This window comes from Dreissena polymorpha, chromosome 2 (assembly GCF_020536995.1).
Source record: "Dreissena polymorpha isolate Duluth1 chromosome 2, UMN_Dpol_1.0, whole genome shotgun sequence".
Lineage (NCBI taxonomy): Eukaryota > Metazoa > Mollusca > Bivalvia > Myida > Dreissenidae > Dreissena > Dreissena polymorpha.
Window position 1 is genome coordinate 58178935 of NC_068356.1, and position 54086 is coordinate 58233020.

The 54086-nt window shown below is 35.3% G+C and overlaps 3 protein-coding genes across 7 annotated transcripts; 1 reads left to right on the forward strand and 2 right to left on the reverse strand.

Moving 5' to 3' along the window:
* Window positions 1-13523: 13523 nt before the first annotated feature.
* LOC127867162 (MYCBP-associated protein-like) lies at window positions 13524-36913 on the reverse strand. 4 transcript variants are annotated; one of them, XM_052408202.1, is made up of 22 exons: window positions 36776-36913; window positions 36361-36459; window positions 36012-36149; window positions 33173-33336; window positions 31729-31829; window positions 30247-30302; window positions 29720-29829; window positions 28685-28780; window positions 27954-28023; window positions 27096-27255; window positions 25935-26020; window positions 24918-25027; window positions 24093-24310; window positions 21608-22175; window positions 21170-21242; window positions 20592-20779; window positions 20025-20180; window positions 18845-19000; window positions 18146-18399; window positions 17222-17363; window positions 16025-16192; window positions 13524-13616 (listed from the first exon to the last, which is right to left on the reverse strand). In XM_052408202.1, exons 2-22 carry the CDS (start codon window positions 36434-36436, stop codon window positions 13557-13559), a joined length of 3150 nt encoding a protein of 1049 aa, XP_052264162.1. In that variant the 5' UTR covers window positions 36437-36459; window positions 36776-36913; the 3' UTR covers window positions 13524-13556. The 4 variants fall into 4 exon arrangements, 3 of the variants coding, with proteins under 3 accessions (XP_052264162.1, XP_052264163.1, XP_052264164.1); XM_052408203.1 differs by having other exon boundaries at window positions 36647-36794; XM_052408204.1 differs by lacking the exon at window positions 20025-20180.
* Window positions 36914-36941: 28 nt separating this feature from the next.
* Window positions 36942-45645, forward strand: LOC127867178 (phosphatidylethanolamine N-methyltransferase-like). 2 transcript variants are annotated; one of them, XM_052408227.1, is made up of 7 exons: window positions 36942-37101; window positions 38733-38825; window positions 39802-39917; window positions 41164-41309; window positions 42142-42253; window positions 43161-43235; window positions 44508-45643. In XM_052408227.1, the coding sequence occupies exons 1-7, from the start codon at window positions 37048-37050 to the stop codon at window positions 44569-44571; spliced, it is 660 nt and encodes a 219-aa protein (XP_052264187.1). In that variant the 5' UTR covers window positions 36942-37047; the 3' UTR covers window positions 44572-45643. The 2 variants fall into 2 exon arrangements, with proteins under 2 accessions (XP_052264187.1, XP_052264188.1); XM_052408228.1 differs by having other exon boundaries at window positions 36957-37101; window positions 38719-38825; window positions 44508-45645.
* Window positions 45646-47983: 2338 nt separating this feature from the next.
* On the reverse strand, window positions 47984-53396 carry LOC127867163 (uncharacterized). The gene is made up of 9 exons (XM_052408205.1): window positions 53102-53396; window positions 51539-51790; window positions 50886-51134; window positions 50320-50604; window positions 49956-50093; window positions 49617-49802; window positions 49340-49367; window positions 48793-49109; window positions 47984-48747 (listed from the first exon to the last, which is right to left on the reverse strand). Exons 1-9 carry the CDS (start codon window positions 53367-53369, stop codon window positions 48581-48583), a joined length of 1890 nt encoding a protein of 629 aa, XP_052264165.1. The 5' UTR covers window positions 53370-53396; the 3' UTR covers window positions 47984-48580.
* Between the last annotated feature and the right edge of the window lie 690 nt (window positions 53397-54086).

Consider the following 54086-nt stretch of genomic DNA (forward strand, 5'->3'; position numbering starts at 1 on the left):
GCATTATACCATTTTTTAAATACATAATTCAATACCAGTGACAACATTATGTCCAACTTATAGAAAGACACGTATTCATACTTATAATAACAGCTAGTGTTGTTTCGTAAAAGTAATGAACACGTTGTTCCATTCATAAACAGCGCGCATGTCTTAAGGTAAGCGCACCCCTTATGATTTCCCGCGATTTCTTCGAAGGTTGAAGAATCTAATAATAGGTGCCGTAGCCTAGTAGTTAAGGCGATAGACTAGAAATCTTTAGGGATATTCCCGCGCAGGTTCGAATCCTGCCGACGATGTATATACTTTTTTGCGACGCGTTTTATTTCTTTTCTAACGTAATTTGATTAAATATGGCATATAAGCTATGTTTATTGTTAAATATGTTGCAATTATTATGCAAATTCTTCAATTTTAAAATTAAAACAACGTAATGGCTAAATTGTGTTATTTACTGCTGAAAATGTGCGAACCATGCATGTTGCATTTTTATTTTTATTTAAAAAGTAAACGGTAAATCTGTCTATCTGGTAGTTTTTGCTGTATAGTGTATGTATTTAAACTAAGTTCAAAATATTACTTAAATGATACTAGTTTAAATTTTATGACACTTTGTTTTAACCAACCCAATTTCTACTTGCCTGAAACCACTTACATTTCATGGCGCTCTTCCATAGATAACACGTTATAAAAAATAAATTCTGTAAAAGAAAACTTTGTTCCTCTTGTTTAAACTTTAAAACACCTTTACTGCATCTGTACACACCAACTGCATGCCTATATTGGAAATCTGGATTAATTATGGAATTTCATATACCCCAGGGGTGCACATAAACTGGACAAAAGCCGAGTGTGGGGGTGGTTTTGAAAAAATCAGTATATTTTTTTTTAAAAGCATGGAAAGACTACCTAAAAATTTGCATGTAGTTCAGTGACATGATGCTGATTAAGAAAATAAAAGATTAGATTATATTTGGAAAGGTACCCATTACGGTGCGCTACCTTAAGGCGTTCGTGTTTTATAATCGATATTTCTCTCTTTTTTTAGGTATACTTCAAGCCACTATGGTATTGAACAGTTTTGTTCAATAATCTAGTGTGTTTCGCGGAGCTTATGAATGTATTTTATATATAACATCGCTACGCTTGAGCTCACTCGCGGACTTTGAGTAATGTTTCTGTTCCATTTTGGGTCACGTTTATAGAGATAATACACGTTTTCGAGGGCATGATCATCTGCGGGCTGCCCTGCCCGAGTGCGCAGCACTCGCACACTTGGGCAGGGCAGGAACGGATTTTTCGAGCGCCCGCATCATGCGCACTCGGGCAGGGCAGGAACGGATTTTTCGAGCGCCCGCAGATGATCATGTCCGAGAAAATGTGTATTTTCGCTATTATTGCATAAACAAATCACACATACCAAAATAATTTAAAAGAACATTGAAAACAATATGTTTTGTTTATTCGACATCGACAAAATAATTCGATTATTTCAATACAGTTCAAGGTTGTGTTTTACATATGCCTCGCTCGGTCATCATCCGAAATGACGAGGCTTTACCTTCAGATAGGCAGTTTTCGATTTAAAATGTGTTAAAACAGTGGATTAATGCACAGTTCGAATGCAGCCGCGCAAAGTAAGAAATGAGGAATTATTTGGAATTTACAGCAGGAAAGTTGAAGGTACATAAACACTGACATTTACAGCATAGTCTTTTGAAAGTGTTGAGTAAATAACCTAAACTTCATTGACGTTGCCAATAAAATAAAGCTGGTCAAGAGAGTGCAGATGGTATAACTTGAAAAGTGGATTAAAATAGTCATCGCTGCATGCATGATGAGGAAACTGGTGCTTATTCAGTCCCCATTTATGCTTGGAAAATCGTCGAAGGCTGAAGAAGGGAAGTAGTAACTGCGCGTGGACCAAATTATGGATATGAAAAACACATAACAGGGCTTGAACGGCACGTGAATCGCATTGTTAATACACGATTTCTCCCGTTCAAGCCCTCCTTTTGCCAAGTTTCTGCACCCCGCCAGAGGGCATTATAGATAGAGTTTATGCAATAATACACATTATGCTTTATATTCCATTACATTTATGACAAACATAAATTATTTATCATCTAACCATTTAGAATAAAAACAAACACATTTGTTTAGGTGTCATGACAAGCAGGGTATTTATTTCTTGAAACACACGCACGGAGTGGGTGTTTGTATCTGACAGGGCTTTCTACACATAAATGCAAGAAACAAATCTTCTGACGATCGTATGTGTTCAATGAGCAACAGATATCGACCCCAATAGCACCGCTCAGTTGAAGAGTCTCGAGACGTCAGTAAACGTTGCGACCATCCTTCTCATATATTTAAGAACTGAAACGATACTAAATCCATTCTGTAGAACACGTCGTTATACGTATCATTGAACATGCTCATGCGTTACATGTGAATAATTGAATATTATTAATACCCATCAGACGTCAAGCCTAAACTCAAAATCATACAATTGCACAATTTAACTACACAATTCAAAATCACAAGCCCAACCAAGGACGCCACGGGCCCAAACAAACCGCCCGTCCGCCGCCGATGCCCAAAGTGCACCGAGGACGCCCCCTATGCCCATCCACAACGCCTATTTGCGAAAAGTACATAAAGGGAAGCATTAGTTTTGATAAAAGCAGCTGCGGTTATTACAATATTTATTCATTACCATCAATTAAGAGAAGTGCACATGACTTCACGGACACCCCAAACAATAATCGGTGGTAACGAACGATTCAGGTGTAACCGCGAGCGGGATACGCAACCCTACTGCTCATTTTTTTCATTTTCTTTTAATGGCAGGGGGACGTATGAGGACCCATGGCTCAAGACCGGTGTCTAGGTGCCTTCACCTCCTGAAACCTCTTATTTTAGAGAAATCTACAAATAATCAGCTGTGACTATTGTAAACGTTCTTTTTAGAAAACTATGTAAATCTAACGGTAAAATGTCCGGAACCAATGTCCCTTTCTATCTCCAGTCAGTCATCCGTCTGCTCTCATAAAACTCACTGAAACACAATAAAACATAATATTAACATCACACACAAACAGAGCATAACTAAATAAAACGATTTAAATCAAGTCTTCGCTCTACCCTGCTTGCCTCTCGAATGACTAAACCTACAAATCTGTGCACGAGGAAATCTTGATTTCCGCACCATTGGACATATATCACCTTCACAAACCTGTATAACCAGTTTATTCATTCACACAACGATAATAAATACATTTGTTTTATATTCCATTACATTTTATGACAAACAAAAATTATTTATCATCTAACCATCTAGAATAAAAACAAAACAATTTGTTTAGGTGTCATGACAAGCATGGTATTTTATCGACAGAAAAAGAACGGGGAAAAAACACAACGCACAACTAACAACATACAACACCAAGTACCATATATATTTACAAATCCAAACGAGACAAAACAATTGTTTGTGTTTCATCAGAATCTCTCACGTAGCCATCGTAAGCGCCAACAGTCTTCCACTGCCCAAGCTTTTTTAACACTATCAGATACACCGATATTTGCAACAGCAGTTGCTTCCCCTGACCGAAATGAATGCAACCCGTGAACATTAGGTTTAAGTCAAATATCACGAAACATGTGGTGCAAAATATCTAATTGTCTACTGTAACTCATCTGCTTTGAGCCAACTAAAATGTATTATTCATTTTCTTACAATGTGTTATGTTTCTAAACAAAACATATATTGCAATATCTAGAATAGTTGCTGCCAAGATACATTTTTTCTAGTAGAAGACAGGGCATAAAACTGCATTTGTTTTACAAATGTCAATACCTGTTCGCCTTTGCACAATTGAACCGTTTTACTATTGAAAATAATAATTATAGCACAATCCTAAAAAAATCTTGTATCGCATCCTTTCAATTCAAAGTCCCCAAACCGCCAACCCCCCCCCCCCAAAAAAAAAAAACGCACCAAACACACCGTTAAAAATCTCAAATCAAAGCCTCTACACATCCGCTTTAGTCACTAAGCACCTCCGAACCAGCGGCCCAGAATTGGCCCTTTTCAATCCATCATCAAAAACACAACCAGACCAGAATTACAACGACCACACGATCCCACAACCCCATGAGCCCACGAAATGCCATACACAATCGCGTCTACCCCAGAGACAGACAGACACGAAACACACACACCAACATTTTAAATTGACTTTCTGTAACAAAACCGTTTCCCTTGCTTTCTTTTTGCAAGTATTTTCCAATTTGAAATAAATATTACCCTTGCTATCTTTTTTGCAAGTATTCTACTTTTAAAACTATTATTTTTAACCCTTACTTTCTTTTTTGCAAGTACTGTTTTTGCTTTCTTTTTTGTTGCAAATATTCCATTCCTCGTGTACTTTTCACGACTTCTTAAGCACCAGATGCAAACGGACATACACCAACATGGTTTCTATACATACTTAATGGCCATACAAAAACAACATCCATTGAATCATTTCTACACATATAAACACGTGAAAAATCCCAACTATACCATAAGTATAGCAAAACAGTCAAACATTTCTTGAAAAAGATCTTGAACTGAAACAGAGTGGTTATTACTCATACAAATAGTTTGCCCTTTGTCAAACACAATAATATCATTCTCAAAGTGCATTTGTACATTGCCAGTCTCAAATAAGAATGGTCAAAATGCTGCACTAGGCCATCTGTGTACCACCAAAACGCCATATGCGTTGCATTCTAGAAAGTGCAAAATTGTTTTTCCTACGAGATAAATAGGGGCATCAACCAATTCAAATCGGCACCCCAAAACTGTGTAAAGCAATCTGCTTCTGTTTCAAAATCAAAGAATTTTGAATTATATCTTTAAGTATTTCAATTTTTAAAAGTAGCCAAGCGATCTATCAAAATCGGACCCGAGCTACCATTTAAGTACTCAAAGAAATCTCGTGAGATTTACCATTCGTCTGTATTGCTCATTTTACTCATACTGTCGGCAATGGAGTTTAATTCTCTTGGAACCCATTGTATTTCTAGTCCTATATTCATCTTCAAACACATACTAAAAATGCTTAGTGCTAGATCATGTTACTCAAGTTTAGAACTTCCTACCTTTACCAACTTTACACGTGATTCAGAGTCAGAAAACCTCTTAACAGCCCCCACCCCTTTAAAATTCCCATAGGCACGTAAACTAGAACTACCATTAATTATTCTATAAGTAGAACTTGTATTGCAATCGTCATTTGACCATATATCGTGAAAAATGAAACCCGACATATCAACAATATAGGCCCACCAGCAAACCCACTTGCCTCACTGTAAACTTTTAAAACTTCGACACATGTAGTTTTACTAAAATGTCTTGATTGTATGCCATCTATGCGACCTAACCAAAATCTAAATTCGGAAATAAATAAGCTATCTGGTTCAAGGGCTATAACTCTATGCAATGACGGTCTAGAAACGATTTCAGAATAAAGATATCTAGTCTTTACCTAGCCAGGCTACCTATAACAGGCATCATTGAAACAATTTTCCCCGTACATCTAGCTAAATCCCTTGCCGAAACCATTGGCATGGAAGACAATACCTTTAAAAGAGTATTTTTAAAATCAGTTATTCTTCTATCGGGAATTTCAAAAGAAAACATTTGGCTATCCCAGATTAATCCTACCCATTCTAGCCTCTGAACTGGTACTTATATTGACTTGTCCTCATTGATCACAAATCCAGCTTCCGGCTTCATTCACGGCTACACTTGATCGACTAACATGAGGGATGTCTTTTTATTCTTCAATACAGCCATTATTTTACAAATCCTGCACCGACTCGTTAACATCTGCTAATCTATCTGCTTTAAAGCTGATTGGTTATTTCCAGATACACATTTTTCAGGTAATTGTAAGAATGGTAATGCGTAAGCGCCGACAATACAGTCAATTATATCAGGATTGGCACCAATGATTTTCCGAAAAAAAGGATATGCCTCTTTAAACTACATTTTACAAGAGAAAAAAACGTGAGAAATGATACTTTTCTTCACAATGTGCATATTATATGTAAACCAAATACGTCAAACAATTCTCTATCCCCGAGGGCCTACCTTCTTGACCGCTACCACGTGGTCGCTACGTGTGTCCATTTACTGTGCCAGCCCTGTCCCCGCCGGCGAAGCGATCTCTCCTCTCATCCGGACTGTCCATATTAATAAATTGCCAACGCCAATAAGACACAAAAATAAATCAAATTTCAATTAAATGTGGTTGAGAAAATAAATAAAACGACGATTTAAATCAAGTCTTCGCTCTACCCTGCTTGCCTGTCGAATGACTAAACCTACAAATCTGTGCACGAGGAAATCTTAATTTCCGCACCATTGGACATATATCACCTTCAAAAACCTGTATACCCAGTTTATTCATGATCGAAAACCGAACTGGTTACAAAAAGGCAGTTGACGGCGGACTGGTACAGTAATAAACTAGTATAACGATTGAACACGCACAATTTTATATATCGTTAAGGCGACAACAAACATACCGCTTGTAACGTTTCATATTTAATATATATATAACAAAGTTTATTTAATAGAGTTTGCAATGGGATTGTTAAAAATACTTATGTTATTAATATTGAATGGTATGTAGCATTGGACTATAACGGAAAATGTGCATAATAAATACTTAAAAAATATGGAATGATACACTCGCATTTTGTCATCACAATTGTGATATTTTGAAGTAATTAAAATAATTTTCAATTACTAGTATTTTTTCTCACTAAAGCATAAACATGTTATTTGTTTCCACTAACTAGAACGGTTTTTATTATTTGCACCAACCCGAAATAAGTGTTGGAATACCAACTTGATTTATAGATCATTGTGTTACACCGATCGTATTTGCTAAATTAAAGTTTACAGGTAGAAACAAATGTTGCAGCGAGATTTGGAAGATATGCGTCTTTGTATATAATTATTAAGGCGGTAGTAATTTTTAATATAAGACAGTAAACGAAAACAGTTTTGTTTACCTACCTACCTTATTTTTTTAATTTCTTTGTGGAACCAAGCTACGTTTTATGCGAAAACATTTATTATTTTAAAATGAATTCTATTAAGGTATATGTTGTAAATCATTATTTTGTTTATTGTAGCGAATCTTATTATGTAGTTAATTTATTGTTTTGTGATTAATGGCATTTTGTTTTTAAAACTAAATGATGAATTTATTTATTTATTTTATTTGTCATAGCTCCAGTGCAAGTTGTGGTTGCATTCGACTGTCCCTTCGGAACATGCACCCTTCAATTGCCAAACTGTTCAGTCGCCGCAGACATGATTCGTTTCTATAACGACAAGACCTTTTGCAACGGTCGCGGTGGTATCATCTCGAAGGCGGGTATGAATAAAACGTCCTGCTCCTGTTTCCCATCCTACTACGGCACCGAATGCCAGCACAACTACACTTTCGAGTTCCATTGCACCATCGTCTGTGGAATGCAACGGAGGCGTGTGTAATGGAACCACGTGTGAACTGGCCCCTTTGGGTGGCGTGGACAAAGATGTGAAATCGAGACAATTTCAGATCCTCCGGTCGGAACAAAGTGTGAGAATGGCGGATCTCCATACGCTTTCGGAAACAGAACCGGGTGTCTCTGCGCTTGTGGATTCAAAGGTGATACCTGCTCAGAAATGAACCATCGGTGGTGAATGATACAAAATGCAATGAGTAATGTGTAATGGACGAGGATTCTGTACTATTCGTCCAGACAAGACACGGCTTACTGTCGCTGCTTTGGAGAATTCACCGGACAGTCTGTCAAATACTTTAACAGAGCAATCAACAAAGCTTCCTGATGCCATACCCCGTATCCACGACATCAGAAGTACATTTACAACGAAAACTATTACACCTACATCCGCCGTTACTACCCCACTGACTTCACGCACAAGCACACCATTTACTGATGTAACGACTGAAGTATGTTCTTATAACCGCATATGCCTAAATGGAGGATCATGCGTGCTTGTAGGTGGCATACAACGGTGCATTTGCGCTTGTGGATTCCACGGTTCGCATTGTGAAGTCAACCTTGATCCTGAAAACACTTTCTATGATGACGCCTGCAGGTATATAGCTTGTTTAAATGACGGAACTTGTGTAAGGACGGCTGATGGATGCCAAGTAGAATGCAAATGTTCCCCTCAATTCAGTGGAACATATTGTGAAATAGCTATTAAAACGACCTCACAAGCTCCAAATACCTCATGTAAAACAAGATTTTCCGAATGCGCAACAGACCGTGATTGTGCCAACACAAAGATTTGTAAAATAGTGGATAAGTGTGGCTCCACAAAATGCTATACATATTCTGATGCGGATAGTTCACAAAATATATCTGTATTGCTATATCAATGACTGCATTGGTAATTGTCATAATAGCCATTTGTGGCTTTTTTTATCGTAGGTATTTCAAACATTTATGTTCTCGCAGAGTTGGTAACGCACGAGGCCAGCCAAGAGGCAGGATCTACACCATTTCCGGTGCTCACATCAGTGTCCTCGATGCCGGTAATTCATCCAATAGTGACGACCTCCCATCATACGATGAAGCATGTGAGAAACCACCGGATTATTCGGAAATTGTTAATGGGTACCTAGCTATTTTTGAGCGCCCTGGGACGCGTATTCAAAGTATTTCTTACTGCATACATTTATAACGAAAGTTGCATTACCCACCATGAAAAATCCAACAATTGTTAATTTGTATTATAAGGCACTTTCGGTGTTTCATTATGCATTATATTATATTCCTGTGCAGTATAACTATAATAATCTCATGTCAGATGTATGAAGTATTAATTGTTCATCTTTATTTTAAAGAAATTATAAACCTGAAATCACAATTTATCATTTTCATTCCGATTCGTGTTCAATTATATTTATCTGTTTGTGTCATGTGTATTTGGCTGTGTCACTATATATGGCAACTGGTCACCAGCCTCAAATAAAGGACGTTTAAAAGATGGCACAAATGATCTCTGCTGATGTAACTGGAGTTCCTCTTGATCATTATATTTGTATTTTTATTTGGCTTGTCTTGCAGTTTCATATAAATCTGACTCAAACTGTTTGCACAGTAAGTCAGACAACTACAACAAATGTCTTAGTATGTGTTTATTTCATAAGCATTCTGATTTGTGTGTAAAAACAGACAGTTCATAAATGTAATTAAAACATATATTCTACCGTATTACCTGTATGCTCTACCGTATTACCTGTATGCATGTTTCTTTTTTCTGTGGTTGGTTATTCTGCTAACCGCTGGTAAACAAACAATACACTACTTGTTAAAAAATCAACTGCATTATGGATACATATTGCTACTGGAAGTGCTTCTTTTGTCTGAAGTGACGGTGTATTGACGTTTTCATGCAAACATGGAACCTGCATCGTCTGGTTATATAGCGACCGACTTCTTTAAATATTAGCATATAATTATAAACGATGATTAAATTTTGCAATTTGAAGATGTACTAATTTTTATTAAAGGGATATTTTTCACGTTTTGGTAAATTGACCAAAATGTTTCAGATTCTAAAATTGTCGTTGCAGCTATGATATTTGTTAGGAAATAGTAATACTGAACATTTGCCATGCTTTAGAATATGCATAATTTGACAATTTAAAAACCTGAAAATTACAAAGCGTTGCAACGCAAAACGATTGAATAAATTGGAGTGTTCTGTTGTTGTCGTTATATTTTGTAAACCTACGAGCTTATATAAAGAATAAAATACATCATTCAGTCTATGAGCAGGAATGGCCGAGTGGTCTAAGCGTTAGACTTTTACTCCAGTGGTTCGAGCTCAGTTGAGGGTTACTTTGTTTTCTTTCTTTAACTTATTCTTGATTTTTTTTCTGGAGCTTTTTAGATCCAATGTTTACATTTATCAATATAAAGCATTTAACGACAAATTTCCATACTTGCTAAAATCTGGAAAAAGTTTCCTTTAAAAAAGACACAATCATAGCGGAAACAAAAATATTTTTTTTATGAACAATGAAGACAGACAAGCAGACAAGCAGATTAAAGTCTCATTCTGAACATGTTATTGCATAACTGGTTAAAACATGAGTCCTTTAATACAATATAATAAACGATAATTTAGTTAAGATATATGTAAAATAAAATGTACAATTTAACACAATCTGAGTTACAAGAGGATATCAACAGATTTACAGTGATATAAACCACATTAAAACATGTTAAAGGTACAGATCGACAAAGGTCTACAAGTATCATAATTACAAACAGTTTTACGATGTTAATAAATGTCATTGCATGCTTTGGCAGTGTATTTAACAACGGAATCATTAAAAATTAGCTGACAAAATTGTTCTTTATTTCCTGTTTATGTGGGGCAGGGAAAGCAAGACCGGTCATGTTCGGGTACTCCCTCGTATCTGCATGTTTCTATTCTAAGGGGTGCAAACCCGCTTCTACATTTACCTAGTGCACTTCTTCTTACCATTGACATACTTTAACATTTAAGGTAGGAATCAGTCTCAAAACTGGCTTTTAATATCCTAAAAATTCTTATCTTATTTCGTCCGCCTCTTTCGCCGTTAACGCAGGTTTTCATTTATTTTTCGAACATTGGTAACTACTCGATCTGTTATCCGTTTGCAAGTTTAAGTTGGAATTACATTGTCAGCTTGTATTACCTCGATGTAGTTTGATGAATATGTATTTTCTTTGTCTATGTACAAAAATTTGAAACGTTTACGGTTATAATACGACCAGTCAAAACACGTTCGTTCAGTCGCGTGCTGTATCTGTTCACACAGCGGAAGTAGTGTCCCATTATCACGGTGCCTAACCAATACGGATAATACCGGAAACTTTTGAGGTAAGTGTGTTCTTTTATTTCAATATTCTTTTTTTAAGTTAAAATTTTTCACCAAACCAATATTCCACGGAACAACTAAGACATTCATTAAGTAAATTCCTATACTCGTGCTCAGTAACACAAACGTCAATATGCAGAGGAAACCTATATTGTCCAACAGTTTATGCGCAAAACCTGTGGAAACGGAAGTAAAATGCAGATATTGGTCTATATTAACAATGAAATTAAATTTCTGAGCTAGTTTCCTGATGAAAACGGCAGCATAATTATTGTTTAATCATTGCCATGATGATTGACGGTTTAGTTTGTAGAAAAAAAATACGTATTTTATGTGTCGATTGCTGGCAACCGGATAATGCATGAATTAGGCACCGGATAATGCCGAAACTAATGAACTTAAGCATAGTACTTTTAACGAATATTTTGGATTCTGCTTATATGGTTAACATTTAAAGAATTTCTTGGTTTAAGATTGTTTAATGAATGTGTCGGTTATTTCTCGTCCACTAAGACCTGACCACTCTGTCTAAACGCCAGTTAAAACGCACGAAGAATGTCTTGACCCTGCCCTGAAAAAGCTTATTAGAACTAGACATTAAGGTTACACACTGTATTGATTCTTACAAAATCGGATGTAGAACGCGTGCTATTGTAGAACGACCGATAAATCGTTAATATCTATAAGATATAACAACCCTTTGATTGTTTTAATATTAAAATTATATAACATGTAAACGATTTGATCACCTTTGATTGTTTTAATATTAAAATTATACAAGGGCTGTTTGTAAAACATGCATGCCCCCCATATGTGCTGTCCGTTGTAGTGGCAGCCATTGTGTGAATACGTTTTTTGTCACTGTAAAGCCTTGACCTTTGACCTAGTGACCTGGAAATCAATGGGGGTCATCTGCGAGTCATGATAAATGTACCTATGAAGTGTCATGATCCTTGGCAAAAGCTTTCTTGAGTTATCATCCGGAAGCAATTTAACTGTTTCGGGTCGCCGTGACCTTGACCTTTGACCTGAAAATCAATATGGGTCATCTGCGAGTCATGATCAATGTACCTATGAAGTTTCATGATCCTAGGCGTAAGCGTTCTTGAGTTATCATCCGGAAAACATTTAACTATTTCAGGTCACATTGACCTTGACCTAGTGACCTCAAAATCAATAGGGGTCATCTGCGAGTCATGATCAATCTACCCATGAAGTTTCATGATCCTAGGCATATGCGTTCCTGAGTTATCATCTGAAAACAATTTTACTGTTTCGGGTCACCGTGACCTTTGACCTAGTGACTTCTAAATCAATAGGGATCATCTGCAACTCATGATCAATCTACCCATGAAGTTTCATGATCCTAGGCATATGTTATCTTGAGTTATCATCCGAAAACTATTTTACGATTTCGGGTCCACGTGACCTTGACCTTTGACCTAGTGACCTCAAAATCAATAGGGGTCATCTGTAAGTCATGATCAATCTACCTATGAAGTTTCATAATCCTAGGAGTATGCGTTCTTCAGTTATCATCCGAAAATCATTTTACTATTTCGGGTAACCGTGACCTTGACCTTGTGACCTCAAAATCAATAGGGGTCATCTGCGAGTCATGATCAATCTAACTATGAAGTTTCATGATCCTAGGCGTATGCATTCTTGAGTTATCATCCGGAAACCATTTTACTAATTCGGGTCACCGTGACCTTGACCTTTGACCTGGTGACCTCAAAATCAATAGGGGTCATCTGCGAGTCATGATCTACCTAATGATGAAGTTTCATGATCTTAGGCGTATGCGTTCTTGAGTTATCATCCAGAAACCATTTTACTATTTCAGGTCACCGTGACCTTGACCTTTGACCTAGTGACCTCAAAATCAATAGGGATCATCTGTGAGTCATGATCAATCTACCTATGAAGTTTTATGATCCTAGGCGTAGGCGTTCTTGAGTTATCATCCGGAAACCATTTTACTACTTCGGTCACTGTGACCTTGACCTTTGACCTAGTGACCTCAAATCAATAGGGGTCATCTGCGAGTCATGATCAATGTACCTATGAAGTTTCATGATCCTAGCCCCATGCGTTCTTGAGTTATCATCTGGAAACCACCTGGTGGACGGACCGACAGACCGACATGTGCAAAGCAATATACCCCCTCTTCTTCGAAGGTGGGCATACAAAATTATGTACAGACCTAAGGTGGGCATACAAAATTATGTACAGACCTAACATCAGACGGACTGGTGCAAATCAATATACCCCCACTTCTTGAAAGAAGGCCATGGAATAGGTTGTCTAACAGTAGATCAATTGTCAGCCTAGAGATCTGCATGCCCCTCTTTTAATTACCTGGTACTTAGTCTGGCGGCATTCTCAAGATAATTTCTAAAGACACCAAGTTTTGCCTAGGAAACTGACCTGTGAGTGTGTCTCAATAAACCTTTAGACTTTTAATGCAATAAAGACATTTCAGCTAATTTCATAGTTGAACACACAAACATTATGTCAAAGGAATATGACCACAAGGCATATGGAAATTATTCGAACTTAAACACATTGAGTTGCACTTTTATTTCACGCCTTTGTTTACTACAAAGCTTCAAGAAGGTCGAAGACATCTCCAATGGTCTGCTGAAGAATCCAGTATGTCTGAAAATTGGGAATTGAATGGTAAATTAAATGTACACTTCAACACCGTTATTTCGAAGTCGTGGGGACCGTTAAAAAAACTTCGGATTAACGATAATTCGAAATTAACATTTGACAGAAGACTTCTTTGATTCCTTAAAAATAAAACGTTGTGGAATTCGCATGGTTACACGCTTACTTAAAAACCTTATTACACATGATAATCTATAGAAAAAGATTTTAAGATTTATTAACAATATTAGTTTATATAAATCGTGTGACCCATGTTGCCAGTTTTGACCAAAGGAGCATGATTTGAAGACACTTCAAGGCTTTTTCCTGATTTTGTGGAGTGGCTTTGACCTCCCATTTTGTGAAAACAAGAGGGTCTGAAAGGCCCAAAGTCGCTCAACTGAGATAACAAGATATTATTGTGACAAATCTTCTGACCAAGTTTCACGAAGATCGGAAAATAAATGTGGCCTCTAGAGTGTTAACAAGGTTTTACTATAGCCATATAAGGAAAAATGCCCCGCCCCCTGGCAGCCATGTTTTTTCAACCAACCGGCATCATTTTTGAACTCATCCAAGATATTATCGGGATAAATCTTCTGACCAAATTTCATGAAGATTGGACAATACATGTGGCCTCTAGAGTTTTAAATAATATATTATGTAAACGAAATATTCTAAGCATGTTAGAAAGCACAAACTGTTCTATTTATTTGTTGTTTGTCATCTTGAAAAGCAAACGCGTCAAAATAAAGTATGTTCAGACGATGTTCATTTTTCATTGTTTATTGTGTCTGAATGTTTTAGAAAACTACAGAAATCTAAGAAAAACGACAATTACCATAGTACATAAGGAGACTAAGCGGGTACTTTGCGCATAGTTATCATTAATTTTGATATTATAAAATATGAGAATATACCTTGATTTTCGTCATTAAGCGAGAGTTTTTGCCGCCATTTTGTACGTACGATGTACTTTTGTGATCACGTGATTCCCCGCAGTGTTGGCAGCCATGTTTTTCAAGCAAAGGTTACCATTTTTCAACTCATCAAAGATATCAGTGGGACAAATCTTCTGAGCAAGTTTCATGAAGATCTGAATATAAATGTGGCCTCTAGAGTGTTAACAAGGTTTTACTAAAGCCATATAAGGATAAATGCCCCGCCCATTGGCGGCCATGTTTTTCAACCAACCGGCATCATTTTCGAACTCGTCCAAGATATTATTGGGATGAATCGTCTGACCAAGTTTCATGAAGATCAGACAATAAATGTGGCCTCTAGAGTGTTAACAAGATTTTACTAAAGCCATATATAACCATATAAGGAAAAATGCCCCGCCCCTTGGCAGCCATGCTTTTCAAGCAAACATAACCATTTTCAAACTCATCCAAGATATCATTGAAACCAATCTTCTGACCAAATTTCATGAAGATTGGACAATAAATGTGGCCTCTAGAGAGTAAACAGGGAAAATGTTGATGTCACACAACGGACAACGCATGACGGACAACGGACGACGGACAAAAGGCGATCACAAAAGCTCACCATGAGCACGTTGTGCTTAGGTGAGCTAAAAATGAGTAGAGAACTGTTCAAAATTGTGAAAAAATGAGTCGCAAACTTTCTAAAATTGCAAAACTTAGAGTAGCAAACCTCTTGAAATTGTGGAAATTTTAGTAACATACTTCCTAAAATTGTGAAAATTTGAGTCGCGAATTTACCAAAATTGTCAAAAACGGCCATTCTCACCAAAGGACAAAAAGCCCTGCACTTAGCATATGAATACCCTATGATGTTACAAACAAATTATTAAACCACTGATCCTTGCAGTTTCACTGAAGATTTTTCGAGTTTTTTTTACTATATCAGTATATATTATTCATGTGGCTACAGAGGCGTTGTCAATGTCCACCCCTTGGACATGATTTGCACAAACTTTGTACAAGGCCTGTATCTGATGTCATATATAAAACATCAAAGCTCTAGCATTTAATTTTTCAGAGAAGATTTTCTATGTAATTTACTACAAAAGTCTATGTTAATCGTGTGACTTTACAAAATATAATTGTGATATAATACTGACCCAAAGGTCTCAAGAGATTTACAAGATTTGTTTCACTATTATCTATTGTTATATCTAGAGACCCAGATTTATAAGCAGTGGATTGGAACAATTTGAACAAATTTGAAAGAGGCTCACCCAAAGATCTTTCCTATTTAGTTATCTGCCCAGTGGTTTTGAGGAGATGTGGTTTGAATAAAATGTTAACATACATCTGACAACTGACAACACATGACTGACAAAATGTTTTCCCAAAATGTAACAATTTGCACTTCACCGTTGAGCTACAAAAACGCCCACTATGAAATCATGATGGGGGGAACAGCATTAAATATATAGGACTACCACTTACTGCACAATAAACTTTCTCATCATATTTCGCCAACAGAGCCTCATCCTTGGTTTCATCCGAAGACGTTCTCATTTTGTAAGCTGCAGAAAAAAAGTAGGTTTCCTCCCTGGGCGCGGCACTGGTGGCAGGGGGTGATGTCTCTTTGCCGCCTTTCCTGTCCTTGTTTGTCTGCATATTTAGAGATTAGTTATTACCATTTTATTCCTGAATAGTTTATAGCTTGTTTAAATGCAACTTGATTCATAGAATAAAGTCATATACATGAAACTCAAAAGACCTAACATATTCTGAGATGGTGGATTCAAGAATAATAAAAGTTCATTATGAAACATAAATATTTAATTTCTAGGCACACTTTTATTTTTAAACTTGGCTTAGATATCATAAGAACAAATGTTGAGTGTAAGGTTCATGAATTCGAGTTGAAATATGACTTGAAGAGTGATACAAAGCTTTTTCTTAATTTGACCTATTGACCTAGATTATCAACATGAGCACAATGTGCTCTGGAGAGTCATAAACGGTGAGCTTTCATGCTCCATATTTTCCCATTTCTGTTTCAAAACAATTTCTTTCTGTTTATCATAACTGTGCAGGGCCATTTTAAAATAAATAATACAATATTATTGCTAAGACTCTGCATTTTGGGCTGGAAATTATATGTTTTATGAAGTTTGCCATATTCATAATGACACCATGAACACTTGTGCTTAATACATGTATTTGTAAAATACCTTTTTAACTGTTTGTGTTGCTTTTTGTATCTGGCCAATATCAGCTTAGAGATTTTATAAAAATACACTGCCTAACATTGCAAAATTCTGTCTTTATTTGTTCTGTAGTTCAACTTGTAGTGATATGATTGTTTTCATTTGAAATCTTGCTATGTGTTGTTCCAAGTGAATATTGATTATAATTTAAAGCATTTTTCTATAAGAAACCAACGAGCTCTCAATTAACAGTAAAGCAAACTTTAGTTGACAAAATGCATAATTATAAAGTTTTTTCATAATTTCAAAGTAAGTTAACATACATGTAAGGAGAGGACAGTATGACCAAACAAAACAAGTGCTTTCAAAACTGGTATGTAACCTTAAATCAACTCAGACCGATGGTTTCATGTAATGCTCAGAGCTTCACACATTGTTGAGCGTTAATCAATATCTCTAATCTTTTGTTGCATCAAAGGAAACCAACCTTGGCTTTATCCTTAGATTGTTTCTTTTTGTCAGTTTCCACTTTGTTCTTAACTCTCTCCTTTGGGTTCAATTCCAGTGTGCCTGCTAGAATGGTTGCCTGTGTAACCATGGTGTCTACTGCAGACTGGAGAAGTAAAGACCTGCAACAATGAAAACAGGATTGAATTAAAGAATCAACAAAAGCTTTCCATAAGAAATGTTAAACTATTGAGAAATCCCAAATGTTCCGTGCTAATGTACAATACATTTACATATGTTGTTTCTCCTTCCAAATGATAGATGTCAGCCTCAAGCTATCTCTTGAAATAAATGTGTTGTCACTAAAGATTTAAAATAGTGTACAAGGGCTGCGATTTTTATTAAGAACACATAAGAACTACATTGAGTTGTTTAATAATAAATGTTTTATAACCATAATGCAAAAAATATTTGGATTATGCCATACATATTTGTGCAACAGAAAAGAGAACTTTGTTCTTCTAGTTTGGCAGATGACTGCACGAGGGCAATCAGGTCAGACCCTACACTGTCCAATATAAAGCCAGAAGAGATTTCGTTATCTTCTTAGCAAAATGGGTAGCTTCTGGCCAGATTGCACAGATACATAGCTTGTCTGTAGGTACTTTGGATGCCACAGGTATAAGACCCATTTTCCCATAACATGTGTCATTCAGTTTAGTTTAAACCTATTTATTTTAGCTCCATTGCATAGAAAGCCTATGGCTTATTTGAAACACTCTCGAGTCCGTTCCCTGGGACTAGAACCAGAACTTGGTGTCTATGGGGGAAATATGAAGAACGCTCCCACAGTGGTGATCCAACCCATGTCCTCGCGATCGCTTGGCGGACATCATATCCACTACACCACTGTGACCTTTAAATGTGTCATTAAGGCGCGTCAACTAAATATTTTTGCACTTACACTAAAAGAATACGCATCTGTGTGTCTGAAGCAAGAGGCTTTAAAGGTCTGAAACTCAGGATGCCTATCTCTTGATACAGAACAAGAAGAAGGTCCTCTTTTCGTTGAAAATTTATATCCTCTTGTGTCAGAACTAATTCTTTCAGAAGGTTACTTCCTGGTATGGATGTCCCGACAGAATTGGCACCCTTGTTCATCACCTCTGGAACAACTGGTTCCTTGCTGCTAGCATTGGTTGGCATTTTTAACAGCAGCTGAAAAACACTTAGAATTATATGTTGCTTTAAAACAACTCAGGTGGAAAATAATTGCTTATTGCGCATAAGTATAATTTAATAAATGATTGTTATTCTTTTGATTTACTGCCAGTAATTAAAATCATGCCAAATTTATTTTGAATCCAACAATCAGTGAGTATTATGTTGTTTTGTCTTCACTGCTGTCCTTGATTGTAACAAGTCAATTCATTTAATTGACATCTCCGCCAAAAATGAATTTTGTGACAGAATGACCGACAGACAGATTCTATATCTCTTTGCCTTTGGCGGGGGATAACAATACTAGGGAAAAATTAATTGCAAAAAGCAGAGCTTTCTTGTGGTTAGCACATTATTAGACCAAAACCGGACTGGTCTAGCTTTTAAGCAGCATCCTGCACATTTTTCCAACATTTCTTTGGTATTCTATCTGCTTGTTTACCTTCCGAAGTTTGGCCACTGACAATACCAGGGGAACATTGTGGGTGGCTTCCCTTTTATGACTGCTTGCATAGGTAGTCTCCCTTGGCTTCAAACTTTCCATTGCAGTCTTATACATCATCTGCAGGGTAGACACGCTTGTCCCATGATGGTTTAGCTGAAAAAAAAAACAGTTTAACTGAAATAAACATCCGGAGGATAATTTCTAGAACTAGTCACAAAATAACCTCAGCCCCTCCCTCCCCTCCCCAGGCTGCATGTTGTGATATGCTACAAGTGGAAATAATAATGTAAGAAATTATAACAAATTACTACTTTTTGTAGATGCACAACTTCATATAAAATACATATGCAAGTTTAAATCCTCTTCGTTAAAACATATGGGCGGTCTCTATGAAACAGATGGGCAGTTTCTAGGAAACAGATAGGCAGTTTCTAGTATACCCCACTCTACTGTCACAGAATGACATCTTAGATGTGTATTCGCTTGTTTTGAACTACTTATAGAGACTTGGTAAATACTGAAGAAAAAGGAATGTTTTTATTACTCAGCACTTATTCTTCTCAGCGTTGTGATTCAAAAAAGTAAATGTTGTTTAATATAATATATAATTATACCTCGCATGACGTGACAGACCAATGGATGGAAGATGTTTTACAAAATTACTAAATGGGCCTGAATAGGCTGATGTTCCCGTTTGGGTAATAAAAATATGATATATATCCAATTACAGAGTTTTCAAGCTGCTATTGACAATTGACACTTCCACATTTGTCATTCATATTGAAATTTACTTGCAATATATACCCATCATTTCCCGTGGACATCAAGTTTTTAGCGGCTAAATCATTGAGCGCATGAGTTTTGTTTTTTGTTTTTGATTATAAAATGGAAATGTGATGTTTTGGATTTGGGATGAAAAGTAATTTTTAACTAGGGAGGCGTTAAAATGGCAAATCCTGGATCTATTTAGATAAACAAATAGGTATATAATTAGGCACTTACTGGAATAGAATATACTTATACTTGTGCATCATACATATCCCTACTTTTAACAAGAACGGACAATATTGGCTATCAAACTTGTAAAACACATGTTGAAGTTAGAAGCAAATTGCTTATGCATAAAAAGATGCCATTTTGAAATCTATGGCAATGCCTACTGGGGTACTATACTTACACCAGGATTTCTAAGCTCAAAAAGCTCCTCACAACTGTGGAGAGAGATTCGTTCCCTGATTGTCCCACTAAAGGAACCTTTCAAAATGGCGTCATTGATGATTTTCTGGGCTATATTTAGACAGATCGTTTGGATTTGTCGTTTGGAAATGATGTTCTACAAGGCAAAAGTAAAGACATGATATTCACTGATTTATCATTGTAAAACTATCACAAATAAAACCATATGAATAAATCCTGTATCTGAGCACAGTGGAATTAAGTAAAGCCTTGTAACTAAGGTGACTTATCATCCTGTAGCTCTTTGTTAGTTCTGTTACATGGCACATAACTCTGAAATGTGTGGGTCACTGGCCATTAGCAAGTTCATTTCAAACACATTAATACATCACAGCAATGATACTATTAAGTTCCAATTTAATCACTTAATAAAGTTTTAATAAACCACACAAAATGAAGTCCCACTCCAGAGGGAAGTCAAGAGAAGCAATAAAGTACTTTCTTACCATCTAAATAATCTTTACATTATCATAGTTTTATTTGTGCTCAGGTGAGCTAAAACCATTACCTCAACATCCAAAATATCTTGCTGGTAGGGCTTATCGTCTGACACGACAACTTTGAACATAAACTTGATTTTTGCTCCAAGTTCTAATTCAGGGATCGTTTTAAGTAGCCACGTCTCTGTGAAAATCCCAGGTTCCACGGTTTTGAAAAGCATGGGCACGTAGATTTTGTCCCTTGGAAGAATGACACCTAGCAAAAAATTGACAGCAGGTGTACAATGATTTATTTACAGCTATTTGAATTTTAAAACAATAACTGCTAAATTGTAAACATATTTTGTTAGAGTTTGCAATAATAATTGAGCAGTTTTGTAGATCCTTTATATTTAAAACTCTAAACTGATCTGTTTGTCAATAACGGATAGGGATGGCCAATAAAGGGCCATAGAACAGTTTTAAATAAGCATTTGACTTTACAGTTAACTGTTAAAAATATAAAATCATGAAAAAAAATCCATCTACAAATGGATAGACAGGAAAAACTATATTGCAACTTCTGCAAAGTCTATTTTTTTGTGCAACTGCAATCTTGTCCCAGTAAATCCAGTATGTTTCATTTTAGAACAAAATCATAACCCACCATCATTGTCATTAAAATAGAAAGGCCTTCTCTGTTTCCGGGTGACACCAAAGTTGACAGGCTGGTGAGCTTTCTAGCAAGATAGTGTAGAAAGACTCGAGTAAAGAGGTGTAACAGGAGAACAGAAACAAAATGAAGATGCATGAAGAGAAAAGTATAGTAAAGAAGCAAGAAAGAGAGAATATAAAGAATGAAGAGGTGTAAGGAAGAAATAAAAAAAGAGTAAAGAAGCGTGGAAGTTAGAAATTGAATAATGAATAAATAAGCAAGAATTAAGTTAGTGAGCAAATCAATAAGAAAAAAAATAACAAAAGAGGATAAACATAAAGAATAGAGCAAGCTATCTTAAAAGTTTGGGAGTAAGAAAAAGCAGTTTAGCAATTTGTTTATAAAACTGTTTATAAAAACATATCACCAAAACACAAACAACAATCTTACCAGCCAGTTGAATTTGACAGCTGTTGATCCTACGTTTTCAATCACAGCATGAGCCCTGAGGACCTTCCCAACTTTTCCTGTCATCATGATAATGGTTTCCTTAGCAACTGCATCATCTTGACCTTGAGAACATTGGTTCTGCTTTCCATCAACACATTCGTTCATTACTAGTTCAACACCCATTGTGTTACCTGATAAACGTGAACTACGGTTGCTGGGGAATTCAGAGTCAATTGCATTTTGGTTGTTCTGGAAACCTGATTTACTTGCATTTTGGTAGCCAGTAAGTCCAGAGCCACTCGCACTCTTGTTGCTAAACAACCCTGTTGCACTTGCATTTTGGTTGCTATGGAAACCTGTCACATCTTTTTGAATTATAATGGGCCTGGCTATTTTATACCTCTGTTTGTTGCTGTGCTCAAATGACTTGAAATGTGTGACATTGTCGCTGAAGAATACACTCCTCTCAAATATGATTTTGTCTTTGGGAGAAGTGTCACTTTTGTTGCTATGGTTACCTCTATAGGTCAAGATGGTTCCACCAATACAAAGGGCTGGTCCTTTCATACTGGAAGTATGAAGTGACATTTAAATTTTTGATTACAATGTATAGAATGTTTAAAGAATAATGATATATGCAAACACATATTTGATTTGATTTTCATTTTCTTCTGATATTTTTATTAAAGTTAATTAAACAACAATTACTTCTTTAGGGATGGCATAACATGAAACAAGAGGGCCATGATGGCCCTGAATCGCTCACTTGACTAACCTTGCTACATTTACTTAAATTCTATCAGACCCATATACAATCCCAAGCCAGATTTCATCAAGTAATACATTCTTACAAAATTTCATTAAGACGTGATGAAAACTGTGACCTCTTTCATCTATACAAGGTTTTACTAGAATTGGCCTGGTGACCTATTTTTTGACCCCAGATGACCCATATACGATCCAAATTCAGATATTATCAAGATAAATATTCTGACCATATTTCATTAAGAACAGTAGAAAACTATGACCTTTATTGTCTACAGTTTTTCTATGATTTGACCTAGTGACCTAGTTTTTGACCCCAGATGACCAAAATACAATCCCAACTCAAGTTTCATCAATATTAACATTCTTGCCAAAGTTAATTAAGTTTAGATGTAAACTGTGACCTCTATTGTCTACACAAGGTTTTTCTATGATTTGACCTAGTGACCTAGTTTCTGACCCCAGATGACCCAAATACAATCCCAATCCAGCTTTTATCAAGATAAACATTCTGACCAAATTTCATAAAGATTGGATGAAAACTGTGACCTCTATTGTCTACACAAGGTTTTTCTATTATTTGACCTAGTGACCTAGTTTATGACCCCAGATGACCCAAATACAATCCCAACCCAGATTTCATCAAGATAAACATTCTGACCAAAGTTCATAAAGATTGGATGAAAACTGTGACCTCTATTGTCTACACAAGGTTTTTCTATTATTTGACCTAGTGACCTAGTTTTTGACCCCAGATGACCCAAATACAAACCCAACCCAGATTTCATCAAGATAAACATTCTGACCAAATTTCATAAAGATTGGATGAAAAGTTTTACCTCTATTGTCTACACAAGGTTTTTCTATTATTTGACCTAGTTTTTTACCCCAGATGACCCAAATACAATCCCAACCCAGATTTCATCAAGATTAACATTCTGACTAAATTTCATAAAGATTGGATGAAAACTGTGACCTCTACTGTCTACACAAACAAATTGTTGACGGACGGACGCACACACGCACAACAGACGCTGGACATCACACTGTCACATAAGCTCACCATGTCACTTCGTGACAGGTGTTCTAAAAATTGGAATTCACTATTTGACTTTTTATTGAATTAACTTCTCAGATACATGTATAAGCATAATTTGTATTAACTTCTTTAAATTGTGTAGCCTAAGCGAAAAATAAACAAGATCCATTTTTATTATACTTTTAAATAAAAGATACAAAAATTCACACATAATTTTATAATCGCTGAGATAAAATTTAATTAACATGAGCTATAAACAGAAGATGAGTGATTGCACTTCTACAATATTTTGTTTTGTTTCTGTTTTCAAAAATCATAAACAGCTAACAATATTGGTTTTTATTTAATGCTTTTCTATACATAGAAATATCAGTGAATTGAAACTGATATTTCACTGTTTCAAACAGTGAAAATTACTGATTATTTTCATTGTTTTACCAGACCTATTTTTAGGTATCTTTGATTTCCCCATTGCGACTCCCAATTGAAGGCAATTTTACCAACGGCAACTACTCTGCATTAATGTTTAATAAAACATACGGATGAGCGTCCGTTTAAAATACATGGGGGGGGCGCCCTATGGGGAAATATATTGTCCGGAATGGCAAAAAAACAAACAAATCCTAAAAACTGACAAATCTGTGTCAATTGATATGCATTAATTAATAATTTAAATATAACCTTTCTTTGGGCTGGCCCTCCATCCAGGAGTTTTTCAATTTCATGTAGAGGTCATGTGGTGTTTCATTTGCATCACATTTGTCTGGCAAGAGATACTCCACTTCTCTCAAATTGCCTCCCTTTGAAAAGCCTGAATGCTCCCCCTTGCCATCAGCCTCATTTGTCTGGTTTGTATTCAGTATAATGGAATGCCCAAGTATCTCTAGCTGCTTGAAAAGCTGACAAAGTAAATACATCAAAATATTCACTAAATCTGTCAGAAATGTCCTGAAAAAGAATGCATGTAGTTGTATACAGGCTGATGACGAAGGCTATTAAGCACACAAATACCCCTGTGCTTGCATTTGAAAATATGGGGTACCCCTGTTCCTATATTTGAAAATATTTTCTTTTTGTGCTTGTTTCATCTTGCAAGTATTGTAAATAAAAATATAGAAACATAACATTTATAACTCTATAGACCACTATTGAAAACTGGGGAAATTAACATCTGAGCTAAACAATCACATGGGGAAAGGCCAGGTTACATATAATGGTAAAGAGGTTAGAAAGGATGAAGAATTGGGCTGTGCTCTGTTAAAAGGGGGTTAAATGCATGTGCATGAAGTGTCGTCCCATATTAAAGCCGTTTCAAAGAGTGTGACTTAATTGCTTTAAGGCTCCAGCATTCATATGAAAGGAACATGATGTAATATGGGAAATAGTGTAAAGATGTCAACATAATGATTTCCCCACACCTTTAAGGCAGAAACTGCTCTTTGGTGTAAGCCCCTGGAAGAAAAAATTATACCTAAACACTTATATAAATGACATAATTACACTCACTTCTTGGTTTGCAATCATTATTCTCCCACCTTGCTGCCCTACAACAGCCAGAACTTGTCTGCAGTACTCCGAATCAGCCAGTTTGACTGGTTCCAATTTAAATGACTTTCCTGAAATTTAAGAAACAACATTACACAAAGTATTCATGGTGAACTTGTGATCACCTTTTGTATGTCATTTGTCGGTCCATTGTCAACATTTACCATGTTAACACTCTAGAAGCCACATCTTTTGCCCAATCTTGATGAAACCATATCCGAACATTTTTCTCCGTGGTATTTCTGCAGCATACAAAAATGGATCCCATACATTGAACACTACCGGTATGTCCCTGACGGTACATTGAAAATATGTATCTGAGGGTGTAGGGCCTTTTTCTTTCTTTATGAGGCTATAGTGAAACCATCTAAACACTCAACAAGTAACAATTGGTGTCAAATCTTCATGAAACCTTCTCTGAATATTTGCTTTAATGATATATCAATTAAGTAAGAAAATGGTTCCGGTCTGTTGAAAAACATAGCTGCAAAATTCTAAGGCTTATGTTTAGGAAACTTGCTCAGATAATTTGCCTTGATGATATCTGGGTTTGTTCCAGAGGTCACATTGTTTGCTCAATCATCATGAAACTTGCGAAGAATATTTTTCTAATGAAATATTGGCTTAGTTCTCAAATGGTTCTTAAACCATGGCAAAAACTGATCAAAACATTTCAGGTCCTTTCATTTCTCAGTTGAGTAACCTATGACCTTCGATCCTCTTCCTTAGAAGTAAATGGCCATAATTCAAAAGAGCTGAATGGGATCTGGCTTCTTATTTGATTTGGCTGAGATTTTATTCCCATTAATATTAATATCAATTTTCATGAAGATCTGATTTAATTTTTTTGCGTTATTCAGCAGCTACTTGAGCTACACTGTTTCCTACAAGCCCATTTGAACATTTTTAAGTGCATGCTTTTGAAGAGGAAACAATCACTGTTTGTTTTAGGACTGATAAATTCTGACCCAAACCAACCTTTCTCTGACATGAATGAGTCTGCATCGCCACTCATGACCGGTGACAATGGAGGGAAACCTCTCTCTGATCTTGTTAGAGTGGCACTGAAACAGAAGTAAAAGCCATTACAAATGAGCTGAGCTCTGTGAAAAGGGGGTTTAATGCATGTGCGTAAAGTGTTGTCCCAGATTAGCCTGTGCAGTCCGCACAGGCAACTCAGTAACGACACTTTCCGCCTATACTTGATTTTTGCTACGAAGATACTTTCTTGAAACAATAAATATCATAAAAGAAGAAAGTGTTGTCCCTGATTAGCCTGTGTGGACTGCACAGGCTTATCTGGGACGACACTTTACGCACATGCATTAAACCCCCTTATCACAAACCAAGGCCTAAATATTCTGGTAACAATCGTTAGAAATTTAACAGTCAAATCAAAATCCATGATGAACAAGAGATGTGTTTGTCAGAAACACAATGTCCCCTATTGCGCTGCTTTGAAATAAAATATTTTTTTTGACCTTTGACCTTGAAGTATGACCTTGACCTTGAACTTCCACCACTCAAAATGTGCAGCTTCATGAGATACACATGCATGCCAAATATCAAGTTGCTATCTTCAATATTGCAAAAGTTATGGCCAACGTTAAAGTTTTTATCGGACGGACAGACTGACATACTGACGGACAGTTCAATTGCTATATGCCACCCTACTGGGTTTCATAAAAATGATAGAATATACACAGTATATATGCTGATTGGATGCCTTCAAGGGATGATTAATGTAAGAAATTCTAGTTTTAGAAATAAATTCATGTGTTTAAAAAATGTTATTGCATCATTTGGTTACCAGGATTAACAGTGCTTACTCATGTAATAGGAAACAAACTTAGTTTTTATTTAAGTAATAATGTTCCATTGAACATTTGTGTTTTGAGGGTAAAAATGTGACTAAAAGAGTTCTTACAAGCTTTATCCACACTTTGACGTCCTGAATTTCAACCTGATGATCCAGTTTCAAAAAGTCAGTCAAATCATTTAACCATTTTCTGAACCAAATAATTGGAAAAAATGTGACCTCTTGTCTTAAAAGCACTAAATGGACAAAAGGTGATGACAAAAAATCAACTTTGGAAGGTTTTGAACCTAAAGTGAGCTAGATAATGTAACACATCATACGCAATCTGCTTAGAGCCAATTTGTTCCTCTTGTTTCCAGAAGCAAACGTCTGGCTCATTGTGGTGTAAGATGCATTCAAGCTGGTCTACAAATGCCTTCTTCTGCAGGTATTGGTCACTCTTATGCATAAGGAGCTGGTCTATGTGGCAATTCAATTTCCCTATAAATGATAAAAGCGATATTCATTAGTTTCTATAGATGAATCACTTTACAATTTCAATTCACTTAATTACCCTGTACCTCTTAGATACGTATTTTCACGCATGTGCAGTGCCTTACAAAGTTATATTCAATTTAAGAGCTTTCTTACTAGATAAATTTTGTTTAAGGCTTCAACTCCAAACCTTAGATACTGATGAGCAGCAAACAGCATAAAACCTGAACAGACTGCGAGTTACTCACAGGCTGTTCTGGTTTTGTGCTGTTTTCACATCGCCATATTTACGTTGCTTCTAAGTGAGAAAGGGTTAAGATAAATAATTATTTTCCCTGATAACCGTACAGATTTTCTATTAAAACATATACAAATTTTCATGTGATTTTATTTCTTTCCATTGCTTTTTAATGTATGTTATCCACATTCAATGGTTGAACTGGAAAATTTTGCAGGAATAAAAGCATTATGGCAACACAATAATGTCGTTTCAGTATAAAAATAATAATAATTTGTTGGTTTTAGTGTTTATGCTTCAATAATGCATCATTATATAAATATGTCTTATGATTTAAGACTGATGAAATCCAGAAAACTATCCGAAACACACACTATTGGTGTAAAGAATGTGAGTTTCTTTCAAGCTTGTATCATGATATGAAATTGTAGAAGAAATAATAGTAGACAGGCTCTAGATGACTTACTGGCAAGAAAGCGCTGGTTGCGCCTACGAGTCTTCATTTGATTGGTCCAGTTCTGTAAAGCAAGCTCCTCCTACAAGTTATCAAATTGTTTGCATACGTTTTTACACTACTTTTAGTGGATTGGTAAACTATAAGGCTCTGAAATGCTCACAATTTTTGTCCACATAATTGATATTGAGCCTTGCACTGGGAAAATGGGGCTTAATGCATGTGCTTAAAGTGTTGTCACAGATTGGCCCTAGCAGTTCAAACAGGCTAATTAGGGACAACACTTTCTGCTTTAATGGAAATTTGCCTCTAAAGAAAGTCCCTGCTAAAAAATCCAGTTTAGGCCGAAAGTTGTGTCTCTGGAATTACACTTCACGAGGATGCCTTTGGCTCTGTTTTCTCAGAGCGACGGTAAATTGTAAGAGATTCTAGAAGCATAGTTTCAAAATAACGCTGTTCAGTTTCATTCACTCAGCTGTAAGGCAGGCACATTTCTGAATTCTGGTCTCATTAAACATAAAAAAGCATTGCCGAAATGTTTCATAAAAAAAGACTTTGGTATGAACATGTTTAAAGATTATAAAATCTTAATAAACTAGTTCTTGAATAGATTTTCCAGAAAATTTAACCCCATGTTTCCGTTTTCTGGAACACAAAATATTTGTCTTTATATTCTGACCAGTAAATCTTAAGTTAAGGAAGATCAAAGATACTTAATTAATAAATTTGGGGCCTGATCCCACCTTTAGTACTGGCTTGGTTACACGGTTGTTTCCTATGGAATGTTCCAGAGGTTTCACGGAAATTGACACTTTTTCTTCACATTCTCTCTTTAGAACCTGAAAATATACAAATAACAAGAGCTCTGTTTGTGAAACACAATGCCCCCTACTGTGCTTTGAAGCCGCACGGCAGCTATTTTAGAAACAAGGTTGTATTTTGAATGTAAAGGTCACAGTGACCTTGACCTTTGACCTAGTGACCTCAAACTATGACTGATTGTAGATCTCAATGAGATGCATGCACATGTAAAGTTTAAACAGCATACACCCAAGAGTTTTTATTTTATGAGCAAGGTTAAAGATTTGGGACGGACACACACATACAATGACAGACAGGCTAAAAACAATATACCCAGATAATTCGATCTGGGGGCATAAAAATACCTTTGAATATAATGACAAAATGACAAAATTACCAACCAACATGGTTATAAGAAAGTTGGAACAAAAAGAATTGTCCTTGATCTAAATCATTCTTTTACAAATATTGTTGTATAATTACATTTCAATTATATATAATCCTCTTTCTACATGTACTTCTTATTCATACACAATATGACACATTTAAGTTATGCTGCAATTTTTGATAAAGTATAATCGTCAAGCAGCAACCTCAGTGGTAAGTCTCAATAATTCTACTAATCTCCTTTCAAACTTTTTCTGAATTTCATTGTAAGAACACTTTGGTTAGAAATCCATATATATGGTTAGCTAAGTATGCAGTCTTAACTATAACTTGTTGTAAGATCTTCCACAAAATAGGGCTCAGGTTCAGTTTTAATCTAACATCCCAAAACGTAGAGTGGATATAAATGCCCAACTACAGACAACACAGGACAGCAACTTTATGCCAAGAGGTCACCAAGCACTCATCATCTCATCTTTGCCAGTGGTCCCATCTGGGTCATAGGATGCCAACCAGCTTTCTCTCACCAAGCTCTAGAGACTATTATTTTTGTGCTGAGGTTATAAAACATTCTATACTTATAAGCTCACTTGTAAGCCTTTTTGATTGACGCTGGCATGTTGTAGGAACATCTCCCAGTCGCCCAGGATGCTGTGCCGGATTATCTCCCCTTGTTTGTTGTACCGGGGACCCTTGAATTCTGCAATTTGTTAAGTGTTCTTATTGCACATTCTATAATTTTTAAGAAATATATATTTTTTATAAACTCCACAAACAGTAAACATAGCATAATTCTTGTTTTTGTCAGCTACCATTATAAGATATATAAGCCGACCTATCAAAAACTGTGCTCCTTGCATAATTGTTAAGTGTTGTCCCATATTATAAGTTGCAACACTTTCCGCTTGTATGGTATTTTTTGTTGAAAGGAAGTCTCCTCTTAGTGAAAATTAAGTTTAACAGAAAAGAGTTGTCACTGATTAGCCTGTGCAGACTGCACATACATTAGTCTCCATTTTCCCAGAGCCTTGCTCTTATGAATTACAAAACCGCTTTGATTATGGCTGGGTACCCTACCATTAAACTCACCATGTAAAGCATGAGACTTAAAACTCACCTTTCCACTCTGCTTGCTCTACACAGGGCTTCAGGACATGGAAAATTTGCATCTGCCTGGAGATCAACAAATACAAGCCTGTCATTTTTACACATATGAGTTGTGTTCTAGGGAAACAGGGCTGAATTCATGTGCATAAAGTGCCGTCCCAAATTAGCCTGTGCAGTCTGAGGGACAGAACTTTAGGCACATGCATTAAGCCCAGTTTTTCCAGAACCTGTCTCATATTTTCATACATCTGACACAACATTCTATGTGAAAATGGTCTAATGGATATGGGGGATGCGTGATGGTCTAATGGATATGGGGGATGCGTGATGGTCTAATGGATATGGGGGATGCGTGATGGTCTAATGGATATGGGGGATGCGTGATGGTCTAATGGATATGGGGGATGCGTGATGGTCTAACGGATATGGGGGATGCGTGATGGTCTAATGGATATGGGGGATGCGTGATGGTCAAATGGATATGGGGGATGCGTGATGGTCTAATGGATATGGGGGATGCGTGATGGTCTAATGGATATGGGGGATGCGTGATGATTGTAAGGTCACAGGTTCAATCCACTCACAGAAGCATTCTATATTCAAGATGAACATCCAGTCAGTGATTTTCAATTACAGTAAAAGTAAGACATGACCCAAATATGCAAACAAAAGTTTTCAAAGTACTATACATGATGCTTCTTTCAGCTCACCTTAACTTATATGGCACTTATTTGATCTCATTTTAACTTATATTGCACTTATTTGATCTCATCTTAACTTATATGGCACTTATTTTAGCACACCTTAACTTATATGGCACTTATTTTAGCACACCTTAACTTATATGGCACTTATTTTAGCTCACCTTGACTTATATGACACTTATTTTAGCTCACCTTGACTTATATGGCGCTTATTTTAGCTCATCGATACTTACGTATATGACACTTATTTTCACTCACTTTAACTTATATGGCACTTATTTTAGCTCACCTTTACTTATATGACCCTTATTTTAGCTCACTTTTACTAATATGACACTTATTTTAGCTTACCTTAACTTATATGGCACTTATTTTAGCTCACCTTAACTTATATGGCACTTATTTTAGCTCACCTTAACTTATATGGCACTTATTTTAGCTCACCTTAACTTATATGGCACTTATTTTAGCTCACCTTAACTTATATGGCACTTATTTTAGCTCACCTTAACTTATATGGCACTTATTTTAGCTCACCTTTACTTATATGACCCTTATTTTAGCTCACTTTAACTAATATGGCACTTATTTTAGCTCACCTTTACTTATATGGCACTTATTTTAGCTCACCTTACCTTATACGGCACTTATTTTAGCTCACCTTAACTTATATGGCACTTATTTTAGCTGACGTTAGTTTACAAAGCAGTTACGTCAGTAGACCTGCACTAACATATTTTAAACTCTGAATAAGAGGTGTTATAATTGTTCAGTTCAACTGTACTTACTTTGCATGTTCTGGTACTCGAGTCTTTTTCACAAAAACATCAATAATCTCTGGGGTAGGGGGAATCACATTGGAATCAATGAAGTTGATTTCTTTGCGAATCTGAAAAGATTAATATGAAATGACAAATTATATAATCATTTGATGTTTGAGGTCTGAAAAGAATGTTAACATTTGACCAAACAGTAATAAAGCACCCACAAGTTGATCCACAAGTTTATTATTTCAAGTTTATTTTATCCACATCAGTACAATTGAGCACACATTTCACAAAAGTATATTGATTAATATATATTTTTTTAACAAGGCGCTACAGAAATACAAAATGTCATTTCATTTCAGGAAGAGATTATCAATATGTGATGCAGCAGAAAAGAAGAACTGAAATTGTAAATTTTCAACAGCAATTCGTGGAAAATTCCATTTCAATATGAGCTTGCAAACATATTTCATGATCTCAAAAACCATTTAAATCACAGTATGGAAGAACAGGTATTAATGCATGCGCTACAAGTGTCATCCCAGATAAGCCTGTGTAGTGCGTACAGGTTAATGAGGGAGAACACTTTCTGCATAGACTGGATTTTTGTTTAATAGAGACTTTCTTTAAACATAAAATTCCATAAAAGCATTGTCCCTGATTAGCCTGTGCAGAATACATAGGCTAATCTGGGATGACACTTTAAGCACAAGCATTAAGCCCAGTTTTCCCAGAACACAGTTCAAATAGTGTCTTCCAGTGTTCGATAAAGCCAACAGACGACACTATTCGGTTCAATGGAGTTTTGTTTAAAGGAGGTCTATTCTTAACCCTTTGCATGCTGGGAAATTTGTCGTCTGCTAAAATGTCGTCTGCAGAATTTCTAAAATTAGCATTTTCTTCTATTTTTTTCAAAGAATACTATCATAATAGCAAACAGTTTGGATCCTGATGAGACGCCACGTTCTGTGGCGTCTCATCGGGATCCAAACTGTTTGCAAAGGCCTTTAAAATTCGGTTCCCGCACGGAAAGGGTCAACAAAAATTCAGTGAATGCGGAAAGAGTTGTTACTGATTACACTGTTGAGACTGAACAGGCTGATCTGGGACGACATTTGAAGTAGGTGATTTAAGCCCAATTTTTCCCACAACGGAGCTCATTTATTGGTTGGCAGTTTAATAAATTTTTGTTTTACCATATAGATGGGTTGGCTAGCTCAGTTGGTAGAAAACCAGAGCATAAATGACCTGGCCACATAACTTCTGTGGTGATTGGTCAGATGTTTCAACAGCCATTCTGCCTCTACTTCAAATTGAAGTAGAGGGCAGTTGTCACTTATTGGCATTTGTATGTTCACAAGCATACCCAGAAAAAGTGTGACTATGTTAATTTAACTGACTTGAAATGACTAAAATATTGTTGAAAATTTGAGAAAAAAAATCCAAACAAGTTAAAACGAATTACCACAGAGGCTCTTTCCCTCTTCAATTCCAAGGATGCCAACTCATCGTCCCAGATCGCTATTTTCGGAATTGTCTGATGTACAGTTAAACTTTTCTTCCCGTCCACTTCTTGTTCTGGATGAGACTCATCCTTGATACGCTTAATGCGTCCAGCAAACTTCATGGCTAATAGAAATAAAAGAGCTGTGCTCTGTGAAAAGGGGGTTTAATGCTTGTGCAAAAAGTTTTGTTCCAGATTAGCCTGTGCAGTATGCACTGGCTAATCAGGGACGACACTTTCTGTCTTTACTGGATTTTTGCCAAGAAAAGACTTTCTGTTAATGAAAAAAATACCATAAAAGCTGAAAATCTTGTCCCAGGCTAATCTGGTACAACACTTTACACACATGCATTAAACCACATTTTCACAAAGCACAGTCCAAATTCATTTTAAATCAAAATCTATTGACTTTCACTCTCCTCAGATTTTTTTACCCTAAAAAAATGTCAATAAATGTTTCACTAACAAAGCTATACTATTTGGAAAAGTATAAAATAATTATAAAATCAAGACAAACCAGAGTGCCATGATTGCTCTAAAGCACTCAACTAAGATCCAAATACATCAATTGTTGAAGACCAGACTTGTTGACCTTGTTTTTGCCCCACTTAACTATGTTTCATCAAGATTAAATCATAAATCTGGCTTTTAAAGAGGTAATATGGGGTTTAGAAGATGACACAGTGACCTAATTTTTCAACAAATGAGAGACAGATTCTTCATTGGCCTAGATATTGTCCAGATAAACATTCTGGCCAAGATTCAGTAAGGTTGAGTGATTCATGTCGCTTTCAGAGTTGACAAGGTTTTTCTATGATTTGACCTGGTTACCTACTATTTGGACCCACATGACCCAGCTTCAAACTTGGCCTAGATATTATCAAGATAAACTTTCTGACAAAGTATGGTCAAGAATGAGTCATAAACGTGGCCTCAAGAGTGGTAACAAGGTTTTTACAAAAGATTTCACTTGGTGATTAAGTTTTTTAAGTACATTAACCAGATTTAAACTCTGCTTAGATTTCATAAAGATCATAAAACATTCTGACCAAGTGTCATCAAAGTCAGATAAAAAAAACAGGGCCTCTTGTGTTAAAACCAGCTAAATGTTGAGATTGAACACCTCACGAGTCACGACATAGACGGTCAATAACAGCTCAGGTAAGCTCAAAAGTTTGAACAATGATTTTCATATTAATCTGGGGATCATTGCATGCAAAATGTAACTCACCACCACTAGGTCATTCAGGCTTTCGAAAAAAGACGTACAAAAACTATGCAAGTAATACTCAAATTGTGCAATTATTTAGAAAACTGTTACAAACAAATTATTATTTTTTCCAATTTTGAATGATTAAACCATAAACATATATACTGATATAAACTGATATAAACATATAAACTGAATTGAAAGGTTATTGAAAGAGGATTTACATCTGGTTAGTCAGTGGTTGGTTGATAATAAGTTACCATTATTGAATCTACATCTTCAATCAAATACCAAGGGGCTACATTGGATCAAAGTTTGTCCTTTGAAACCATGGCTAGTTCAGTCATTCAGAAGGCCAACTTCAGGTTAAAATATCTATATAGAAAGAAAGAATATCTCACCCAGCAAACCAAGAAACTTCTTGTCATGTCTACTCTTTGATCCAGTGTCATTTTGATTTTGCTTGCTCTATATAGTACCATAGCCTCACCAATGTGCTACAAAATAAGCTACAAACCACCCAGAATAAGTTATTGCGGTTTGTCCTAGGTCTCGATGCAAGGGCACATATTGGGCCAGAACACTTTCGATTGCTCAACTGGCTACCAGTCAATAAACGTGTAGACCAGATTGTTCTTGGCCATGTGTTTAAGATTAAAAATGGTTTGGCCCCTGACTATATGGGAGAACATTTTATTCCGCAGGCCTCTATTCATTCATACAGGACCAGGTCAACTCAAAAAGGTGCATTTGCTGTCCCCAAAGTCAAAGGTTTTGGGTCAAAGTCTTTTTGTTACACGGGATGCTCATTATGGAACAATTTACCCTCCAGTATAACACAGATTGATAGATTGACTGTTTTTAAGTCGTCTTTAAAAACTTATTTAGTAGAAAATCTGTAACTTTTTATGTGTATTGTTTGTTTTTTTGGATTAAGTTATCATTTCTAGTCATCAATTCTTATCCACATTGATCCTATCTTCCGTAAATGTTATGCATTCTCCATTTTTATAAGTGCCACTCTATGTCCTGCAACCAGCACAAAGGACCACAATGGAAATATGGGTTTACTCATTTCTGTGTTATCCTTGGTGTCATGGTATATTTATCTTCATGTATGTGATATTTTTGTATTTTGTACATGTTGTAAATGCCCATGTATGCATTCCTTGCCGAAATAAATCTATCTATACATGTTCTTAAAATTGTTCTCAGTCAGGACTGTATTTTTACTTGTGTGAATATAATAATGCAAACCTTCTTTTCAGTATCTATGACATTTTTTTATTGTTATTTTGCCAAATTATGAACATGTTCTTTTGATACAGGTCAAAACTCCCACCTCAAACACTTTTTCAGGTCAGATCATGCCATGCATGAAGAACGTAATTTGAGGAAATCTCAAGATGAGAAGCGAACTTGTGTACAGATCCATAAAAGTATTGCAAAAACTGTTTAAAAACTATCAAATGGGTGAACTTTTTCTCTTAAGGTTATTAAAGAGGGGACACAAGGTCATTATTCACAAAATACTAATGGAGATCTTAAGAAAAGGAGGAAATTAGCTGAATGAAGGTGAAAACAACTTACCTGCAGCAATTTTACCAATAGCCAATCCCATTCCTTTCCCTGATTTCACACAACTTGAGCTTGGGATCTTATTCAACTCTCCACCATCTTTGTTTTGTATGATTTGCTTCACAGCTTTGACTGGAGTCATGGCATTCCCTACAAACAATAGAGATTTATATTCTAACTTGTTCATTATTATATGCTAGCAATTATTGTGTTAATTATTCCTGGTTTATTTAAGTTTTAGCATCAATATGGCATAGTTCAAAATCAATGTCTTTTTACATGTCTGAAAGTATTTTCTGCAATAATTATCCCTATATGTTCCAATGTCAGACAAACAAAATCAAAAAGTAGAATAATATACTGCTGGTCTCTCTTTGCTTATCAATCGGAATCGCTGGGGATAAATTCTTCTGCCCGGACTCTGGTCGGGACGTCATTTCCAAAATTTTCAGCAGTGCCCCTAGAATGAAATTAAAAGCAAACTTTTGTTTTGTATAAACCGTTTAATCCAAAAAATTACCATGAATTATACATGTTTGCATCATAGTACGTGCATTTAAAAAACAACCTGCATTCAAAAACATATTAATGATATATTAAACAACTTATCATTAGAGGAAGCGCTAGCATATATAAACATTACTCACTAGCAACAGTCCGATTCCACTCATTCGGTTATAAGGAAACCACCCGCCTATTAATGAAACTGAATTCGTAGTGTTTCATTTATTTACATATTTATGTTCATACATAAGCTTATTATCACGTAGATTTACCTTAAGAATGTGTGTTTCTTTAGACTTCAATGATTCCAATTAAATGACCATAAACCTTACGCAATAATTCTACTTTCGTTTCTGTTTCCCGCGGAAACGTCACAATAGTGACTGGTTATTTTATATTTGAAATTGTTCAAGATAGCTTGATAAAACTATACGCAAACCAATCTACACGTAATCTCCGTCAATAAAAGCTTGAATGCTTTTTACAGACGATGTTCAATGTATAAAGTTCAACTTTTAAACGGTTATCATCGCGATAAAGGTTAATGCGGGGCAGGTCATTCAGTGATTGTTGCAGTGGTTATATTGACTTCTCAAAGGTAACATTAAGTTTTCCAATCTTTGAGAATAATATGTATTTAAGCATCAACTTTTAGTGCTGAGCGTAAAATATAAAGGCTAAAATCCACTAATATGGTTTTTATTTCGGAATAGTGTATATAATTCGTAAGTGTAGTAACAGTGTAAATATAATAATATGCACTTTCATTACTGAATGAGACCGGACATTATGCGCTGGGAAATATCACCAATTTACAAAAAAATTGAGTTGTTTAGGTTACAAATATGATAAAATTGAGACTTAAAGTGTCTTTAACGTGATGCTTGCATAGGTTTAACTCATAGAGCTGGATATGGAAGAAATCAAGCATAAAATCTTAAATAACTATTATCTACGTCTCTGCTTTTCAATACTGCAAAAATTATTTTTGGAAATCCTTTGAGAAAGAATATGTGCAATTTGAGATTGTGAATAGCACAGTTCTGCTGTGACATCACTAATTGCTTAGCTGACCGATACAGAGGTCAGGTGGTTTAACCTCAGACAAAGATTCACTACATGTTCTGTACACTGCAATATTTACATAGAGCAAAATGGCAAATTACGCTTCGATGATGGGAATTAAATTGGCATCTTGTTATTTGTCCAGAAGTTTTTTAAATGCGTGTACCTATGAACCTGAATCCTGTGGTTCTTGATTAATTCCAGAATGTATTTCACAAAGCAATACATTCAGGAATTAATCAAGAACTACAGGATTCAATATGTGTATAGCTAACTACTAGTCTGCTGTCAATTTTATTCTTTCTGTAACCAAATATTTATTTTTATTTAGCTACAGAAAAAATAAAATTGACTAGTTATCTATTTACTTGTTATAATGTAGTTGAAACTGTCAGTCAATTAGCAAAAAACTACACATCAGGCAATATGGTTAGCATTTAGGTTCAGTTTTGACTGATATTTTTACAACCAAAGTTTTAAATTTTGAATTATGATGATTGGATGAATTACTAAGGTTTCAAGTTATTAAAGACAAGTTCTTTTTAAAATTTAAAGTTTATTTATATATACACATCAACTGTGTAACAGTTCTTGTATTGCATGAACTTTTAGACTATTGTATTTACATGTATATTTGTACATTTTGCATTGTTATGAGAAATACATGTATATAATTATGTGCATCATTAAACATTTGTAACCCAGCTACTTGTTCTTTTAATAACTAAGACAATTTGATTTACACAGAATATGTTTTAATAACATTGTGTAGAAAGATTTCATTAACATATCATAATGGAACGAACCAGTACTAAGCAAGAATGTTTTCTCTATATAAAAGTGATAGCTTATAAGCAACAGTGTTTATTACCGTTACCTTCACCCTTTTTCTTTATTTTCTAATAAAATTCCACCCAAATTGATGTTATCTGAGTTTTGCTTATCAGACAGAAAGTGTAAACAAAGAAACTGGTCTGATCTAGGGGCAGTCTTGAATGATGTAACTGATAAGGGATACAGGTGAATCTAAAAATAGCACAGCTAAAGTGTGCTATTGGGCCTAATTTTGGTCTCATAGTCATACTTGACCAAAGGAAAACTCTGGACTATATTGCACATTTATAGAATCATTAACTTGCCTGTAACAAAGCTCTAAATCTTCAGGCTAGGGTTCCAGATATGGACATTAACTGGTCGGACGTCAACTTGTGGGTTTCCTTGGCAACTATAACGTTCAACCCTCTGTTTTGGAATGTGGTAGCGTATTACAGTAGGACTTGTATTGCATGTAAAACAAACTTTGTATGAAACAAAAACAAAGTATAAAGAAAAAATGGTCATTTGGTGAATTCATGAAGCTTACCATACAGGCTTTTTCCGCTCCATTTTGGGAAAACGCCACACTGGAATTTTGGGAATTTCGCGTCGTGAAAACCCCCATTTTGGGAAAACAATTAATCGCAAAATTTGCTCAATTGGGAAAAATTATCGCATGTAAATTATTTAAAACAGTGTTTCTTATATTTCAAAGAAGCCGTTAACTGGTAAATAACGACTATTTTGATAACTTATTATTAAAATTTTACAAAATATTATGAACATGTGTGATTAGTGCAGGTTTTTTAATCTGAATTTGGGGAAAAGGCTTGGCCTTTTTGAGGTGAAAAAAATCGCGGGAAGCGCCGGATTTTGAGGAAAAAAAGGAAAGTCTTAAATAATCATTAACATATTTTACAGTTCTTAAAACAAATTCAAGGCAACAGATAATTTAATTATGCAATACTTTCTATATTTTACACCAGATCAGGTCAACTTATATATTTAAAGGGTAAAAAAAAACAAAAAAAAAAAAAAAAAAAATATTTTTTTTTTTTTTTTTGAATTGGGAATTTTTTTTTCAATTGGGAAAAAAACAACCAGATTTGCATTGGGAATGGGGCCGAATTTCGGACCCGTGGCATAGGGCGGAAAAAGCCTGCCATATTAGAGATACATGTAATATGCCTGCAAATAGCTATAAGCAGTCTATTTTTTTTAAGGAGTAATATAGCTTTATAAAATGAATCAATGAATGTTCACATTTACCCAAATATAAATGTGTTGTTGCAATAAATATATATAAATATTTTTACAAGGCTGAAAAGCAAAAAAAAAAAAAAATCACTTTAAATTCGCTGCTGATTTGTTGATTGTTTTGTAATAATTATACATTTTAATATCATTTCTTTAACAGGTTGCGCGCTGGGAATACAGAAGTAAAGCCTTGTCTAATTTATTTCGTAATCGACGTCTGGCATGTGTACTTCTAGGCATTACGATATTCTTGCTAGGATTATTCCGAGACCTAAGGTTTGTTGCTGAAATTGAAGGTGATGTCTGTAATTCATATTTGGTACACTGTGAGAACAATGTCCATACATGGATCCTATAGTTTAACGCTGTGTTCATCCAAGCAGCAGACTCTGCAAAACCTCCAGTGGTCTTGGAATCTTTTCGGTCATATGGTCACTTTGTTAGAAACCCAAGCTTGGTAATTTAGACGTTTTTAAATTATTTGTCTGGTAATGTGTCTGACAGGGCCCAAATATTTTGACAGGCATTTTTTTGTCCTATTTTTGTCTGATAGCCCAACACTAAACAGCTACCCAATGAGCCCTAGAACTAGACTATATACTGCATAAACTCTCACAAATTATACAATTTTTCTTCAATTTTTTGACAATTTTATAATTTATCAGAATGTTCTTTTAGACACGACGGATGATAAGTAAAGCTTGGAAGATTTCTCTGTTATTTCCTATGCTTGATAGTTTTTTTACGATACTGTATGACATGACATTGTTAAATTCATTTCTTAAAAAAAACGCACCAGTTTTTAGTGATATAAACATTCTTTACGTCTCATTGAATTTATTCCTTTTTAAATTACATTACCTTATTTTGATGGAATTAGGTTTAAAATTTAAAGTGTTTTATTGTTTAATTAAGCTCCCATGGACACATTCACATCATCCAATGATTTTTACATTCCTGTAAAATAGTTGTGTAATATATACATGTATGTTTGAGGCATAAATGGATAAATTGTCTGCCTTATAACCCTTTCCCACACAAGAAGTTAAGTGAAAAAGGCTTTTGTAACCAGCATAAAACCAGAACAGCCTGCGAGTAACTTGCAGTCTGTTCAGGTTTAATGCTGTTTGCTGCTCATCAGTAACTCAGGGTTGGAAATGAAGCCTTTAAAACTTGAATTTTGTAAGAAAGGTATTTAATTAAATGTAACTTTCTAAGGGACTACAAATGCGTAAAAATATGTATCTAAGTGGTAAAGGGATAACTGGAGGTTGTGGATTCAATACCCACCTAAGGAGTGTTTTTCAGGATATTTTCTATTTCTGCCCAGGACACACATTCCCCATCAAGAGTATATATATATAATCCCAAGGCTGATGTAATGGACCTAAAATAACAAAAAAAACAGAAAATAAATACTATTTCTAATTTTGCCAACCCTGTTAGGTACCTGACATTTTTGAAACTGTTAAGGGCCTCTTTCTTTCGCTCACTAAAAGACAAACTTTATTATTCCTGACAGATTCAAGGCAGCTCTAGATTCACAGCCCAGATGGTATGCTCTACATGAGAACTGGATACTGTGGCCTGGGTACGGCTGTATGGCAGTAGGGACTGTGTTTGTACTGACCAGCTACTACAGGCTGGGCTTCTTTGGAACATTCCTTGGTATGTGCGGGTATGATGTCTTAGGAGTGGTGTGTTTGTGAGGTGAAGTATTGGTAGAACTTGTAATTCCCTTGCTGTAGGAGCTAACTTTCATAGTGACCAAGTAGTTATATTAGCATTAACAGAGGCTAAAGTACCAAATGAGTACCTAACTTTTTGAAAATATTGATGAAATAAAGCAGTATTCTACCTTTTGAGACTAACTGTTCCTGAACAAAATGTATTGTCACAGTTACTTGAAATTTCTATCGGCAATTTAGAGTAGTTTGTCAGTCATGGAGCAGGAAGATGCATTGTTCAATACAAATTCTGTTGCAAATTGTGTAATTTAATTTGACTTGGGACTCACCCTGGTTCCTTACATAACGCAGTCTTGGACACAGAAGGACTTCGTTAATTTCAAAATACAAACACACAGAATATGCATAGTGAGAATTAAGCAAACACTTGTATATTAACAAGAAAGCATGGCACAATTCAAGCAAATTGCTGTTGAGAGAGCTTTTGAGTTTCCCAACTGAAAATGAATACTTATCTGATTTCTTTCTGTGTTTGTTTAACGTTTCCTTTTTCAGGTTGTATGAATGAGCTGGTATTAAAACTTGTTGCCCACACTTGTTCCATTAGTACTCCCTGTTTAGAGGACAGATTTTTTTTAACAACCAAAGAGTGAATGCACATTTACAAAGGCAATTGCTTTTGAGGATATACATTTAACTGTTTGAATCCAATGGTTGGAGGACAGATTTATTTTAAACATTAAGGGAACCAACACACATTTTAGAGGGTAATAGTTTGTGGTTTATTCATATCCATGTTTTCTCTATTGCAGGAGATTATTTCGGCATTCTGATGGATGAGAAAGTAACCAGTTTTCCCTTCAGTGTTTTAGAGAACCCCATGTATTGGGGATCATTGCTGAATTTTGTGGGAGGAGCGTTAGTGTAGGTAAAGTTTCTTGAAAAGGTTTCTGAAAAAAAAGGTCGAATTTTCTCAATTGAGTGGCATATTGTAATGGATACAACTTGCTATATACAATATTAAAGAGTTTTTAGACGCCCGTTGAAAAAAAACAGGACGTATTAAAGTTTCACCTTGGCGGTGGGCGGGCGGCGTCAACAGCAGTGTCCGCTCTCTAATTCATATAGTTTTCATCCGATCTTCACCAAACTTGGTCAGAAGTTGTATCTAGACAATGTCTAGGTCAAGTTCAAATATGGGTTATGCTGGGTCAAAAACTAGGTCACAGGGTCATTTCAAGCATTTAGCATGGTGTCCGCTCTCTAATTGAAGTAGTATTTATCCGATCTTCACGAAACTTGGTCAGAAGTTGTGTCTGGACAATATCTAGATCAAGTTCGAATGTGGGTCATGGTAAAGTTATCAAGTTGTCCAAAACCTTCAAACGGGCATATCTTGTGACAGTTTTGCACTCTTGTTTATTTCTGAGATACAAAAACTGTTTATTAATATAGTGACTGTTTGTTTGGCCTTTTTTATGCTTTCATTTTGACATCATTATTATTGGTATTATATATATATATATATCCACAAAAGGGCAATAGGTTTAAGCAATGCCTATTGTCATATCATTTAATGGCTCGTAGGTCATTAGTTTAAACCTATTTATTTAAGCTTGATAAGTCCGTTTCCTGGGCCTGGAACCAGTACTTGGTGTCACATGGATTGGTTTGTTGGGTGGTCATATTCTGGACATGTGGAAATGTATTATTCTGTAATACACATTCTGTTTTGTGATATTACTCCAAATATTTCACCATCTCAGACATGATTAAGTCACTTTTAAAAAACTTGTCCTAAAATGTCTAACTATTCAACTTTTTTTTACAGAAAAGCTAGCCAAGCTGGCCTGGTACTCAGTATATGGGTGGCCGTTTGTTATAAAGTTGCCATACAGTTTGAAGGGTAAGATAACACGTGGAGTTTTAATCTCCTTTCTGCGCAGAATACTTGACAAAAAGTTTTTACTAAGTGTTGAAATAGGTAAAAAACATGAACGATCAAGTAATGATTCATTGTATAGTTTGCGTGCATGTGTCAACTGTTCATGGTAAAGTAAATTGAGTGACAACATTATGTTCGCACCAATCTTACAGTTAAGTGAATAAAACATTCAAAACAAGCTACTGTTAACATACACTAATTGATTGTTTCTTTATAACAATATAACTTCTTTCATTAGAGTTGATGCCATTTTAGCATGTGTTGAATTATTTTCTATTGACAGGCAGTTTTAGCCTTGGAGAGTTATATGAATTTAAGTGACTTTTGTACAATTTTGATAGTGATAAAAACATTTCTCCCAACAGAAATATTTAATAGCCTTGTGTAGAATATACCAACACTGCAACTCTGTCTGTTGTGTTGTTGTTGTCGTTGAACCATTTTCAAACTTTGTTGAGATATGATTTTAACAAATGTTCTGACCAAGTTTGCAGATAATTTTGCAAAAAGTGTGACTTTTAGAGTGATCATACAGCCATATAATGAAAATTGTTCTGCCCTCATGCAGCCATGTTTTGTTTTTTACCAGAACCATTTTGAAACTCAGCTGATATATCATAAGAACTGACGTTTTTCAATATGATTGGAAAATAAAGTGAAATCTATAGAGTCCACATGCTTTTCTTTTATTTGACCTATAAATTACCCAGTGTGACCTACTTTCAAAGTCATTTGAGCTTTAATTGACACGAATATTCTTAAAAAGTTTTGTAATAATTGAAAATTCATGTAGCCTCTCGAGTTTTAAAAATGTCAGTGTTGATAATGACGGATGACAGAAGAAAGATGATCGCAAAAGCAGGCCATGAGTAAGTGGGTTAATAACCATCAATTTTCTGACACACATAGATTTGATTATCCTTGGTAAAGTTATCTATGTCAAGAATCAGCACAGAGCTTTATCTACCTTATTTGTAAAACCTGGAACATATCAGATGATCCATATGTAATAAAAAAATTGTCATATGGCACAATAAAAAAAGAACAACAAGCATTTAAATCAGCACTGATCCAGTGATTATTTTCTATAAACTAAGTTATTTTGCAGAGAAAGTGTGGGAGAAACATGTAATAGTATAAACAAGATTTGAGTGTAAACCATTTAACCGTATGTAGAAATGCAAGGCAGATACAACAGTACCACACTAAATCCACAATTTACTTTATTTTCAGGCCCTTTACAGCCAAGATTTATGAAGATCGAGATCAGAAGATGAGATTTAACAAAATGGCGTAAACTACCCTGTTGTTTTATACATGAGTTTTAAGTAATATCATATGCTAGCTCTCGGTTAGAAATATACGGAACTTGCAAAATAGAAGAAATCAGGGCATTGGACATTAAGGGAAAATATGGGACTTTGGCCAAATAAAAAGTGAATGTAAAATTTTAAAGGAAATATTAGAGTATTTGTGTTTAATCTTAGTCTAACAGTGTGGCTATAAGTGGGAGAATGGTGGACATTATCTACAAGCACTGCGACCGGCGTGTATAGACACATCTTTTTTTTAACACCATCAATTATTTATAGATGCTATTTTAAAGGGACTTGTTCACAGATTGTCTTCGTGATGATCTATTTACTAAGAAATTTACATATTTTGTTTGCTTTGCGAGATATTTTTGCTGTTTTCAACAGTATTTTAGTCATAGCACTGTAGTAATTTATCTACATGTACTTTAACATTTTCTTGGCATTATAATTGCTTATTAATTACACATACTAATGCCAGCAACAGACACTTGTCCTATTCAAGTAAGAGGAAGGAGAAAATTGACTTTAAAAAGGAAGGAAAATAACCCATCGGTATTGTTTCAGATTTTGCTAAGAGAATGACTTTAAAAGGAAAGGAAAATAATCCATCAGTAGTATATACGGTTTTGCTAAGAGAATGACGTTAAAAAGGAAGTTTAATAAAAAAATGCAATTGTTTTCTTACAGTATTCAAGAAGGCAAGTTTAACACTACTTATGGGTTATTCAGGCTTTAGTGATAATGTTAAATGCTATGTCATTAATACACTCATTTTCTTATTACCAATGAAAAGCTTACCAAAAATCTATTAATTGATCTGTGAACAAGTCCCTTTAAAATAATGATACTTTTGAGTTATCGTTTTGCTATTGCCATTAAGTGCTCTAACACACGTTTGTACATCTACCCCGGTAGATGTATATTCTTGTTTAGACATTTTATTTTTATGATCAGTTTTATTGTTTATTATAACGTTAATATAAAGAGTTTTGTTTGATAATGGATTTAGGCTCTTTTACTGGTTTATTAAATAAAACAACTGACAAAAAAGTATAAGTTCTAAAAAATAGATTGTAGAACATGTTATTAGAAAAAAAGTAGGGTCTTGAAAGTACTGAAATTCCTCTGCAGGCGATTTTTTTCAAAGGACAAGACATATTTTTGAAATTAGTTGAGATCATATGAAAACATATTCTCAGTTAGATTAATCTTTATATTCATGATGGACAAAATCGACATCTTGAGTGTTCACAAGGTTTCATTAAAGCCATACAATGAAAACTTCCTCGCCCACACGTTGGATTGACCAGCATCAAGTACCCGGAATGCTTGCAAGACCGACTGGGGGAATCGTTCAGACATCGTTCTTTGCGATTAAGGTTCAGCTGGAACATTTCCTTTGGGCTTACTTGGCGTTTCAGTTCGGGATTCCGGTTCTCGGATTACTGTGATATTTGGGGATTACAACACAAAATCATAGATAATGGTTATTTGGGGGTTATAACACAACATCATAGATAATGGTTATTTTGGGGTTATGACACAAAATCATAGATAATGGTTATACCAGTATCTTTTTCTATTTTGTTTAAAATAATCGGCCAATATATTAATATTTACAGTAGAAAAAAATCGTTCCATGCAATTTCATTGAGTTCCTTTTACACTGAAATTCCCGACGCCCTTTGATGCTTTGCATCAATACTTATCTTGTTTGTCATTCATTTGATTGAGCAGATAAAGTGCTAAACAAACACACTGGAGAGTAGGTGCTAATTGCTCGTGTGCCTGCTCATTTATCCGCTGCACCCCGATGGTTTACAACTCTAATCACTTTTGATAAACAGGGGGCATCACGGGATGGTAATTGCCGATAATTTGCAATAAGATAAGCGGATAAGCCAATACAGTGAAATGAAGTAAAACAAAACTAACAATTTGAGCATTTATTGCGTTTAACTAAAAATTGCGTTTTCTGCAAGAGTAACCGACTATTAATTTTGTAACTGGTTAACCGAATAACCGTTGCCATCCCTAATAAAATCCCTTCCGAGCTGATTAAGCACGCATGAGAGGCAACGACTGTAGCACTGCCAAAAGATCTGGGAGGAGGAGAAGTGGCCCAAGGAGTGGACGCAGTTCGGTCATACCCCTACTGAAAAAGGGCAACCTGAAGTTTTGCGAGAATTACCCAGCGAATTCATGCTGCGCACCATCCAATGTGTCAACAAACGATCTTTCAGACAATAACGCAGTGACGTCACCATCTATGTATAGAATGGCGCATCATCCTTAATCGATTAAAAAGTAAAGCCGAGAAACTGCTGGCCGATGAGCAGGCTTGATTCAGAGCTTGACGGAGCACAGTGGAACAGATCGTCAACTGCATAATCATAATTGAAAAACACCTGCAGCAACAACGTGACCTGTTTCACAACTTTATTGACTTTTAGAAAGCTTTCGACCGCGTGTGGCATGATGGCCTATGGCATGTTGTGAGAGGATTTAACATTGACGAAGGGCTGGTGCAACTCTACGGAAACGCCTACACTGCAGTACTTCTCAACGGACAGCAGAAAGACTTCTTCAAGACATCAGTGGGCGTCCGTCAGGGATGTCTGCTCTCTCCCGTCCTGTTCAACCTTTTCCTTGAGAAGAAAATGCAGGAGACTCCATGGCCACCACACCTCTATCTCCAGCGGTGGAAGACCCATCTCCAATTTTATATTCGCTGATGATGTTGACCTCATGGGCGGCACCTACAATGAATTTCAAGTAAAGAGGACAACGATAACGAGCGAGGCATGGTATTGTAATGCGCTTGGGGGGGGGGGGGGGGGGGTTAGAGGGTTAGGGTTTGGGTTAGGTTTAGCCTGAACCCTAACCCGACCCCTATCCTAACCATATCCCAGGTTATCTCCCCTATACCAGGCCTCGCTCGTTGTCGTTGTCCTCTTCCCAACTTCAAGGTCTCACCAACAGACATTATGAATCAATACTATGTAGTTTGAAATATGCAATGATCTTGAAAATATATTATTTCAATGTTTGTTTGAGACGGTCAATAATAAACTCACAAAAACAATAAGGGGAAACAGTATCCATACATGTTAAAATATAAATATTATAATTTATGATACATATTAGAAGTTATTGTATGAGCTGTCGTATAATCTGAGTTTTTCACGTTGACGAGCAACTATACGTAACGAAATTATAGGTTATATATAGGGACTAGATAGGGACAGTAAATAGATTGAATGTTATTCGGTTTATTTTTAACTACCATACAATCTTTAATGCCCAAAGTCATAACATATTAAAGTTGTGCTAGAATTATAATTTATAAAATACCTAAGAAGTTTGTTTTAATTTTTGCTTTTCATAAACAACAGTAATACATAGTATAATACAAAATTTCACCATTTATGATAAACAAACGTCTAATTCGGTCTCTCTGGGAATATTTATATGTGACAATGTCATCTACGCGAACGTAATATCTCGATTTTTATATGTACAAACACAAACCAAATTAATAAGTATGAAAAACAAACAAAAACAAAACAAAAAACATTAAATCAAGCAGTTAACACAAATACATATCAATATCCACGATAACACAACAGCACAGATAAGCAAACTATCTTGCGAGCACGGCAACAAACAAATACATGTGTTTGCACCGACTTTTCATACTTTTTTCATGTATTTTTTTTAACAAATCTGCAAATTGTGGTGTCTTATTTTCCGGGGTATCTGAATCCAATCTGAAAAATGCTGTATGTTTTTATATCTATACACATATTTCGTATCCCATCTGCAAATTGATGTCAAATGTATCTTTCCGTGCAATGGAACAAAACTGCAAATTTGATGGCAAATTGTTAGATATTTTCCGAGTAATGATAAGTTTCGTATCTGTTCGTGTCGTTGAATAAAGTCTCCAAAAATGGTCTTATATATTTTGTTTCTTTCCGAGCATTTCAATCAAATCTGCAAATTAATGTAAGATGTCGTTTCTCCTCGATTATTTGGATCATGTACGTTCATGTTATATGTCATAACGCCATAAGTGTTTGGATCTTGCAGATTGATGGTATTTGTCATAACTTCAGGACTGTTTGGATCTTGCAGATTGATGTTATATGTCATACCTTCGTGAGTGTTTGGATCTTGCAGATTGATGTTATATGTCAAACCTTCGTGAGTGTTTGGATCTTGCAGATTGATGTTATATGTCATACCTTCGTGAGTGTTTGGATCTTGCAGATTGATGTTATATGTCATACCTTCGTGAGTGTTTGGATCTTGCAGATTGATGTTATATGTCATACCTTCGTGAGTGTTTGGATCTTGCGGATTGCTATTATTGATCATACCTTCGTGAGTGTTTGGATCTTGCGGATTGATGTTGTAAGTCATACCTTCACGAGTGTTTGGATCTTGCGGATTCATGTTGTATGTCATAAATTCACGAGTGCTTTGATCAAGACTTTCATAGCGACCTCCGTCCGCACTAGAAATATTACGTTTAAAATAGATAATTGAAATAAGAGATGAAAACCTGTACGTATTAAAATGTTCGATAATGCATAGCCCGCTCCAAAATAAAAGGTCGCACAGAATCTACAAATTGTAAATATGTTGTGTTATTACTCAAGAGACAATTAATCGATATATCATTTAACAACATAGTGGAGTATAATCTATATATTAATGTTTTGGATAAGCTGATAATCATCTTACATAGGTGGCTCTCCGACTGCAATAAACTCTGAAAATGTAAGATTTGTAGTAGAATAATTATTGTACGTATGGTGAACACAATACATATATTAAATTTTAGAATTAACGTTATCTGAAAACCTAACAAACTAATGCAAATTTAATTTTAAACAGTATTAAACTTAAATTATGTCAGATTTATTACAAAATCGAGTAATAACACAAAGAACACAAACATACTCAAATCCCCACCCCAATAAAAATTAGTAAATATCTCCTATAGAAACGTGTATAGTACCAGTGTCATCACCAATATCGCCAAATGATATGTCAGCGATAGGTGATGGTGGAATGCTTTCGTAAAGGTGCACGCTGTTATTTCTTCTGGCTTGTATGTCTGTTGTATGAATATCTGGCTCCATTTGCTCGGTCGTTTGTTCGGGGTTTGCTATGTTAACAAACTCCACCTGAGGGCAAACTATTTCTGAAAAAAAACATCACAATATTATAAATTGCGATTGCACTGTTGTTGTTTTTTGTATTCTGTGCTATTTTGCTCAATTGTAGTTGCCGCGGGGTAATTTAAAATCCAAACAGAAACATTCGATCAATGGTTTATCAATAATAAACAACTTACCAGGTGGTGATGTTCTCGAGCATCTGAAAATGCGACAGAGGCGTTGTACACCAAGAATCACGAGTGCTAGAGTGACTAAACCGCTGACAACGTACACGATCATATTGGTCATAGAAGGGAAGTCTTCTTTTTGTGAATCTAAAATATAATTTTTAATTAATACTTAAATACTTAAAGAATCATTGTCATGAATACGATTATCATGGTTAACAAATTATAATAACAAATATCCAGAGATAACATGATGTGATAATGATATTAATAATGGTGCGAATATGTCCTGATAACATCACCATAGTATTATCATTTATTTAATTATTCAATTTAATACCAAAAATAAAATAATTCAGGTGAAGTCTCTTACCTATTTTCAGAGGGTGGACATAAATCGCCTTATTAGCACTGCCAAATACATTTGAAGCAACACACGTATACATGCCCACATCTTCGGTATTTTTAAACGTAATTTTATGTTGAAAATATGTGTTTGTGGTAACTAGAACTTCGTTTTCTGTTATTAACGTCATTACTGGAGGTGGATTGCCGTCGCCATGGCAATTAAACCGTATGTAACGTTTTCCTTCTGACGTCACGTTCCACGCGTTCGTATGTATCTCATCTATATGGTAGTCAAGTATGGATGCAGGATCTGAATATGAATAAGTTTTTTTAATGCAATATCACATTTTTATATTTAAATCCACAGAAAGAAACATACGAGATTACAAACATGATAACAAATAACTATTACAATAAATTATTAATCGACACAATATTATAATCCGATTTGTGTGGGTTCTTTTGTTTTAATTTGAAACGATTTTGACGCATTTAAAAACTAGTGATATCAAAACCGCATTACCGCATGATTGTAAATACTGTTCTGAGAGATTTAACGATTAGTACACATTGTGTGTAAACGTTACTTACACAGTAACTCTAATTTGAAAAGACCACTGCTATTTCCTACATATCGGCGGGCCCCTAAGTCCACTCTGTTGACTGCATCACACAGAGAAATGTCTACTTCCGATTTGTAAACCGTTGTTATATTCTGACAAGATGGATCTGGTATTGATATGGCCGTGACGTTTGGATTACCATGAGTAAATTTACATATTGCGCCAGCAGTCATTTGTTCACCCAGTGTTGATGCCTCAGTGCATAATACAGTTGGATCTAAAATAATAATTATCATTATTTTATATTTATACAATGGGCATTGCAATGATTAATTTGATGTGTTCTAATGTGTGTAAAGTATGATCTCACAAATTCGAAAGGTATTGAATGCATAGAACAATAAAGCCTTCTTCTTTTTCTTTTACTTATTATCGATTCAATAACGAACGTACAATTGCAAGATGAAACATATCAGCTTAATACTCAACACGTGCAACATTTCTGGTGATGAATAATATTGGCGGTCTTTCCCTTCCATACAAAGTGACATAAAATGTGTTCGACGTGCATGCATAGAACATATATATTTGTAGTATGACGATGAAGACATCAAAGTATTAAACTTAGAATATTCTTTCATTATACGTTTTTGTCAAAGTTAAACTATTCAATATGTTTACATAATATCTTGATGGTCCACTCTTCCACCGCGGGTTCATCAACTTTACAGGTAACGATTGAACCATTCGCCTCTCGGTAAAATGATTCCAATAGGAAACTGATGTTCTTCGTATTGTATGTTCTAATTTTATAAACGTCACTGGAACTATGAAGAGCATAACCATCAACAAACCAATTTACAGTTTCATCGGTCGTAGACACCATCGAACAGTTTTTCTCAGATGTTGATCTTGTCTCAGCAGTGGTGGTTACTGCAATTTCAAACTAAGTTCAGAAATATTTTCTCGATATACTTGGTTTAGCACAGGGCATACATAGTATACACATTATTTGTTATATTATCGCATTTTAAACACAAGTCTCATTTTATTCACTGCAAGTGTTCTGTTTTTTTTATAAAATGGAACACACTTTGAACGAACCTATTTTATAGGTTTCTTGGTGGTAATTCGTATAAAATGTATACATTTGAATATGTTTAGAGGTACAGAACTTTATTTATTCGGCGCGAAAACCTTAATTATTTCGAGCGCCAGTTGATCAGGTTTACCATCTATCGTTTTATAGATTTTAAATAAGTACTAATCAGAAATAATACATAGAATTGCTATAAATAATAACAAAATACCGTTACGTGGAGCCGTTACTCGACTGCACAGGGTCGATATATACTAAGTGTCACTGTTTGATCTAGCTCTACTGTATGTTATTGGTTAATATATCATATTAATACTTTACAAAATAACGTCGAAGGCGGGTCGTTTCTTGGCTTTAAGGACAGATATATATTTTACGCGGCCAGTTATTGTCTATCACCGAGCTATAACGGACACCAGGCCCATCTCTGGCGTGTATGTTACTGTCAAAGTAACACCATATTCAATATGGATGTTAATTTAAATAAGGAATCGGCCGTCCATATTAATCGTAAGTAAGAATATGTGTTAATTGACACATTTATTAAATATTTTGCCCAAACCGCGGGACATTAAAGGGGCCTTTTCACAGATTTTGGCATGTATTGAAGTGTTTCATTAAATGCTTTAAAATGAAAAATGTAAACATTGGATCTAATAAGTTCCAGTAAAAAAAAAACAAGAATAAAATAAAAGAAATAAAAAGTAACCCTCCACTGGGCTAGAACCACTGACCCCTGGAGCCCTGGAATAAAAGTCTATTGCTTAAACTAATCGGCCATCCGCGCTCATGCAATGAGGGTCGTATTTTATACTTTATATAAGCAATCCTCGTAGTATCACAAAATATAACGACAAAAATAGAATTAAAAAATTATTCAATCGTTTCGCGTTGCAACGCTTTATAATTTTCAGGTTTTTAAATCGTCAAAAGATGCATATAATGGATATTTTATAGCATGGTAAATGTTCAGTATTACTGTTTCCTCACAAATATCACAACCACAACGAAAATTTGCGAATCTAAAACATTTTTTTTTAAATTATGTCAATTTACCAAAACATGAAAAAGCCCATTTAATCTTTCAAATGAATGAATATTTCAAATGACAGTCAATAACAAAGAACGTGAATTATAAAACGTACCAATGTTACAGACGTTCACATCATTGCTGATTAGTATTTTGCCATGTTCTATAGATTCGCATCTCCACATTCTGCATCCATTAGTGTAGAATTCAAGAGAAATATTGCATGCAACTGTTGATAGATCCTTACAACCGCAAAGACGTTTGTTCGGCAGTTTATTAGGTCGCATGTGGCAGACACTTCCGCTGTTCCATATTTCTATAACTGTTTCGTTGTTTTCATAAAATCGAATTGTTCCCATTTTAGGATTATTCGAAGAACACATTATCTCTGCGTTAAATCCTAATTCATCTTGTTTCAAACGTATCACTGGCATCTGACCTGTATGGATTTAGTGAGTACCGGTATATTGATTTATTAATTATAAAATTACTTTTGAAAACATTCAAACTCGAACTTTAATTATTATAAACTTTTTATTGTTATTATTATTATTATTTAGATTTAAATACGTACGTTTTACTCTAGTATAATGAGTTTTTTACTTACCCAAAATGTCATCAAATACAATTATAATAAGCAACGCGTTTAAATGCCACTTGAACGAGGACATGTTCAAGAGTTTATTTCACACTTTTGAGAACATGGAAAGTTAATTGTGAAAATATATACTTATTTCTCGCGTAAATGGACACGATTCGTTTGTTTAGGTTTCATGCTGGTCGTTAGTAAACAATTATGTAGGAAATTAAAGCATACTTACGTCCTTTTCTGTACAATTGATTTAGTTACTAGATGTGTTCTTAGGTTATTTTAAAATAACGTAGATGTGTTTTAATCTTTTTTTTTTTTTATTTCTTTTTTTTTTTTTTTTAAATATATATATTTATTCATCAATACACAATACACTTACACGCATGGAGTTATAACAGAAAACAAATACAAAGAAAAAACAATACTACAAACATCTGTCGAGAGTCTTACATGAGACTGTAGCAAAAAATAATTTAATACAATTCGACAAAATATATCGAAGCATAAA

What these genes read in the sequence shown, in the direction of transcription:
- LOC127867162 (XM_052408202.1), bottom strand. Translation starts at nt 36,436, where the DNA reads ATGACGTCCCGACCAGAGTCCGGGCAGAAGAATTTATCCCCAGCGATT. An exon ending in ATTGGCTCTAAGCAGATTGC is followed by an intron (nt 26,021 to 27,095) that starts GTATGATGTGTT and finishes CTTCTGTTTCAG; the next exon opens with TGCCACTCTAACAAGATCAG. An exon ending in GAGGGCCAGCCCAAAGAAAG is followed by an intron (nt 22,176 to 24,092) that starts GTTATATTTAAA and finishes TCATACTTCCAG; the next exon opens with TATGAAAGGACCAGCCCTTT.
- LOC127867178 (XM_052408227.1), top strand. Translation starts at nt 37,048, where the DNA reads ATGCGGGGCAGGTCATTCAGTGATTGTTGCAGTGGTTATATTGACTTC. An exon ending in ACCCTCTGTTTTGGAATGTG is followed by an intron (nt 38,826 to 39,801) that starts GTAGCGTATTAC and finishes TTTCTTTAACAG; the next exon opens with GTTGCGCGCTGGGAATACAG. An exon ending in GTTGCCATACAGTTTGAAGG is followed by an intron (nt 43,236 to 44,507) that starts GTAAGATAACAC and finishes CTTTATTTTCAG; the next exon opens with GCCCTTTACAGCCAAGATTT.
- LOC127867163 (XM_052408205.1), bottom strand. Translation starts at nt 53,369, where the DNA reads ATGTGTTCTTCGAATAATCCTAAAATGGGAACAATTCGATTTTATGAA. An exon ending in CGATATTGGTGATGACACTG is followed by an intron (nt 49,368 to 49,616) that starts GTACTATACACG and finishes TTACATTTTCAG; the next exon opens with AGTTTATTGCAGTCGGAGAG. An exon ending in GCAGTCGGAGAGCCACCTAT is followed by an intron (nt 49,110 to 49,339) that starts GTAAGATGATTA and finishes TAATATTTCTAG; the next exon opens with TGCGGACGGAGGTCGCTATG.